This window comes from Lytechinus pictus, chromosome 10 (assembly GCF_037042905.1).
Source record: "Lytechinus pictus isolate F3 Inbred chromosome 10, Lp3.0, whole genome shotgun sequence".
Taxonomy (NCBI): domain Eukaryota; kingdom Metazoa; phylum Echinodermata; class Echinoidea; order Temnopleuroida; family Toxopneustidae; genus Lytechinus; species Lytechinus pictus.
In genome coordinates, this window is record NC_087254.1 from 26,770,969 (window position 1) to 26,843,057 (window position 72,089).

The following is a 72,089-nucleotide window of genomic DNA, read 5'->3' on the forward strand; positions in this document are numbered from 1 at the left end:
AACTAATAATTATTCACAAAAGCGCCATTCATGTGATAATAAAATAATAAGCTCATCGAACCTAAATGACGTATAACCTTGATCATGTGAACTGAAATTTGTGCAAAATGATCCATGATACTTTAATACCCTTATATTCAAGTTTAATCATGAACTGGATCAATAAAATTCAAAAGTTATGATGACATTAAGAAAAAATACCCCCATATGGCCAAAGTTCAGTGACTCTAAATGACTTTTGACCTTAATCATGTGATCTAAAACTTGTGCAAGACGATCAGTAATACCTGAATACTGTTTTATAAGTGTCATTAATTTTTTTCTATACCTGTATACGTTCAAAGTTTTATCAAAATTTCGAAAACGTAACCTTGGTTAAGATTTCAAGGTTGATATGACGCTGTTATATCAAAACTACCGTCGCCTCCGCCGGAAAAGTGGCTCCTTTAGTCCTGCTTTTAGCAGAGGGGGCAGTCTGCCCCCCTGACGAGTCCCAACCCATGCAAAAGACGTATCCATGCCCCCCCCCCCCGACGAGCTTGAAGACCTTTTTTGCCCCCCCCCCCCCCCTGACGAGCTTGAAGACCTTTTTTTTTGCTTGTCAAATTTTTTGGCCGACGGTTTTGCCCCCCCCCCCTGTGGAAAATCCTAGGTACGCTACTGTTTCTATGATTTTGGATATAGATATTCCTACAAAATTAATGTTACCATGGTAACGGCAAATTAAATATCAGACCTATTTATGAATATCGCCACAGGTAGATTTACGTTCAGCACCAATTAATTCGCGGAAATAGCAAGAAGATCGAACTCTACAAAAGTAAACATAATCCTATATAAGATCATGACGAGTATCGCACTGATTGATATTAGTATGTGCAATATAGATGTAATATTGTGCGCTGTTTGTATTTTATCAGAAATGCGCATCCGATAAATGTACATTGTTATCTTTCGCATATTATAACATAAAATGATATATCTTGCATCTTATTACAACATTTGTTTTCACTATATGTGCCATGACAACAATTATTATGTATTTATTCGGTTAGCGCTAAAATTTGACGAAATTGAGATGCGGAACACAAACATTATACTATTGATAGTTTTCACAAACTATTATTTTTAGTAAATCACGATTTTATATTTCATATTGCCATATATGTGTGTGTAATATTCCAAATTGAAATGCATATTTACTAGACTTATAATTTAAAACTCTGAATAAAAATAATTCCATATCAAAGATAACCAAAAATATGATGATAATCCGTCAAAATATCAAAATGCATGATTTTCAACAGTCTTTCAAATTTTACGCAAAAAATGATACTTTCACGCAAAAGTGCACTTGGTATACGCCCGTACGTTATTCCTCAGGATTTCCGCAAGACTTTTAGCTGGGATGCAAAGAATTGACAAATTTTGCTATCCAATTAAAAACTCGCTTTAGAATGCACTTATACATGTAATTAAAAACTCGCTTTAGTATGTACTTATACATGTAATTATGTACACAATGTACGGTATTTTCAATTTTTCTTTCAAAATGCGCACCTGGTAAAATGCACATTGCCTCCTTTCGGATAACATAAAGTGAGATATCTTCCATCTTACTTGAAAATTCTTTTAATATTTGTGACATTAGGACATTTACTATACATTTGATGGATAAACGCAGTTAAATCGAAGAATTTAAGCTGCGTAAAAAAACTTCAAAGTATTGATAGTTTTCACAAACTTTTATTTTGAGGAAATCGCGGTTTTATGTTTCCCTGTGCTATATGTGTGTGTGTAATATTCAAATTTGAAATGCATATTTATGAGACTTATAATTTGAAACTCTGAATAAAAATAATTTCATATGAAAGATAATAAAAAATATGATGATAATCCGTCAAAATATCAAAATGCGTGATTTTCGACATTCTTTCAGTTTTTACGCTAAAATGACACTTTCACGCAAAATTGCGCTTGGCATCCGGCCGTACGCTATTCCTGGGTATTTTTGCAAGACTTTTAGCTGGGATGCCAAGCATTAACAAATTTTGCCGTCGAATCCTTATCTAGAGCACTTTTTTACTTTTGGCCGGTCTACTATTATCCTTGCTCTATTTCATTTCCTGCTTTTTGGCATACATGTAGCTTCCAACTCTATCTGAATTCCAATTATATTTAAAAAAAATTCCTGACAACAATTAAGCCCCAATAACGGCCAAAGAAAGATTTCACAAAAAATTGTGAAGAGTTATAGGTTTCCATCCATTTGAGTTCTGAATAATTCTCAGTACCATTTTTCACTGCAAATTGGAACTAAAATTACATTCATTATCTGCTCAGTATTTGCTCATTGTCTGTCCGTGATGAAATTAATGTCCGTCTGCGATTATTTTGATTAATTTATGATATGGATAAAATGTATGGATTTTAGCTACATTCAAATGAAATGATGTACAGTGTCTAGTAAGATGCTTCTACACACTTTTATTTTTGTTTCTATTCTGATAAAGAATAAAAAGCTGAATCCATACATATTATCCATATCATAAACTCAATAAAAATGATCACGAACGGAAATTTCAAAATGGAATGTTAACATCTACCAGAAAAATTTACTTCCCATATTTTTTCTACTAATTTATGTTTGATGATAGTTTAATGTTCAGAGTACAAGAAAATCCAAACCAAATTGGAGTAACTTTGAAAACAATAAAACTAGAGTGAATTGAATTTGAGTGAATTTACAGCTGTCCGTCCGTGATGAAATTAATGTCCGTCCGTGATCATTTTTGATTGAGTTTATGATATGGATAAAATGTATGGATTTCAGCTATGTTCAAATAAAATGATGTACAGTGTTTAGTGAGATACCTCTACACCTTTTTATTTTTTATTTCTATTCTGATAAAAAATAAAAAAACTTTTTATATTTTTTATCATCACGGACGGAAATTTCAAAATGGAAATGTTCACACCTACCAAAAAAAATTACTTCCCAATATTTTATTTCTACTAATTTATGTTTGATAATAGATTAATATTCAGAGTGCAAGAACATCCAAACCAAATTAGAATAACTTTAAAAACAATAAAACTAGAGAGAATTTAATTTGAGTAAAAATGTCCGTCCGTGATGAGAGGTAATTAGCACCCCCACGAATAAAATGGACTATTCCAGTACTTTCGGATTTATCAATCTTCATGAAACTTAGTTCTTTGAAACCTGAGATATCAAAGATTATCTTAAAAGCAATTTTTATAGAAATATCTATTAAAAAAAATTTCACCTCAATGCTAACCCTTAACCGATCATGCTCATTATCAAATTTTTCTTAATGAAATTTTAAAATTCAACATTTGGGCTTTCTTATCCCACCAAAGATAACTTAAAAAATTAAAGATGATATTTTGCCTCCGGGTGACCCTTTCTTGGACTTGCCCTCAAACATTGAGGGGGTTACGCCAAAAAACGATTTGGGGCAAAAAGGTCGTTGGCCCCCACCCATTTTTGTCGAAATTGTATATCTCAGATTCTGCATACGCTATTTCAATGATTTTTTCATCAATTTCTATGTTATTTTGGACAAGGAATTCATTTTTAACAATGGAAAGATGTCTACATGCTGTCTTTGTACTAAAAATTTAACCCTTGCTTAAATTGGGACGGGGTCAGTTTGACCACCCTTGATGAATTTCGTCACTGTGTGACCGCAATTTTTTGTTGTTGACCTCACAGCTCAGTGGCTTTTTACTTTCAAGCCTTGCGCATCTTCTGAGACCAACTTTGCAATGCCCTGGTACAGAGTTCTGATAAAACGCAACATTTTGTAAACTTGTGCATGTCAGACCCCAAAATTGCTCAAAAACGTGATTCTGTGTACAGAGTCAAAGCAAATAGTATTTTTAACCCATTTTTTTTTTCTTTTCGCAGGTGAGAACTAGTATGGGGGGGGGGGTCGGGTGTCCAGACACTTTATATTTTTGAAGCCTTCTTATTGTCTTTTGGATTACACTAAAAATATTAACTCAATAGATCTAGTTGTAATCCTCTTCTATTTTGTTCAGACTTTATTATACATTTCCTAAGAATTGATGAAACTTTGGTTGTAATTTTTTCCAAATGACTTTATAAAATTGATCGTCCGGACTCCGGACACACAACAACTGGGTATACGAAGTAGTACTACTAGATCTAGGGCCTAGGCCTAGACTCTGTCTCTAGAGTCTAGTGGAATCTTGACCTAACATTAAGTACTACTACTAACAAGCAACAATAACATTACTCAGACATTAGACTAACTTTTTTAGATCCAGATCGAATATCAATTATCATCAAACGTAACGTTAGATCTAGAATCTATTCTATAGATCTACTATCTAGTTAGATCTAACGTTAGGCTTACCTAAATTCTTAAGAAAGTGTAATAACGTTAGGACTTACGAGATAGATCTAGGCCTAAAGTTAGGTCTAACGTATCTAAGACCCCTGTTACACATACGTTTGCAAGTGGACTGAGGCCGGCCCCGGAGGCGGCTCGACGTATGTGTAACATCAACTTTTTTTGAAAAGCCGGACTGAGGCCGGACTGAGGCCAGGTGGACTCAGTCCACCTCTGGATGTGGTTTGAGGCCGGCCCGAGTCCGGACTCAGTCCCGCAATCGGTAGGTGTAACACCAAAGTGGACTCGGCGCCGGCTTATAAGCGGAAGTGACGCGACCTGTCATCATCAACAATGCATCGGCCGGGCGCGCTTTTGCCATTTGGACCAGGCATGCAGTATATATTATACTTATAGGTAAGCCTCGCCCCGAGCGTAAAATTACATTGTTTTTCATCATTTATTGCTTTAAATTTTAATTTCCTCATATCCAGCAGCCTGCACTAAGACACGACATATTCTGTACTGGTGGGCTAAAAGTTTAAACCGTTTATTCCTGGTATTTTCTCCGAACAGAACTGATGAGTGATGGTGACTTGTAATTCAGTCCCATCCCTATATTTCTGTGGGTTTGGGAATTATGATTTTCGATCGTCTGATCATTTCCTGTTTATTTCGATGTTTTTAAATACATCGCTACTGTGATTGCACCATCTGAAGAATGATCATTATTTTTTTGTTGGCGATGATAATTTATCAATACTAATAGACAGACTAAAAACAATAGCCTGGACAGGAGTGCCATACATCATGAGCCGTCATAATTTTTCTCATATGATTATGAAATTATGACTCATCATCATCAGACTCGGAGTCAGACTGTCAGAGTTAATACATCATCTTATGCCTCAAACAAAGTCATCATGATCATGAGGCATGAACTTGATGAAGTATTTAACTTTGATTTTGAAGGCATGGCCAGGGGCAGGCCAGGCCATGAGACATGAAACTAGACAATTGCCATTAATTATTTCAAATGCCAATAATCCACTCAGTCGGAGTCGCACATAGTCAGAAATTGGACATGAAATATGTCGCTAGACATTGAAACAAATGAGTAGGGTCTAGATCTACATATAAAATAGTGTCTGCCTGTAAAATCCCCACAAAAAAGAAGTAGACTAAAATAAGTAGATTCTAGCGGTGAGTGCATAAAACAATGTTAATACAGATTACAGTACAATAATATACACAACTCTAACTTCGAAGTCCTATCCCTAACCAACCAAAGTCATCAGGAGGCCGCGTACTCTAGGATGGACGCCGGGGTCTGCGAACCCTAACCCTAGCTGTAACAGACTCTGCGTACCTTACTATTATAGTATTAACTGTCTCTATAATTAACACTCTAGGCCTACCATCTCTAAATGATCATTAAACCGTCTCTAAAATTATCACTAGAAGCAAATTGTATTAAAAATTGTATACATTAACAGATTAACACGTGATATGATAACAAAAGAAACTTGTAAATAAAGTATGAATAAGTTCTTCTTCCACCGGTATTCAGAGATCAGCGGCTGGCCACGTGTTAGTTGCCGAGCTGTAGGAGTTTATCTTGATGGACTTGATAGATTTTTAGAATATTATTTCCCATATTTTGTATACTATATGGATTTCTAGATAGTTATTTTAGAAAGTGATTTCCCATATTTTGTATACTTTATTTATATTAGTTATGTCATTCTAAGTCATACCCATATTTTTCAATTGTTTTATTCAATTTTAGTGATGGGTACATATGGAACTTTAGCGGAATAATTTGTCCATCGATCATCAAATGTTACATAGCAGGGGGAGAAGGGCCTTCATATATCTAGGTGGTCGATCAATCTGAATCATTAAATTTGAATTTTTGATGATATTCATGTCAACTGTCCCCTGACAAGAGAAGTTGTTGACAAGATCAAAAATCCTAAAAGGTGATTAATAGATGTTACACATAATTTTATATAATAATTTTACCACATCGTAATCTTTGTGGTTACCATTATTAATTTGTATTTGTATTTGTTCTCTCATTTTAGATCAAAATGGCACCAACAGGGAGAGGGAGTCTGTGGGAAGATGTGGAGACGCTGTGCCTCCTGAATATTTGGCGGGAGAAAAACATTCAAGAACAGATGGATGGCACAGTAAGGAACAAAACGGTATTTCGTAAGATATGCCAATTGATGAAAGAAAGGGGGTTCGAAAGGGCAGAGGACCAAATCAAGCGGAAAATTAAACAACTAAGAGCGTCCTTCCGAAAGACGGAGGACAATAACAATCGATCAGGCAGGGGGAGAATTACATGTAAATTCTATAGCGAACTGCAGGAGATCTTTGGGGGCAGACCAGAGACTGCACCAGTTGCCATTCTGGCGTCGCAACCAGAGGAGGAGGATCAATCTGAGTCGCTAGACTCGGTGGACTCTGATTCACTGCCGAGAGAGGAGGAGGAGGATGGAGCCGAAGAAGATAGAAGTATAACGGATGATGAACTGGAGGAAAATGATGTGGAAGCACCAACAGAATTGGGTAAAGGATTCCTCTTCCTTTTTTCATTTGTAATCACATATACATGTTTATTTGTATATACATGTGTAATTATAAAGACTAATCCTTTTTGGCTCTTACCCTCTCAGTGTGAGCATTTAAAATAAACATTATTGGTATCATTATATTGTCTTGATGTATCATTTTATACTGAGTAATATGAAAGGAACTGATTTGAATTTAATAAAATAAAAATGTATTGAAAGTTAGCCTTTGTTTTAAAATGTTTTTACTTCAGTGACACATAACAACATAAAAATTAGTTCCCCTTCATTTTATGCATAAAAATGAAATGTTTATTATTGTAGTCACTTATTGTAATCGCTTTTCTATCCCTCATTTTCTTTAGTTGGCAATTTTCCACCGGAGGATCTAGAGGGACCTTCAACATCATCTGCTAATGGACGTAAGGCAACTGGTAATATAAACAGATTGTTTCCATACATTTGCTTATTTATAGTTCATATGATATTTGAATTCGATTCAGCAAATTTTCAAGAAAAGGGGCCTTTTACATCCCGTTGATGTTGCTTTCATGCAGTATGATTTTTTTTTGCAACTCAAGGTTTTCTCACTTGATTTGTTGTATTAGCTATTAGAAGTGTGATATTGCATGCCTTATGTCAAATACAGAAAAGTATGTGTGTAACAAGTTGAAAGAAATAAAATGATTGTATACCTTTCTTACCGCTATCACATTTGATTGATTTTTTTTTATTTACGATGTATGTTATACTACCTACTTCATAACAGGGGAAAAGCGGAAGAAATCAAAGCTGCAGGAGTCCTTCGGACTGATAGCCAAGGAGATAAAGACACTGGAGGAGGACAGTACAAATGCCTTCAATGCTAGGGAGGATCGGTTCATGCAGCGCCAAATGGAGTGGGAGCGTGAGCTCCTAATGAAGGCACAGCGTACTGAAGAAAAAAAACTAGAGGAGAAGGAGAGGAGGAGAAGAGAAGAGAGGGAGCATAGAGAGCAAGAAAAAGAACGTGATAGACAGCATCAACTCCAAATGCTTCAGGCCTTAATGGCTGGTATGCGGCAGTCGTCAACTTCAATGTGGCAGCAACAGGGAAACAACTCCCAGTCCGGTCCAGAGCGGTCTCCAAATTCCTGGCCCTACAATCACGATTACACTCCACTGTAATTGTTACAAACATAATGCATTCTTCAAGTGGAGGAGTGTGTGTGTTTGGAATTCCCACGGTGGTAAACATGTATTTGTCATATGAGATGACACTTTTCAGGATTTTTGTTCATCACAATTTCTTTCCTCAGTACTTGTTGCTGCATATCATTCACCTGTACTCTTGCCATGCTGAAACCCTTGTTTTTACTTAGCCATCCATCTCAGTGCTGCCAGAATCATTGCCAAGGGCAAGGGAATTTACATGTAAATTGTAGATGTTAGTACTTTTTGTTCTTAGCACTTATAGATTTTTATAAACATATAACTTTGTTTTTATGTAGTTCTTTTTTACATCAAGTAACCATTTACTTGCTATTGGAACTTTTGTACATCTGTATATAAACATTCATTTTTATTTTTTCTTCTATTCTATGCATAACTTTTGAATGGACTATGTTTTATTGTTGTTCTTAAATAAGATCTATATCAACCGCTGCCAACCCTCATTTTGTACCAATTTGATATTGCCAAAGAAAGTTGAGTCACAACTTGAAAGTGTAAAGTATTATATCTTTTTACTGCTCATTTTTGTCAGTACCTGTTATCTTGCAATTACTGTACATGTATAAAACAGGTTATATACATATGCATTCACACAAAGTTACAAAGTCTATTTGCTATTTAAGCACACATTTCTACATGTGAACTTTTGTACATCTACAGTATATATAAACATTCCATTTTTATTTTGTCTTCTATTATATACATACCTTTTCGAATGACTGTTTTATTGTTCTTAAATAAGATCTATATCAAATGCTGCCAGCCCTCATTTTGTACCAATTTGATATTGCCAAAGAAAGTTGAGTCACAACTTGAAAGTGTAAAGTATTATATTTTTTAACTGCTCTTTTTGTTAGTACTTGTTATCTTGCAATTTCTGTACATGTATAAAACAGGTATATGCATTCACACAAAGTTACAAAGTCTGTTTGCTATTTAAGCACACATTTCTACATGTGAACTTTTGTACATATACAGTATATATATATAAACATTCCATTTTTATTTTGATCTTCTATTATATACATACCTTTCAAATGACTATGTTTTATTGTTCTTAAATAAGATCTATATCAAACGCTGCCAACCCTCATTTTGTACCAATGTGATATTGCCAAAGAAAGTTGAGTCACAACTTGAAAGTGTAAAGTATTATATTTTTTAACTGTTTGTTTTTGTCAGTACTTGTTATCTTGCAATTACATGTATAAGATGGGTTATATACATATGCATTCACACAAAGTTTCAAAGTCTATTTGCTATTTTATCACACATGTCTACATTTTTGTTTGTCATCATTGCATTTGCAGTACTTTTCAAAAACTTTTCCCCCCTTTTCTTTGTATTTATTAAGAAAGAAACTGTATATTGGCAATAAAACGTTACCAAAGTCTGCCTTTCGATAGTGCCAACTAATTTAAACTCAGGACATAATTGTGGTATATTTTATAACTTTTCAGTTACTATGTAAAGAAAATTGCACTTTGTGAATGCATTATGCAAATATTGCACTTTTATGTTTTACTTTTTATGTACGTGTTCATTATTCTCTGAATAATAAATAATTTGTTTGGTATATTTCCAGTCTTCTTGCCTGATTGCATGTGTGACCTAACCCTATACCTTTACCTCTGTTAATACATTGTCTACCTAGATCCAGTCAAATGATTGGCTGAGCATGCTTTTCATGGGGATTTGCGAAACAATGCAAACAAAATATGGATGTTATTTTGATCGTTCAAAGCAAATCGGCTCTTTAACAAAAAAGACTATCTTATATATACATGTATTTGCAAAGCTTATAGAGTCAAGGAAAGTGTGATTTAATCCTAAGAGAATATAATAATAGAGGTGCCATATGTCATCTTGCAAGAGTTGAAAGATAACATATCTTGGCATCTCGGGTATTAATTTCTCCTCTTTGGAAAACATCACATTTTCCAAACACTACATGCTTTGCAGAAAAATAGTCCCTCTTGGAATATTTAAGCATTTACAGGCCCAACAAAATTCTATATTACACCCCATGTCAGTCAAAATAATGTTGTAATATAGTGACCTAAATTGCCTTTTTGGTACATGTACTATGAAACTTTTTGTTTAAATTCTGTATCTTTATACTTCATAATTTGTTTAAATTTTTTTTAAATAAAAAATATTACCTTTTGATTCTACAATGTTAAATGGACAATGATACATGTTCCAGCCCCCCCCCCCAGAAAAAAATGGACATCAACAAGACAAACTATAACACCTGGGGTACCCCCCCCCCCCAAGATTTCTGTGTCTGCCACTGACATGTACTTAATGTGTTTTCTAAACAAACTAATCAAATATGAATAGGAATCAAATGGGGACATATTAGTTTCTATTCAAATTCTCAGAATTGAAGAGAATCTGAAGGAAAAAGATGAATAGAATCTATTCTAAATAAGAATAGAAACAAATATGTCCCCATTTGATTCCAATTTAGATTGGTTTGCTTTTAGAGTGTTATAATACAGAAATAATAGGATAGACCCTTAGCTGAATTCTTGATGTTTTTTCTTCTTTTTATTCATTATCGGAGGCATGTTGTATTTAACATATACACAGAAAATACCTAACAATTTTGAACTAAAAGTGGTTAGAGAAGAAAAAACGACATATATGTACAAAACAGCTATTTCATAGTGGTTGAATACAATCCAATATAATCACATAGCTAAAGAGATAATGACCACTTGCGCCTGCCCCCAAGCAATTACTACTTATCCACATGGGTTTGAAGATAAATCATGTTTATCTGGTATTGTTTTATATACATTATACATTTACCTCTGTAACCTTTGTTTGAAATTCCTCTCCAAATGAATACTTGTTAGCACATTGAATACAAGAAGCAAATAGTACAAGATATTATGATAAAAGAACTACAAATAGGTAATGTTTCATGTGTATTAACCTCTGTGTCCTTTGACCTACATAACCCTAAACAAAATTAATTCATCTTCCCATGATGAGGCATGCTGGTGTCAAGTTTAAAGTGCATCTTTTAAGATTAATGATTGATATAAATTATCGCATTGATGAAATAGCAAGAAAGTCACATGGACAACAAGAAAAAAAATAATGCTTCTGGCACTATATTTGCTTGAAAAAATAACAATACAACTGCATTTTACCTCAAATGAAATAACATAACACAAAACTGGCTTTTGAATGGGCACAGGATAAGATGGTTAAAATGTGTTCATCACTTGTAGATCATATAGGCAAATGAATTTGAATTTGAATATTCGGTTTTAAAACACTTAAACTTATGTCAGTCATAACAGGGAAGAAACACAAGATGAAAAGAAGATTGCAGTGTGCTATGCTACTGGTCAGATGCATTGCTATGTCAGTGCATACATTAACCTCTGCTATGCATACCTAAAGCCCCCAGCTATGGTTGACAATAACATAAACCCAGTCTTACTGTATCCATGGATTGGGAAAGAGACTGATACAAAGAAGAAAAAAAAATCATTCTAATTAATTGACAATCTTCTGGCCCTGATAATCTTATCTGCCATAGGCCTACCTTAAATTTACTACTTTTTCATCACTCTGTACAGTAAAATATGAAACAAATGACTTGGTGAAATAAAAGCATATTATTAAAAAAAAAAAAGATTATTCATTACAAAAAGGCCAACCATCTACTTTAAAATGGATTATAAAAAAATAACAGATTTGCATTTTCTCAATAGTCTATTATGAATGATTAACATAAATTAATAATTAAAAAGGAAAAACAAAGAGAAATGTCCAAGAGAGAAAACTCTATTCTTGATAACTGTTTTACATTACAAAACAGAGGCTACATAACATTTTCAATCATGAGGGCGGGGGTTGGGGGGGGGGGGGGGGTCATTGACTAACCGAATGAATGAGTTCATTTGAGGCTCTGTTTACACCTGTGGAATATCATTAACAGTGGTTGAAGAAATGCATAAAAAAAGTTACCTAACATACTGAACAAGAGCATCACGCACTACAGATGCTGATGGTGCAGGCCTTTGATTTGGCAAAGGACAAGGTGGCTGAAACTCTCGTAATTCATGAGCAACATCAAGCCACTCGTCATCTGGCTCATCGGACTGCATCTGACAAAGGTTATGCAAGGTACAACACGCTCCAACAATATTAGTTACGTTCTCAAGAGCGCTGTCATTGCGCTTCAATAAGCATCTCCATCGCCCCTTCAGTCTACCAAAACTACCTTCGATGACCATTCTCGCCCTGCTGAGCCTGTAGTTAAAGTTAGTCTGATCTTCAGTCAGACGACCATTATCGGCAAAACCTTTCATTAGCCATGGCAGCAGTGGGTAGGCAGGGTCCCCAAGTATCATCAGCGGAACATCTTGGCCATTGATGTTTCTTGTCATCTGGTCAAAAACAATGTATTGAAAATGATAATAATGAAATATAATCATTTAATAATATTAATAACATCAATACTAAGTAGAGGTCTATTTTAATATCATGAAGATGTTTAGAAAAATATATATTAAAATTAATTCATTAAAATACACATTGATCATGCTGATGAACATGCAGGCCCGTAGCCAGGGGGGGGGGGGGCACGTGCCCCCCCCCCCAAGATCACACACCCATCCTTATAGACCCCTCCCCAGGACGTTGATCAATTACATGTATGTGCCCCCCAAACATCAAACACTGGCTATGGCCCTGCTGATGAAATATCAAAATCACACAAACCTCAGTGTTTTTAGATGAATAGGTGGAGCAAACTAATGGTAGCCTATTATTACTTATGAAATTTTAAAAGAAGATCTACCCTTATTCTAGGCTTGATTTCTCTAGGTTTATTTATTGTTTTAAATCCTTTGTTTATATTATCCCTTTAAAAAAATGAAATGTGCATGTTACTATTGACTTGTAGATCTATGAGATTTTAAATGATTGTAGTCTATCATAATCTTTTGTGGCTTAAATCTTTAATAATAAAATGAAATTTAATTCAAGTTTTATAAATTAGATTTAAAAGTAAACGTACATTTGGAAGCAGTTCTCCATTTTCCGCTCTTCGGTGAAAAGAAGAGTTTGCCAGCACCCGGGCATCGTGGCAGCGTCCTGGCCATCCTACCATGATATCTGTGAACATGTACTTATGGTCACAAACTGCCTGGAGAATGACAGAGTACCATCCCTTTCGATTATGATAATCAGCATGGTAATTAACAGGTCCAATTATAGGGATATGGGTTCCATCAATGGCACCTGCAACTTGGGGAAACCCCATGTCCTCGAACCCCTGAACAGTTGCCCGTAATCTATCTCCAGAAGGAAAGGTAATATATCTTCTCATTAGTTCTTGTACAATTACAAGGCAGGTGTCGTTGACGATGACATTGGCGGTACATCTCGCTACCCCAAAAAGATGCCCGATTGTTCGATACTCGCAGTTTGTGGATAAACGCCACAGAGTTATGGCAACTCTCTTTCTGACACAAACTGCTTTACGCCATCGTGTGTTTTGGCGACGAATAGCCGGTGCTAGCTCACCACACAGAAAATCAAATGTCGACTTGTTCACACGGAAATTTTCACGAAAATCTCTTGCCGTGAATCTCCCTTCCACTATCCTCTCCCAGAAATGTCCAGATCGCTCCTTCATCCACACACTCCTTTCCACGGTGCAGGCAAACGTTATAGCACATAACAAAAAATAGTACCGTACTCGCCGACGACGTGCTTCAAACTCCCGGAATCGCCTTTTTTGAGCACGTCGAAATTCCCTCCTTCGATCAGAAATAATAGTTACGATATTCTTAACCTTCATAATGCAATTATATAAACAAAATATGGAGGTAAGATATGTGTACGGATCGGTCGCGATGTCGATGAGATCCAATGCAATTAAAAAGACCTGCAAACCGCGCGAAAATATTAAGCGTTTGTTTACATGAAGTGCGCCCCAACGTCAGCTCGTGAAAAGGCGACGTGAGGCCGGCCTATGTGTAGACGCAAAATTGCGGGCCCGAGACTATGTGTAACAGGGGTTTGATGATTTTGAGGCGGCTTCAAATTGCAGGCGTGAGGCCGCCTCCGGGGCCGGCTTTGAAAGCCGACGCATGTGTAACAGGGGTCTCAGACTCAGGCGAGGGTTCGGATAGACTCCACTACACTTCACTACCGCTACCCTCCGGTCCGGATAGGTAGAGCGGGCCGGAGTGTAGCGGTAGTGAAGTGTATGGAGTCTTTCCGGACCGCCTGAGGTAGGTCTAACGAAACGATGGCTCACATTACAGGTTTACAACAGAGACCGGTATCTTACCCACGACAATTGATGTCTCTATTTCCTTCTCAAATGCTCCAAATCCAAAATGAGTAGGTATACGGTAGGCCTACCACTACCACCAGTACCCGTAACGTTTTTGATCCCTCCGCTTGCTTTAATGGAGGTCTTCCGACTGGATCTGGACGACGTGGGCTCCAGGGTTGCCAGATCGTCGCTAGTCTTCACGGCCAAACTCAACAGATTTTGCGGCCAAATTCGGCCAAACAATTTTTTTTCACGGCCAAATTTCACGGCCAAATTTTATCTACATTAGGAAAAAATTAGACATACCCCTATACTCAATTAATGATGCTATGTGCTTCCCTAATAGAGCCTGCATACTTTAAAAAAAGTTAGATCTCATGTAAACCGTGCGGAACGGGTGCTGAAGCGGAGAATAGTTCGCAAAGTCAGTACATTGGTGACTATCATAGAGATGTATACTAATTACGTTATTAGTATCTCTATGGTGACTATCGACTCGAGGAAAACGGCCGATGAAAGCACCATGCATTTCGATCTAGTTCATACCAGCTATATTCGAGGAGCATTTAAAAGATTGAGCTTTTTTGTTTTGTTTTGTTTTGCCAATAATTATATGCCAAGCTTCATGGGGGATTTTCAAACTCACGACAAAAAAAGAGAGAGAGAGAAAATTATAGTTGAGGAAGTATTGAGAAAGAAGAAAACTGAAAAAAAATAGAAAACGTAATATGTAAAGGTTGGGCTGCTTTTGATTACTTTTAATCACATTATATAGCCAAACACTGTTTATTTTGCAATTACATCTTTATATGGTCATGACTAACCAAACATGTACAGCCTTCAGATAAGCTGGATCCGCCCCTGTTGGAGCTGTGATTTTCCTAATTTCTTTCTCTGTCATCGATCTCCATCCTACTTGCATACTAGTAGGCATATTTTTATCACATATTTTTAGTAAAAGCCCTGATTTTAAATTGTGAGACACACCTACTCGATTTTAAATCCTAGTATATATCCTATAAAAAAAGAAGAGAGAAAAAAAAAAGACGTAGAAAAGAAAAAAAAAAGAAAGGAAAAAGAACTAAATATTTGAATTTTACTTTATTCAATTACTTTTTTATTAAAGAAAACAAACGTTAATAATATAATATATATGATGGCGAAAATATGATGATGGTGACTGGTTGCCAAATAAAAATAAGAATCCCCTCCCCCACACGCAACTAATCGCGCGTTTTGAGAATGCATGCTGTATCCATGAAGCTATTAAGCTTCATGGTATATCTATACCGCGCCGTACCGTAGCGTTAGCTAGATCAGGGCAAGTACACGCCGCGCCGTGGCACATGCTGATAGACCATAGAGATGTACTAATAACGCTACATCTCTATGACACAGACCTATTTAAAGTGATTTTCTGATCAATTTTTCTATCTGATTATGAAAAAGGCCAGAAATGAAAACTCACGGCCAAGATTTCTGTTTTACGGCCAGAATACGGCCAAATTTCTTTGGCCGTGAAATTTTTTTTTTTCACGGCCAAGCTACTTTTTTTACGGCCAGATTTCGGGAATCTGGCCGGAAAAAAGGCCAGTTGGCAACCCTGGTGGGCTCATTTACGTTACGTGCAATATTATTCGACCGGTATACAGTACACGTGATCATCAAGCGCGCGCGTCGTCGGTAAATAATTATCGGACGGTTTACCGTTTCGTCTCCAACCAGTTCGTTAATATCCAATTCGTCTAATTTCCATTTGATCTAATTAATGACCAGTTAGGCTAATTCTCACTTGGTTTTAATATGAAATTCGTCTATATATAATTCCCACTTGGTCTAATATCCAATTCGTCTATGAGCAGTTGGGCTAAAACCATTTAGGGTCTAACGTTAATTGTAGAGTCTAATTAGTCCAATTTCGATCCAGTTGGTCTAATGACCGTTCAGTGATTTACACTTGGTCTAATTGACCGTTTGGTTTAATTTACACTTGGTCTAATTCCATTTAGTCTAATTTCCACTTGGTCTTCTGATATCCAATTGGTCTGACCAATTGATCTAGGTCTATTGGGCTGATTGTCAAATTGGTCTAATTTTTTATTTCGTCTGATTTTCATATGGTCTATGATCGTTTGGTCTTATTGTATGTCCATTAATTTAGTCTAAAAAAATCAGGGGCGTAACAGGGGTTTTTAAGAGTGTACAACCTTCTGAATTATTTTATTATAAGTTATAATGTGAAAGAGTATTAAAAAGAAATCAAACGAAATTAAGACTAAATAAATTCATGTAAACAAACAATCTCAAATAGTGTTTACTTCTTTTATCTTCTAATTATGATTTTTTCTAAGCAATAATGACTCGTTCCGTTATCAGCCGAGCCTATATACATCGTCACATATTATCTTCAAGTTTTATCTTTATTGCAACAAATGAAAATAGTACATGTATATTGGATAAAAAGTTTAATAGATAGAAACAAACAAGAACACCAAGGAGTTGATATTGTAAAATAAGAAAGTATTTCGAAAAGTTTTGTAATATGAAACTAAAAATAGATTTGATTCTGTTATTCTTTAATTCATAAAAAAATGTTTTCTGTGATGGATGAAATATGATTTTGTTTGTGTGTGTGGGTGCGTGAATGTTTGGGGGAAGTGTATGTGCGTGCGTGAAAAGAAGATGACAAAAAAAGGTGAAAATGACAAAGATATAAGAAAGAGGTAGAAAAACAGAATTCGAATTAAAAAAATGGAGTTAGTAAAAAAGGTGTCAAATGTAAAAAAAAAAATCAAAAAGAGAAAAGGGTGTCAGAAAAGGAAAAAAAGAGGAAAGGGAGTTAGAAACGATAAAAGAGAAAAGGGGAGTTATAGAAAGAGAGAGAGAGACAGAGGAAAATGAGTTAGGAAGAGAGACAGAGAACAAAAAAGAAAGCCAGAAGGGGTAAGAAATAAAAAAAACAAGAAATATAAAGAAAGCGAAGGGGAGGGGGTAGAAAAAAAGAGAAATAAATATAAGGGGAGTTCGAAAGAAAATAAAACGTCATACAGGTCGGACGTTGAGGGAGTGGGCAGTACTTTGATAAAATTAGGTTTTAAAACGATAAGAATACGTTGTAAGGACATGTGCCAGATGAAAGGGTATAGGTACGACGGATTTATTTTGACCAAGAGCGTGAGGCTGGCTTAATTCAATGGGATTGATAAATATTGTGCAAGTTCGTGAAAATTGAGGGTATACATAAACTGTCTCGAAAACAGATTAAACAATGGTCGATGGGCGTGGATACATTACACGTACCGTTCACAGACCCATAACACGAATATTTCCAAAGGAGTCAAGTCAATAGTCACTGCATAAATAGAAGAGCAATGGCATATGGACTTGGCAAATGTTTAATCTCTTTCCATAAAAACCTGCCATTGATATTCTTTCAAAATTTGCTTGGATCGTACCATTGAAAACTAAAAATGGGTGAATTTGGTGAAAGCTATCAAACAAAAAATTATTGTGCATAATACCTGTAGTGGCCATTTTGACTTTAAAATAACAGTATTTATCACCTAACTGGCAGAATAAATGATATATCTTAATATAAATTATGCTTTAAGACAATATTTTACTCATAGATCACTATTACGTGCATTTATGGGGCTCACTCCTGTGAATATTGGTTTCCCACTTTGCATTGTACATAATACAGTTAATATCTATGGCGGCCATTTTGAAAGTCAAAATACAGTATTTAACAAACTTGAAACCTGAATGATATATTTCGTTAGAAAATACGTTTTTAGACAGTATCCCATTAATTTATCACATGTATATGCATTTGAGTGCTCACTCTTGTGATTTCTTTGCTCCTCTTTCTCATTGTGTATGACTTTTAGGGCCTTTGGAAGCCATATTGAATATCAAAATACAACATTCATTACATACATGGCATGTTAATAATATATTTCGTTAACGATTATGTTTTTAGTCAGTATTCCACTCGTTTAATATTAATAATATGCATTTTAGTGATCACTCTTGTGAATTTTTTGGCCCCCATTGCCATTGTACGCAATAGTGTTTGGGCCAGTGGCGGCTATTTTAGATATCAAAATACGGCAATGTTCCCATATATGACATAATAAATGATATATCTCGTAAGTAATGATGATTTGCATATATTACTTCGTTCATACATCGTGATTTTTGCAGTTTAGTGCTCATTTTTGTGAAGATTAGTTTTCCCTATTCATATTGTACATAATAGAGTATACAATGGCCGATGGCGGCCATTTTGAATATCAGGAAAATAAATATTTTGTCAAAAAAAAATTTTTCAGAGAGTATTTCACTCCTGCCACACTATTTCATACATTTCATGGCCAATGTGCGGACAATTTTATGATTTTCATGGGTAATTTGCATATTTTGGCGGCCATATTGGATTTTGCCGATTTGCGGAAAATGCTCAAGGTTACACGAGTGGCATCATTCAGATTCGTAATCAGCACCCTCGAATTGACAAGAAACCACGGTACGCCACTGTGGACATATCAATGACAATTCCTTGCATATATCTAAAAACATGATTGCAAAAAAATGCCAAAATATTTCAGTCATCCCCCCCACCCATCAACACGGATTTACGCCAGTGGCCAACAATACATGCAACTGTCAGTTTTCATGAAAACCATTCTCGAAGGAAATAGAGAATACAAGAGTCACATTTGCAATTATTAGTTAGCCTGTCCAGCGAGAGGATGGAAATCGGAAATGGATGTCAATCGAAAAGTAAGTGTAAATACGAATAAGTGTATACAAATCTGAGCGTCAATAACGAACTTTGTAGGGTAAAATTCAAGGTATTTGCGCGGCGGTGGAAAAAAAACTGTGATCGGAAAAATGATTTAAACCAGAATGAGATGAAGAAAAATCAAGAGGATGACAACAGTTCCCCCAAAGCGCTGTGCAGCTAGATGTAACAAGACTATTTAATTCAGGGGGGGGGGGGTACCAGTGGGATACTTGGATTTGTAAAGGGTAGGGCTGTGTGGTCAATAAATTATGAAACCATATATACCCTTAATAACGAAGTTGCTTAAGACATGATGCATGGACTTATTAATAATGATAATGTACTCTGCATTTTCTGCAAATAGATGTGGTTTGGAAATGGAATTGGAAAGAAATTGAGATCTTGAGAAGTGACACCTGTATCGCCAACAACATTATCAATGCAATGAAAAGCTATAAACAGCCAACACGCACATACTGCTCCAGAGAGAAAAAACTACCACTCCTACATCAATCATCTCCCAAATCTAGATCCAATACCCACTAAGTTATTAAAGTACTATTCGCCCATGTTCTATTCTCATAATAATTTGATATTCTAGAGCAGGTATATATCCAGTAAATGTATTAGGTCACGCCATTTTTGAAAGAATCCTCTCTGGTCCGCGATTCTCTTGAAAGTTGTCGGCAAGTGTCGTACGCATTGAATGTTTCAGATATTTCTGTCAACTTTTTTAGTACATTCAGGAACCCTCCAACGTAACGTGATTGGATATTTTCTTTACCAATAACCGCAGGCCAGAAAAATATATATTCATCAACATCTAGATTTTCTATCAAACCTTTTTGGCGGAAAATCCTTACGAACGCAACACGCGTGAAATACTCTTTCGGAAAAGATTTGTGTTCATTTATTTTTTATACAGACTTGTAAAATCTTATAAATAAGGTCTTACTGCATTTTTTATGACAAAAGCACGAACTCATTTCAAAACCTTAATTTTGCCACTCTGCTTTCAGTCCTTAATGGGATGGTCCGGGCTGAAAATATTTATATCTAAATAATAAGAGTAAAATTCACAGAGCTCAATGCTGAAAATTTATCAAAATCGGATAACAAATAACATACATGACATAGTTATTGAATTTCAAAGTTTATCACTATTTTTTTAAACAGTCATATGCACATCCTCATGAATATTTATAAGGTGGGCTGATGATTTCATATCCCCACTTTCCTTTTTCTTATGTTAACACATGAAATCATAATATTCTTTATTTTTTTTCATATACATGTGTAAATGATGTGTCTCCATTATGATGAAATAAGTTGTGGCAATATAATAACTAATGCACTAAATCAGTTGTCAATTCAATTGTTTTAGTTTTTGGTAGAAAAAAATTGAATAAACCTGATTTCATATGATAAAATATAAAAGAACAAGTAAGGATATGACATCATCAGCCGACCTAATAAATATTCATGAAGACATGCCTAGAACTGTTTCACCGGAATAATGCAAATCTTTAAAAATTATTTGTTATCCGATTTCGATGAAATTTTCAGCATTTTGCTTTGTGAATTTTACTCTATTTATTTAAATACAAATATTTTCAGCTCGGAACATCCCTACAAAGCAATAAAATAAATGTCTTACTATCATTTAGGCAAGAATGGTAAGAACTTTATAAGCCAAGAAATCTTGAGATGTTAATCGAGAAATATACGATTTTATAATGAGGTCCTACCATACTTTTTCATCAGGCAGGTATGGTCTCCTTGTGCCGCATACCATGAGTAATCACAGATAATTCATTTCGTTCAAAAAGTCACGCACTGCAAGCAAGGCAGAGATAACGTTTCTCCCATTGCGTCAGAAACTAATTTCATGCTTTCAATTTTTTTTTCCATTTCTTTAAAGGAGAATGAAACCTTTGGAACAAGATAGCTTGTGTGAAAACAGAAAAATCAAAGAAACAGATCAACGAAAGTTTGAGAAAAATCGGACAAATAATGAGAAAGTTATGAGAATTTGAATATTGCGATCACTAATGATATGGAGATCCTCAAATTGGCAATGCGACAAAGATGTGTGATGTCACTTGTGAACAACTCTCCCCATTACTTGAGTACACTTAAATTGCTTCTTTTATCACATCTATCAGTAGATCATGTGTTCTTTCTAGAGGAGGGCATGTAATACAGATTTTTAAAGAGTACATCATGGATAAACAGTTTGTATCACAATAAGAAAAAGCAAAAAGAGACATTTTGAGGGTATTTCATAGTCCATCAAATGGAAAGTTGTTCACATGTGACATCACACATCCTTGTCGCATTGCCAATGTGAGGATCTCCATAGCATTAGTGATTGCAATATTCATATGCTCATAACTTTCTCATTATTTGTCCGATTTTTCTCAAACTTTCTTTGTACTTATTCTTTTATTTATCTGTTTCGACACAAGCCTACTTGTTCCAAAGGTTTGATTCCCCTTTAAGGTTGAGATAATGACGTGTCTATGGTTTGTGCAGATTGAACCTCGGTCTCATGGCCTTGTCTTGCACAACCGAATACTGTTTTAAGTCCGTTCTGAAATTTATGATATTGTAATGTATATACAAAGGGATTGATCCACATGTTAATAAAAGCAAAGGAAACTGTTACATAATAAAACGTTCCGTCGAGGTCGATATTTACTCCTAAGCAGTAGAGAAGGTAGGTGAATTGATTTGGTGCCCAGCAAGTAGCATAGCAGAGGCTCAAAGACAGCATGGTCTTTACTGCATTTTTCCTTGCGAGTTCCCTGTAGTCTTTGACCTGGTGGACTGACCCGAGAGCAGGCTTCGATGCCTGGCGCAAGGTATTCATGATGCGATAGTACATCCAGAACATGGCGGTGAAGGTAATGATGAAATACAAAATAAATGTGTAGATGCCCATGGCAGGTTGCATGACTCCGTTCGGCCACATGAAGAGAAGACACGTCCCGTCTTTTATCTTAGTCAGAGTGATCAGGTAGCTCATATGAAGAAGCCCAAGCATCCACGGAATCAAGGAACAAACGATCACCAGTCTGTATTTGACATGTCTTCTATATCGTAAAGGATAAACAACCGCGAAGTACCTTTCCAATGTCAGGAGAATTAAGTTGACCATTGTAGCTATATAGGTTGCCCAGTAGAGATACTGGGAATACCAGATTCCGCAAAGTATCGTAGCCAATGATGGGTTCTTGCCAGGAAGGGGCGGTTTGGGCAAGACAAAGTTGGCAAGTAGAAGTATCGAAGAGATCCCATCTATAAGCGATTGGTTCACAATTAGAAGATTAGTTGTGTCTTGGAGATATTCAACCCTTGCAATCACAAAGAGCACAAGACCATTGCCAAGGATACCGAGTATGCTAAATGAAATATACACGATCAGGGTTGGAAGAGGTAACGCACCGGGTACATGGCTTACGTTTCCCGCATGAGATGATGATGTGATATTACTGTCAAACTCCATGAGTAATGAAGAAAGAGAACTCTTACTTAATTATACTGGTACGACTGATTTGAGATGCTAGCTTGCAAATAGAAATCATGAGAAAATTTGAAATCCAGTATAGACGCGGGGAAACCGACAAAACACAACAATGTCGACAGGCGAAAGTTCCTTGTTACTTCTGCACATGCATGAGTGTGGGTAACTTGAAAGCAAATCTACGGATCAAGTTTCTTTTTCTCCAAAATTATATATTCCACCAATTAGGATCCGCTGCTTTTCAGTATTCTCAGACTAACACTGTATTTAGTTGAAACCTTTCAAACAAATCCACCGTCATTCCACTAATACGACTCATACAAATTTAATTAACACCACTAAACACTTAAATTCGTTACTGTTTTAAAACTCGAGAGCGCAGTTTTATCGCAAAATAGCAATTGCAAACATCACGAACTTAAATATGCTTAACCCCTGTCACAACTTTGGTTTGCAAAATTAATGATGAATCCACTGAATTTATAGCCTCATCATGTTTCGTCTATAACCTTCAGTGTTGACTACTTTACTAAACATACGTTTAATGGAAGGTTTACAAGCCCAATTCCGGTTATACGACCATTGCATCGATTACCCGCCAATCACAGGTTTTTGGAATATCGCAAAGTCACCATATAGCCATGAATCCGCTGCTATTGATCTCGGGCAAACAAAGTGAAGCTTGAACATTTGTGGCACTCAACCAACCAAATGAATCCAATAACTTTCCCCGTGCGTTGTATATTTTGCAGATGGCCCCATGACAAGGTAAATGAGACCCACTTTTGTTTACTATGTTTAGAGAAATAGATATATGTGGCCGGTTAACCTTTTTTATTAGAAAGCATCCAACAAAATGAACTAGACACCTTACAAAATACTTTCCGTTCGTCATTTTGTTATCAAATTATTCCGGGCTTTTTTAAAAATAAAATAAGGCTTGACAACTTTTAAAATGAACGTTTACTTTTAAATTGGAGCAGGATGGGACTTGAATGGAAAGATTTAGATTAATGGAAAACTCTCGGTGTAAGTGCCACACATTTTGTTTTCTATGATCCTCTCTTCCTTTTTCAAGATATATGTTATGTGTCTAAGATTTTTCCGCTAAACCTTTCACATCAAAAAGCGCTTTTTATCAAGAAATGTTGAATGCCGAATACAGGTTTTGAAGATCAAAGAAGTATCAATTCGTCATTTTGAATTATAGCTCCTAGTCGTTATTGAGACTAAAATGCCCAAAGAAGGGAGGATGAATGAAATGTCGATTTTTTTCACTGCAGGGTTCTATTGGAACCCATCGCTATTCATTCTATCTGTTAAAAAAAAATGTTCATTCACTTCTCATCATCAATGAGAGCACATTAGCTTTTTAGGAAGAAAAGCAGAGATTTTCCCTTAAAGAAATGTTTGTAAGAAGCCTAAGGCGGGTCGAAAGCTTGCATTAAAAGTTGAGGAAATTCCAAGCCTCGTTTCCTGTGTTTTTTTCTGTGTGTGTGTTTTTGTTTTTTTTTGCTTCATAATGATTTCTCTCTCTCGCTCTCTTTACGTATCCAGAGATTTTTTTTTATTGAAGACAAATGGAGATTATACAAAATAAATGAGAATTGAAGATGAAAAGAGCCACTTTTAAGAGTGAAAACCGAAAAGAGTCCTCAAAAATGTTATTTTTCAGGTCACTATATTTCAGCTCGCACTCCGTGCTCGCATAATCTAATCATTACATGTACATAGTTCTTAGTCTTGCTGTAGAAAAAAAAAATGTATTAAGGGCTACCACCCCCCCCCCCCCTATAAAAAAGTCTCACGGCAAAGAAATAAGGAGTAAAGAAAGAAAAGGAAAAGAAACAGAGAGGTATGTGTTATATATATTATCTATCTATATATATATTTTTTAAATCTCAAGTCAACGTAGCTCAGTCGGTTAGAGCACCTGTTTCGGATAGATCGTAGATCTCATCGTAAACATGGTAAAGGGGTCACGCTCAGGCGGAAACGTGTCTGACAAAAATCTGCAGGGCCTATAAAAGGTAATAAAAGTGTACGTGAATGCTACTGCAAATGATGATGGGTCATTTTGTTCGATCTTTAGCCTAGATAGACAGTGGACCATTTTTCCAGGCGCTTGCCATTTCATGTAAAATTTAACGATAGCATTTATGTTAATTCAGGGCCCTCTGGGTGGGCAGTTATTAGGAAATAGGCGCCTATCATGTTCAAATGAGAAATTATTTATAATTTACCCTGATACTGAACTGCTGATCAAGGAGATTTTTACAATAACTGAGGATTCGTAAATGGGTGGTAGTAATAGTGATAGCGGTCCTATGGAATATCCTTGTGGAACGCCAATGCTTAAAAGCACGGAAATAGGCAGAGTATTCGCCACCTCTGTCAAGCTCTCCATTTTTAGTAATAGTCGACCCCTTCTCTTCCACTCTCTCTTAATATATATATATCTTTATGTCCTCACATAGGAAACAAATGATACACTATCCTTCTTGTATCATTCGGACATTTCACAAGGGAACAATGAATAGTGTATATATCTTTTTTAAATAGAGTAGATTAAGCACGTTTCAATCACAGTGGCAACATGATTATAACGGCTGTTATGGTTTCTAACAATATCATGTAATACAAAACAAATAAAAATGAGCGGGGTCTTACATTCATCCAAACATGCAGCTTACCAGTTTAGAAAACAAAATCATAGACATGTATCCTTGCTATAAATTGGCTAATCTTGTGTGTCCTTCCGTTTGTTTGACGGCGCTTTTCTCCGTGGTTTTCAACTCAATCGCGCTGGAACTTTTTCTAAACATGGTTATTGTTCGCAGATCGTCATGAGAGGGGTTGTTTGTGGTATTTTGGTCGCATTATTTAAAGTTTTTTTTTACAATTCGTAACTTTTTTTGCATTCCTTTTCGCAGCCCTGAGTATAGCTTCGAAGTTCCCAGTCCCTTTTACCTCTCTCGGGTCAGCGAAATACAATGCATGCATGCAATCATGCCGACCGTCGACCGACCGGGGATTGTGCGGTATACGATATCTCTCATTCATTTTCCCCGTGTGGGTCTCTTTCAGTTTTCCCTCCCTCTCTCATTTTTCCCATTGTCTTTCTCTCATTTTCCTCACTGTCTGGCAGACTCATTTTTTCCACCACTGTTTCTGTCCCACTCATTTTAACACCCCCTTTCTCTCACTCTCACTTCTTTTTGACATCCCGTTGTACTTATATATGATTGAGCAACCTTTAATTTAAAAAAGTACAAACAACCGCAGTCTGATGAACATTGTAAGGTACATGTGCAATGTACTTACATATTTATTTCTGACCCAATACATGTAATGATAACATTTCTATATCGCACTAATTGCCTCTTGACTGCTTCACGGTATTCTAATACATTTTTCCATTTTATAGTTAGATTTGGATTTCACTCTGACTCTGTAATGATTATTGAAGCGCTTCCTCCAGTTCAACCCAAGATGCTTAGCTTAATTGAACCTAGCCTATCTGTATTGAAAGAGAAGTCTGCTATGAATCAGTTGTTGAATATATTTCATCAATAATTTTTTTGGCTTTCAGTGTGCAGGCAGTCTAGCTGTACATCCAAGAATGTCACCCCCCCCCCCCACACACACATCTTGATAAAGAATAATGTACCCCATGTGCTGCCACGGGTAATTGCTGCTATAGTCTATCATAACACCTGTATCACCGTGGTCACCACAGGCTTACATATTGGGAGAGCTTGTGGCCATTGATTCCCCCCCCCCCCCCGGAATTTCCGCGACCTAGACAGAAGGGAAAAAAGGAAAGAAAGTAATAAAGAAAGAAAAGGGAAAATTTGTGAAATATGTTCTCGGAATATACCATCGAAACCTATCACAAAACCAGACAAACATTTCAAATTAAATCCACATTTTTTTTGTCAATACGCTACTGATGGTCACCCCACACGGTGATCTGCGCGAGGCACCATTCATCGACCGTGCAGTTAAAGCTCAGTGCAGACACTTGGGACCTTTTTGCAAACCTCACTGACGCTATAATATTAGGGTCCTCTGACACAAAAGTTGACGCTTAATCATACACTTGATTTTTAAGATTGATTGTACATTATAGTCAATTGAATCAAACGTAGAAAACTGCTCTACAATCAATGCTAAGCTTTGTGTTACAGGGGGGTTACAGGCCCTACAAATCTGCTTTTCGTGTGCAAAATTCTTTTCCGCGACATCCGCACCATACATGCATGTATTACGACTGATAGTCATCATCGTATAGATTATGACATATGGATAAGAAAGTGGTTTTTCAAACAAATCGAGTATATATTGAGTGAGGAAAAAGTTACTGAATTGAGGCTTAGATATAGATCATTACAGTCCATCGAATCGATATTGCATTTAATGTGGATTATTGGTGGATCACTGGCAATTGATTCCATGGGTCAGATCACCTCTCCAGCCGAAACATTTCGCATGCGTTGATATGTAGGGGAGACCGGGGCTAGTTCGCACAAGGGGTAAGTTCGCCAACCCCGTTTTTTTCATAATCTATACCGTTGACGTCAAACGACGCATTTGCGCTATGTCATGTGACCGACGCTGCGCGCACCAGCCACATTTTTTTTCGCCATTCTAGAAGATTTGAAATTCTATCTCGAAATTCATAATTTTCGTCAAAGTGAGTGAAAAATTGGTCCTTATTTAATATTGTATATGCTACTACATGCCTAGATAATTTCATGCTATTAATGCCAGTTTACGATAAGCAAATATGTGCCCTTTTTATCCCCGAATATAATTTGCCTATCCCTGCCTCCCCTGTTTACACAGAGTCACTTGAGCACGATTTGCACCCGTGAGGCTAGTCCGCCGTCTATCAACGGGGCATGATCGCCGGGGAGGCGAACATGCCCCGTGGAGGAGGCGAATTTACCCCGGTCACTACTGGAAATAGAAAATAAGATATGCTGTGCGCTTTTATTTATTTATTTCAAATCTTTATCCAGAGTAGCCTGTTCAGTTCAATACACAAATATATTAAATTACACAAATATGTACAATTAAAATGGAAAAAAATCACTGGTCTTCCACAGGGCTCTGCATTATCTACATACATATAAAAATGCATAACATGCAGAAATCATTTCATTACAAGAATAAACATCAAAACAAAGCAAAAGAAGACATCAATTACCATTATAAGAATCAAAATGAGATAGCAACCGGAAATGGTAAGGAGAGAGAGAAAGAGACCTAAAGATGCGACGTTTATGTATATATTAAGAAGTAATATTTGCACACTTTTTGTTTTCAGGATGGTACGCACAAATGCCAGAAAAACAGAACGGGCGAGAATTCCGCCTGACGTCATGAAGTACAAAGTGTTACCTCTTACTTCAAGACTGGTCTTAAAATTCAAGTGCAATGTGGGTTAAATCTTAGCCTTACGAAGGTTTGGTCAGCAGTATCTTTTTATTTATTTATTTTGTATTTTCAATTTTAATTTTGATTTATTTTCAATTTATGAAATTTTCAATTGAATTATTTTCGTTCTATGTGAGATCAACGAGTTTTCTGGTTTGTTGTTAATGAAGCAGTTACAGAATTGAATAAAATTGTATAGTTTATTTCTTTGGCAAACTTGCCCCGTCATAGGCGCATTTACCCCGGGGGGTAGGTGAACCTGCCCCAACACGGGGCAGGTTCACCTACTTCGAAAATTTTTATTCAACATTGAATTCCTAAAAAAAAAGTGATAGCTAATAAGATTGAAGTGATGCTGTAATTTAGCAAAGAGTCATAGCTATCAAATGAAGACATTTGGGCACTATGTTGACTTGTAATTTGGACTGTACGGCGACTTTTAAAAAGGGGGCGAACTAGCCCCGGTCACACAGCATGCAGTATATATGCCAATTCGTCTGAACTTCAGTCGATTTTGCGCTTTTTTTTCTTCTTTTTTTAGTCCTACACAAACGATATGCCTCTAGCACACAAAGTAATGGGCATTGCTTTAGGCTTTCCCTAGAAATGGGGGATTAGATTCGAATTCCCGGGGGGACCACTTCCATTGATAAGTGGATACCAGGCGCGACCATGGGGTTTCGAAAATCACCCTAAACAAGGGAAGCAAGTCTTTTCCAGATTATGAAAATGCATCTCTTAACAAGTATTTAGCTTGTAAAACCCTACAAGTATTGGAAATATATCCCCCTTTTCAGTATTTTAAACATCGTTTTTGACACCCATAGTACGTTACATAGGCCTATACGTAACGTACTTGCCCACTCTTTCCTTTTTTACGCGAGGTCGCGCCTGGTATCCACTCTTCAATGGAAGTGGGCCCCCGGGCGGCCTCTCGAGCTCTGGGCGGAATCAAATGTGGCTCTGGAAAGTCGTCCTAAATCGGATATATCGCTGTTACCATAGTAGCAACCAGAATTTTGCACACGGAATGCAGATTAAATGTTTCCGTTCCAGATGCGGAACGAAAAAAAATCTCATGTCACGCAATTTGCATTGCAGGACAGAGTTTTACGACCATGACGACGGGCCCAAAAGTCTCTTCCAAAATCAACTACCGTTGTAAATAAGCGTTCGCGTTCTCGAACGAAAGGTCGGGACTTTTATCCTACGGCGGCCGTACGGCGAGTCAAAAACAGCTGTTTTATTCATTTTTATTATAACCGCCTATATATAGCTGGTACAAAAAATTATGTTTTCGACTCGCCGTACGGCTGCCGTAGAGCAAATGTGACTGGGGTATTATAGTCGTTATAAAAAGGATTATGCAATGAAGACGCGGCATACGCGAGATGTTATTATTAAAAAAAGATGTAACGTAATGTAACGAAAAAAAATGTAACGTAATTTAACGTACAAAATGTAAATATAATGTAATATAACCACCCCCCCCCAAAAAAAAAAAACACCTACCATTTTATATAATACCATGTAGTACCCTTATAGAAACTAAAATAATTAAGATGTCCATTATTAGAAATAAACTATTTTAAGAGACCTCCACATTTTTGTCTATCGTCTCATAAACACAATTAAAACACTTACATATACCTATTGTTGGAAATAATACATTTTAAAATAATATATTAAATGTATAGTGCAAAGCCTTTCAGATATTTTGAAAAGATCGAGGCCAGTGCATTGAGGTGAATAAAACATTTTCTTAGCATTTAGTATGTACAATGGATGCACCAGACTCTTGATATTCCTCCCTGCTAATGCATATATCCTTGAAGTTTGAGAGCGATGACAGTTTGGCTCCTCCAATCCAGGAGGCGTATTTCGCCTGCGCTGGAACGACGACGTTGACGGTCATGTCTGAGGCGAGGGCGCCGATCTCCTTCTTCATGCGGCCAGCCATTCCTTTGAATGCAGCGCAGCTTCCAGAAATAACGATGTTGGCGTACAAGGACTCACGGACGCCAGCATCGTACTTCATGATACTGTTGTTGACGAACTCATGGATTCCGGGGCTGTCCATTCCAATAAAGGCCGGCTGGAAGAGAGTCTCTGGGCAACGGATGCGTTCCGTACCAATAGTGAGGATTTGGCCATCGGGAAGTTCGTATGTCTTCTCGAGGACAGAGGGAGCTGTATTCTGCATTTCGTCGTTAAAATCTTGCACAATGTAGCAGAGTTTTTCTCTGACGTCTGCTACGATTTCACGTTCAGCTATATAACAAAGATAAATATGGATGGAAATACGTTTTTAGAGCAAATAAGAAATTAGAAAATAGAAAAAAAGTCCCTTGCAAAAATGATAATACCACCAGGAGCAATGCTGAACTATGGACGACACCGTGATTCGCTACCATTATAATGAATTTGCCCAACGGGAATTCCGAAAATCCCTATGTGGTGACGGCTTCTCTCCTTTACACTGATGAGTAAAATTGTACTAACCGGTTAGTTACCCAACAAACATTTACGTTCCCCTCTTACCCAACATTAGTTTGATTTTTAATTAAATAGATAAGTAGGCCTATCCCGGTATACCTGCATACCTGTAGTAGTGAAAGAATAGCCAGATTCGGTGAGGATCTTCAACATGTAATCGTTAAGATCACGTCCGCAAAGTTGCACACTGATGATGGCCTCCAAGTTTGCCTTACCGTTGATTACAGGTACGGCGTTACAAACACCCTCACTAGTTTCAAAAACCATACCGGTGTCAAGCCCAACGCTGCGGAGCGAAAGCTCTGGCTGGCTGGCGAGGTAGAGGGAGGGCACTTTGAAAATCTCAAACATTACCTGACGAATGATAATAAGCATGATAAGGTTCAAGAATCACTGAGAATATTATAGTCATTGTAACTCACGAGATTCGAATTTTGTCCTATTCTAACTATGCAGTTAATTCGAATTGCCCTGATTAAACTAAGAAAATAAAGACATAAATCATAGAGAAGTTGAAACTCAGTGATACTTTTAGAACACCTGGGGAAACAATTTAAGTGAACTTGGAGAGAGGGATGAAACTCACATAGCAAACAATATATAGCCTCCATCACAATTCATGAATTAATCAATATTATGTTAAGTGAACTGGAGGAAAAAGAGATCTCAAATCATTCTGCGCGGATTGCAAATGAATATGTCATTAAAAAAAAATCGGTGAAGAATATTTGAGTATTTAAAACACTTTTAAAATTTGGAATTCAATTTTTATCGCAGAATAGAAGAAACAGAGGGAGAATTTATACCCATCATATATCAGGTGTTAGAGTTGAGGTCATCGTGGCTATGTTACGTCTAAAGATGTGTATTAGTAACGTTTTAATTTACCTGAGCCATCTTTTCCCTGTTTGCCTTGGGGTTTAGAGGGCACTCTGTCAACAGAACTGGGTGGTTCTCTGGTTGCACCTGAAGCTGATTAGAAAAGATGTGACGCCAAATTTCCTCCATGTCTTCCCAATGGGTAACGGTACCATGCTCGAGGGGTAATTGTAGGGTAAGGATACCTCTCTTGCTCTGAGCCTCGTCTCCAACATAACATGACTTTTGCCCCATCCCAACCATAACACCCTGGTGACGAGGTCTACCAACGATGGTTGGAAACACGAACCTTGGCTTATCGTCGCCGGCATATCCGACCTTTGTTGTCCCAGATAACAATAGCTTTACCCGACATTGTGGTCGATTTGATTGGATTTCTGAAAGATAAGAAAAAAATGTGATAAAACATTTATAATTGTCTCTATCAACCATAACGTTAAAGGAGAAATATATTGAAAATCGTAAAAATGGAGAATCATATATCAAATCAAAGGAGAAAATAAGGAGAACACGATGGTGTACATCATTTATCATGGAGACCGATGGAACTCAGTTAATTGATAGTTTAAAGTTCTCTCTCTGAATGCTTCAAACACGCCGAATTACGTCCGCGAAATTGGGGATTTTTTATGACGTCACTTTCTGTACGAGAGGCGTGATTGGCTCTCCCACGTGAAGCTCCACTTGCATGCAAAACCTGTTGCGAGGGTACGTTTTCTCCACATTGTCACTGAATACTTCGATCACGAAATGAAAGAAAACCCAGAATTTTATCTAGATTTGGATTTTCAAATTGATGATTTTGAAGATGAAGAGAATGATGATGAAATGAACAACAAAGTGACGTAGTTGGAGGTAAATTGGGGGAATTACGCCGATGATGATGAGTCGGACAATTCAACTTGCAACACGATCACATGCCGATTCGCTACCTAACTCATGCAGCTGCTAATAAGTGCTAGCTACACCGCGCGGGCCAAATTGAATTCATGAAAATGAATTACCACACTGTCCAGACAGAGTCTCTTACCTCTGTGACTATGAAGAAGGAAAATAATGATAAAACTGTACTTACAAACAAGTGAATGTAATCCGAACCTGAAGGCAACTCAACGAATAGCAGCAGACGATTTGCACCGACGATAAACTTCATGTGGCTGGGATAGATTGTCACTCGTTCTGTTAGATGTAATTTTTATCTCATTAATTTGACAAAATTACGAAACTCGGGGAATTATTTATCTATATAAAAATATAGTAACATCTCGTATAATTTTTAAATTACGATAAAACGTTTTTTTAAGGAAAACGTTGAGGTAAATTAAAATTAGATGTAAAAGATCCCCAACAGGCGTAGCTTGATTGAGAGCTGTGCAACACGTGCATAGATCTACTCTCTCAGCCAAGGCGAGCAAGCAATACGGCATGTATGTGATTTTGATTACGATCACATATACGAGCTTTTAAAAGGTTTTATCGTAATTTAAAAAATAATACGAGATGTTACTATATTTTTATATAGATACAAAATTCCCCGAGTTTCGTAATTTTGTCAAATTAATGAGATAAAAATTACATCTAACAGAACGAGTGACAATCTATCCCAGCCACATGAAGTTTATCGTCGGTGCAAATCGTCTGCTGCTATTCGTTGAGTTGCCTTCAGGTTCGGATTACATTCACTTGTTTGTAAGTACAGTTTTATCATTATTTTCCTTCTTCATAGTCACAGAGGTAAGAGACTCTGTCTGGACAGTGTGGTAATTCATTTTCATGAATTCAATTTGGCCCGCGCGGTGTAGCTAGCACTTAGCAGCTGCATGAGTCAGGTAGCGAATCGGCATGTGATCGTGTTGCAAGTTGAATTGTCCGACTCGTCATCATCGTCGTAATTCCCCCAATTTACCTCCAACTACGTCACTTTGTTGTTCATTTCATCATCATTCTCTTCATCTTCAAAATCATCAATTTGAAAATCCAAATCTAGATAAAATTCTGGGTTTTCTTTCATTTCGTGATCGAAGTATTCAGTGACAGTGTGGAGAAAACGTACCCTCGCAACAGGTTTTGCATGCAAGTGGAGCTTCACGTGGGAGAGCCAATCACGCATGTCGTACAGAAAGTGACGTCATCAAATTCAAGTCAATTCAGAGACCGATGCGAGGCATATTTCGGAGAGGCATTTTGAGCGTTTTTTAATCGGCGATTTTCACCTTATGTATTATTTTCGTTATTTTTGAATGACCCACTGATAATCCCCACATCATTACCTTTCCATTGACATATAATAAGACCACATTCATAATCAATATACAGTAGTTCTCCTTTAAAAGCTTGCGCATCGCCGTGCCGTGGCATTTTTTTTTTTTCTTTCAAGCAGTGCGCAAATTGTTTGGACCAAATTTGCGACCCCAGGGGACGCGGTTCCAATATGACCCAACATGATTATCTTAAGTGTATGTTAGACCCAAATCGTTCAGAAACATGAATTGTGTATTTTTATTTGTATGATTTTACCTCGCTTATGGTAAGAATAAAGTCGCCGACGATTTCAATTGAATTTTTTTTTAAAAGGTTGTATAGCAACAGAATATAAAAGAATTTAAAAAAATGACAATAGGCTGAATAAGAAAAAAAAATGATGTTGATTTCTTTAATTAAAAAAAATAAACAGCAGTTCGGTTATTTGGTTAACTACAGCATAATTTTGATTTTACGTTTAAATTATCATAATTAATTAGTGATGACGTTTTTTCGAAGAATTTGATCTTACAGATTAGCAGATTATTCAACGTCGATTTTCGTCGCAATCGAGCAGGTGACGACCGAGATCATAAGGGGGAGTGGCGCTGAATGTGCTCTTGGGGCTGAACGAGTTTTATGATGCAAAAATACATGTTAAGATAAGGCTGTTCTGACTTTTTCAAGCAAAGGGATCGGTCACTTCATGACGTCACAGCGATCCGGAATTAAACGAGGATTACGTTGCCATAGTTACGTCATATGCTCTTTGGTCTCTTTATACAATAAAATATTCTGTAGATTGCTTTGAAGTCAATCGCACAGAGTAAAAAAACATCCAATTGACTAAGAGGGATGGACCTTGCAGGAAAGCTTGATAAGAAAAACTTATTTTGTTGTCACCGATGCTTGCTCCAGTCCAGTGACCCCAAAACGTTCGAGCAGCAGAAATATCGGACTTTCTCACTTGACTGGTCACGTCAAAGGAGCGGTCGAAAGCTAGCTCGCAAAATCGGGTGCCATGCAGGTACAAATGGAAAGTAAAAGTAAAATGACAGACGTGAGGTAAGGCAGAGGCATACCAAAATTATTTTATATTTCGTCAAATTATCGGGTGTGCCGGTGTGCAAATCCCATTGGCATCGGTTTATTTAGTCAGAAAAATAAATCAATCAGTGGAGGAAACATACATGTATAGAAGGTCACGTGATGTGCTATACATGTACTATCATAGGTGGATTCCGGGGAGCGTTTCATGGAAGGAGTTGTCGGACGTTTTATCCGACAAGTCCTATTTATCCGACAGTTACCATAGTAACACTGCTTCTTAGCCAATTAACATCAAGGAAAGTTGTCAGCTCTGACAACTTGTCGGACAAAGATGTTGATGAAACACTCCCCAGGTCTTGTTCAGGGGGGGGGGGGGGGCATGCGGGTCGAGCGGCGCCCATGTTTTTACGTATTAACGGCGCCTATAAAAAATCGTTTAAACATGATTATTCATCACGTCGGAAAATCGGGGAAGGAGATGTCCTGAATTATCTAATCAGACGATGCATTATCATTGGTCTTAGGGAGACAAAAGTGGCATTTTTTATCTAAAGAAACACACACGCACACCCGCACACACAAACAAGGCACAGGAAAATAATGCGCGTGCGAAGCGCGAGCCGATTTTTTTTCTATTCTGGCTTGAAATCGTAGCCGGTTAAGATATTATCTCGTACCGTTGTGGTCGATCCTTTCGCGGTTGAAGAATGACTGATGCTGAATTTTATCGACCGCGGGAAAAGGGTGCAGAGGCTCAAATGCGAAGTAATGACGATATAAGCAGTAAGGGGGATAGGAAAATTTTTGTATCGCCCAACGCCAATTCGTCTACTATCATTTGGTTTACCATCAGTTCGTCCACTGTCCACATGATCTAAGTGCCATTTCGTTTTATAACCAGTTGATCCAATATAGCCATTTAGTCCATGTACCATTTGGTTTAATTCGACTAAGTGTTAGGCCCATCTCACAAGTCACAACTCAAAGCGGCGAGCGACCGATTAGTAGCCTGCTCGGGCGCCGCTGGAGTTTAGGCATCACCGAACGATATTTTTAGAAGTCGAGTGGGCTGTAATAATGCTTAGTGGTGGCCGAGCAGTGCCCGGTCGATTGCCCATTACTCTAGGCCAAATCTGGGTCAAATCTGGGAACTTATTAGTCTGGCGTCCGAGCAGTGATCTGCTGACGATCCACCGAATCCCGGGCGGTACCCCACCGGCCACCGGCATATTTTTAGGTAATCGCCCGTCCGAACTTGAATTCGCTGCGAGATCATCGACCGATGGCCCGTAAAAACATCCCCCCACTTTTTACGAAAGAAATGAAAAAAAAATCACAAGAGATAATTGTTTTATTGGTGAAAATTCTTCCATAAAATACCGCTTAACAAATGAAACAATATTATTGAATCATAAAATGCAAATAAAGAGCCAGTTCACCATTTCCAAACGAAATACTTATGTCCTTATTATAACATTAAAGATAAACCCCCGTTTCTTCCAATTCATCAATGTTGGGGTCTTTGGGAAGGGAATAAGATGGAATGCCAAACAAATTTGAATGTAATCTCTAATAAAACCATTAAGAAATCGTGGGGTAAAAAAGATAATAATATTGGAGGGGTATTTGCGATATGGACATTCAGTGGCGTAATTACGGGGGGCATGGGGGGGGCACCCCCCCCCCCCCCCATCGGCTGACCAAAAAAAAAAGGGGAAAGGGGGAAAAGGAGATAAGAGGGAGAAAGGAAGAGAAACGTAGTGGGAAAAAAGAAAATATTATTCATTATAATGTTATATTATATTATAATTATGTTATGTTACATTACATAAGAAACATTTTTATCATAACTTTATGAAACATAATTTGCCCAGGGCCTACGTCTTCATTGTTCCTGGTGCTCGCATTATCTGCTTAACGAGATATATAATCATGTTGTACTAAAACATCCCGTTTTCAATTCAATATAAACCAAATATATTTCCTAGCACTTGAGTTATCATTGTTTTATGTAGTGACATATGCTTCTTTTTCATGACTCAAATAGTGATTGCCCCATGTTAAGGTCTTCGTACATATGAACAATTTCCTGTTCGTGATTACGTTCGCATTAGTGGATTGGTGAGATATGTCTGCTCTTCATGAATTCCTAAAATCAGTCCTTAAAATGTCCCTTCTTCTGATCTGAATATCAAAAATTTTCAGCTTGTGCTTCGCGCTCGCATCATTTGGTTAATGAAATACGTATGGTCCTAGTTAATTCCTACTAAGAAACCTTAGAATGCCCTACTTCAGGTCTGAATTATCTAAATTTTCAGCTCGCGCTTCGCGCTCGCATTGTTTAGCGAGACAGGTACCTATCATGATTACACAAATTTGATTATAATGTCCCTTTTTAGGTGTGAATATAAAAAAAATTCAGCTCGCGCTTCGCACTCCCATTATTTGATCAGTGAGATACATATCCGTCCTTAAAATGTCTCTATTAGGTCAGTATAACTGGCAACTGAGCGCTCTTCGCGCGCTCACTAGCGCACTCACTCAGTGATTCAAATATTTTGCTGGTGCCCCCCCCCCCCAATGCCGTGACCCGCGGTACGCCACTGTGGACATATCAATGACAATTCCTTGCATATCTAAAACATGATTGCAAAAAATGCCAAAATATTTCAGTCATCCCCCCAACCATCAACACGGATTTACGCCAGTGGCCAACAATATATGCAACTGTCAGTTTTCATGAAAACCATTCTCGAAGGAAATAGAGAAATACAAGAGTCACATTTGCAATTATTAGTTAGCCTGTCCAGCGATAGGATGGAAATCGGAAATGGCTGTCAATCGAAAAGTAAGTGTAAATACGAATAAGTGTATACAAATCTGAGTGTCAATAACGAACTTTGTAGGGTAAAATTCAAGGTATTTGCGCGGCGGTGGAAAAAAAACTGTGATCGGAAAAATGATTTAAACCAGAATGAGATGAAGAAAAATCAAGAGGATGACAACAGTTCCCCCAAAGCGCTGTGCAGCTAGATGTAACAAGACTATTTAATTCAGGGGGGGGGGGGGTTCCAGTGGGATACTCGGATTTGTAAAGGGTATGGGCTGTGTGGTCAATAAATTATGAAACCATACCCTTAAAAACGAAGTTGCTTAAGACATGATGGACTTATTAATAATGATAATGTACTCTGCATTTCATGCAAATAGATGTGGTTTGGAAATGGAATTGGAAAGAAATTGAGATCTTGAGAAGTGACACCTGTATCGCCAACAACATGATCAATGCAATGAAAAGCTATAAACAGCCAACACGCACATACTGCTCCAGAGAAAAAAAAACTACCACTCCTACACCAATCATCTCCCAAATCTAGATCCAATACCCACTAAGTTATTAAAGTACTATTCTCCCATGTTCTATTCTCATAATAATTTGATATTCTAAAGCAGGTATCCAGTAAATGTATTAGGTCACGCCATTTTTGAAAGAATCCTCTCTGGTCCGCGATTCTCTTGAAAGTTGTCGGCAAGTGTCGTACACATTAAATGTTTCATATATTTTTGTCAACTTTTTCAGTACATTCAGGAACCCTCCAACGTAACGTGATTGGATATTTTCTTTACCAATAACCGCAGGCCAGAAAAATATATATTCATCAACATCTAGATTTTCTATTAAACCTTTTTGGCGGAAAATCCTTACGAACGCAACACGCGTGAAATACTCTTTCAGAAAAGATTTGTGTTCATTTATTTTTTATACAGACTTGTAAAATCGTATAAATAAGGTCTTACTGCATTTTTTATGACAAAAGCACGAACTAATTTCAAAACCTTAATTTTGCCACTCTGCTTTCAGTCCTTAATGGGATGGTCCGGGCTGAAAATATTTATATCTAAATAATAAGAGTAAAATTCACAGAGCACAATGCTGAAAATTTATCAAAATCGGATAACAAATTACATACATGACATAGTTATTGAATTTCAAAGTTTATCACTATTTTTTTTAAACAGTCATATGCACATCCTCATGAATATTTATAAGGTGGGCTGATGATTTCAAATCCCCACTTTCCTTTTTCTTATGTTAACACATGAAATCATAATATTCTTTTTTTTTCATATACATGTGTAAATGATGTGTCTCCATTATGATGAAAGAAGTTGTGGCAATAAATAACTAATGCACTTAATCAGTTGTCAATCCAATTGTTTTAGTTTTTGGTAGAAAAAAAATTGAATAAACCTGATTTCATATGATAACATATAAAAGAACAAGTGAGGATATGACATCATCAGCCGACCTAATGAATATTCATGAAGACATGCCTAGAACTGTTTCACCGGAATAATGCAAATCTTTAAAAATTATTTGTTATCCGATTTTGATGAAATTTTCAGCATTTTGCTTTGTGAATTTTACTCTATTTATTTAAATACAAATATTTTCAGCTCGGAACATCCCTACAAAGCAATAAAATAAATGTCTTACTATCATTTAGGCAAGAATGGAAAGAACTTTATAAGCCAAGAAATCTTGAGATGTTAATCGAGAAATGTACGATTTCATGATGAGGTACTACCATACTTTTTCATCAGGCAGGTATGGTCTCCTTGTGCCGCATACCATGAGTAATCACAGATAATTATCCACATATGTGACTAACTTAAACATTTCGTTCAAAAAGTCACGCACTGCAAGCAAGGCAGAGATAACGTTTCTCCCATTTTGTCAGAAACTAATTTCATGCTTTCAACAATTTTTTTCTCCATTTCTTTAAGGTTGAGATAATGACGTGTCTATGGTTTGTGCAGATTGAACCTCGGTCTCACGGCCTTGTCTTGCACAACCGAATACTGATTTAAGTCCGTTCTGAAATTTATGATATTGAAATGTATATACAAAGGGATTGATCCACATGTTAATAAAGGCAAATGAAACTGTTACATAATAAAACGTTCCGTCGAGGTCGATATTTACTCCTAAGCAGTAGAGAAGGTAGGTGAATTGATTTGGTGCCCAGCAAGTAGCATAGCAGAGGCTCAAAGACAGCATGGTCTTTACTGCATTTTTCCTTGCAAGTTCCCTGTAGTCTTTGACCTGGTGGACTGACCCGAGAGCAGGCTTCGATGCCTGGCGCAAGGTATTCATGATGCGATAGTACATCCAGAACATAGCGGTGAAGGTAACGATGAAATACAAAATAAATGTGTAGATGCCCATGGCACGTTGCATGACTTTGTTCGGCCACATGAAGAGAAGACACGTCCCGTCTTTTATCTTAGTCAGAGTGATCAGGTAGCTATTATGAAGAAGCCCAAGCATCCACGGAATCAAGGAACAAACGATCACCAGTCTGTATTTGACGTGTCTTCTATATCGTAAAGGATAAACAACCGCGAAGTACCTTTCCAACGTCAGGAGAAGTAAGTTGACCATTGTAGCTATGTCGGTTGCCCAGTACAGATACTGGGAATACCAGATCCCGCAAAGTATCGTAGCCAATGATGGGTTCCTGCCAGGAAGGGGCGGTTTGGGCAAGACAAAGTTGGCAAGTAGAAGTATCGAAGAGATCCCATCTATAAGCGATTGGTTCACAATTAGAAGATTAGTTGTGTCTTGGAGATATTCAACCCTTGCAATCACAAAGAGCACAAGACCATTGCCAAGGATACCGAGTATGCTAAATGAAATATACACGATCAGGGTTGGAAGAGGTAACGCGCCGGGTACATGGCTTACGTTTCCCGCATGGGATGATGATGTGATATTACTGTCAAACTCCATGAGTAATGAAGAAAGAGACCTCTTACTTAATTATACTGGTACGACTGACTTGAGATGCTAGCTTGCAAATAGAAATCATGAAAAAATTGAAGTCCAATAATAGATGCGGGAAACCGTCAAAAACCAACAATGTCGACAGGCGAAAGTTCCTTGTTACTTCTGCACATGCATGAGGATGGAAAACTAATTGATAGCAAATCTACGGATCAAGTTGTTTTTTCTCCAAAATTATATTCCACCAAGGATCCGCTGCTTTTCAGTATTCTCAGACTAACACATTATTTAGTTGACTCCTTTCAAACAAATCCACCGTCATTCCACTAATACGACTCATACAAATTTAATTAACATCATTAAACAGTTAAATTCGTTACTGTTTTAAAACTCGAGAGCGCAGTTTTATCGGAAAATAGCAAGTGCAAACATCACGAACATAAATATGCGATCAACAAAGCTAAATGGTCACGCTTAACCCCTGTTTCAACTTTGGTTTGCAAAATTAATGATGAATCCACTGAATTTATAGCCTTATCATGTTTCGTCTTCTATAACCTTTAGTGTTGACTACTTTAATAAACATACGTTTAATGGAAGGTTGACAAGCCCTATTCCGGTTATACGACCATTGCATCGATTACCCGCCAATCACAGGTTTGTGGAATATCGCAAAGTCACCATAGCCATGAATCGTTTCCATTGATCTCGGGCAAACAAAGTGAAGTTTGAACATTTTGTGGCACTCAACCAACCAAATGAATCCAATAACTTTTTTTTTCGTGCGTTGTATATTTTGCAAATGGCCCCATGACAAGGTAAAGGAGACCCACTTTTGTTTACTATGTTTAGAGAAATAGATATATGTGGCCGGTTAACCTTTTTTTTTTATTAGAAAGCATCCAACAAAATGAACTAGACAGCTTACAAAATACTTTCCGTTCGTTATTTTGTTATCAAATTATTCCGGGCTTTTTTAAAAATAAAATAAGGCTTGACAACTTTTAAAATGAACCTTTAAATTGGAGCAGGATGGGACTTGAATGGAAAAATAAATGGAAAAATCTCGATATAAGTGCCACATTTTGTTTTCTATGATCCTCTCTTCCCTTTTGAAGATTTATATCATGTGTCTAAGATATTCCCGCTAAAAGGTTTCACTTTAGAAAGAACTCTTTATCAAGAAACGTTGAATGTCAAATCAAATATGTTTTGAAGATTAAATAATTATCAATGCGACATTCTGAATTAGAGCCCCTAGTCATGGTTTAGAGTAAAATGCCAAAAGAAGTGAGGATGAATGAAATGTCGATTTTTCCTGCAGGGTTCTATTGGAACCCAGCGCTATTCATTCTATCTGTAAAAAAATGTTCATTCACTTGTCATCATCAATGAGAGCACATTAGCTTTTTAGGAAGAAAAGCACAGATTTTCCCTTAAAGAAATGTTTGTAAGAAGCCTAAGGCAGGTCGAAGGCTTGTATTAAAAGTTGAGGAAATTCCAAGCCTCGTTTCCTGTGTTTTTTATGTGTTTTTTTGCTTCATAAGTATTTTTTTTCTCTTTCTCCCTCTTTACGTATCCAGGGATTCTTTTTTTTATTAGAGACAAATTGAGAATATACAAAATAAATGAGAATTGAAGATTAAAAGGGTCACTCGTAAGAGTGAAAACCGAAAATAGTCCTTAAAAATGTTATTTTCAGGTCACTATATTTCAAAAAAGATAATAAAAGTGTACATGAATGCTGCTGCAAATGATGATGGGTCATTTTGTTCGATCTTTAGCCTAGATAGACAGTGGACCATTTATCAAGGCGCTTGGCATTTCATGTAAAAAATAACGATAACATTTATGTTAATTCAGGGCCCTCTGGGTGGGCAGTTATTAGGGAATAGGCGCCTATCATGTGTAAATGAGAAATTGTTTATAGTTTACCCTGATACTCAACTGCTGATCAAGGAGATTTTACAAAACTGAGTGGTAGTAATAGTGATAGCGGTCCTATGGAATATCCTTGTGGAACGCCAATGCTTAAAAGCACGGAAATAGGCAGAGTATTCGCCACCTCTTGTCAAGCTCTCCATTTTTAGTAATAGTCGCCCCCTTCTCTCCCACTCTCTCTTAATATATATCTATCTTTATGTCCTCACATAGGAAACAAATGATACACTATCCTTCTTGTATCATTCGGACATTTCACAAGGGAATTATGAGGCGCCGATTGTACCAATATTATATAGAACAATTATTTGTTCTATAATCATTATTTATTAAATAATAATTATTATTTATATATAATTTACATTTTATTTGTAAATAATTACTATTATATAAAATAACATTTCTAATTATTTATATATAATTCCAAGTAATACTTCATTATTTGTAAATAATAATAGTTCGACATTCCATTATTTATAAATAATGATTATTTGTTTTTCATTATTTATAAATACTGATTATTTGATTTTCATTATTTATAAATAATGATTATTTGTTTTTCATTATTTATAAATAATGATTATTTGTTTTTCATTATTTATAAATAATGATTATTTGATTTTCATTATTTATAAATAATGATTATTTGTTTTTCATTATTTATAAATAATGATTATTTGTTTTTCATTATTTATAAATAATTTTTATTTGTTTTTCATTATTTATAAAAAATGATTATTTGTTTTTCATTATTTATAAATAATGATTATTTGTTTTTCATTATTTATAAATAATGATTATTTGTTTTTCATTATCTATAAATAATGATTATTGGTCTTTTATTATTTATAAATAATGATTTTCGTTTTTCATTATTTATAAATAATGACACTACATACTTCATTATTTATAAATAATTGCAATTCGTTTTTCCATTATTTATAAATAAGTTTTCTATTATTTATAAATAATGCCAGTGCACATTTCTTTATTTATAAATAATTTGTTGAGTGCGCCATTATTTTCATTATTTATAAATAATCATTATTTAACGTTCGAGTTTTCCATTATTTATAAATAAAGATTATTTGTTAAATAATGAAATATCTACTTCATTATTTATAAATAATAATTTTGTTTCAATATCCCATTATTTATAAATAATCATTATTTATAAACAATTTTTACAGTTTGCCATTATATACAAATAATCATTATTTATATACAAATAACCATTATTTATTAAATAATGGAAAACTCGCTATAACATGCAAATGTGGGACCGCCCATGATATGAATATTCATGATGCGATTTCCTTTTTCGTGATTTTTCTTCACAAATTTTTGTCCGTTTCCTCTTCATAATGGCATTTCTTGAAGCAATTTTCTAGGGATATGGTCTGATTGTAATATTCTTCATTTTCTATATAACTTCGTCTTCGTAGAAATATCAAAAAGTGTAATTTTATACGATTTTTCCTACAGTTCACAATCCCCGTAGGCGCGCGTGTATTTCACCTTTTCTCTCTGATCGTAGGAACAACCCAAGGGTTCATTACATGTTGTCGCGCACAGAAAAATTAAGCCATAAAAGTTGCGTGTTGTGGACACCAGAAGTGAGATCCCAGCACGCGAGACCCACTTGTTAGAAATCCACTGAAAAATGCGGTTCATGGTGCGACCTTAGTATACGGTACCTCGCAATACGTGTGAGTGGGAACAACCGGTGAATCGACGAAATGCTCTTCATCGAAATATTACGTTGGTTGGTCCCCGGAACTGTCGGGCGGAATTTAGCCCGAAATCCGGATCCTTAATGGAAGTGGATCAAGTGCATATGAGCTGAGAGAGTGAGTGTAAGTGCATCAGGCCCTTCTACTTTCTATATTTTTTTGTTTTTTTGTTTTTGTTAAGTTAATTTTTCCCAAAAATGCTCGCAACGACAATACGGGGGCATGATAACCTCTAAATTTTTGAAAACTTATTTTTCTATTGAAAATTATCACAAAATTCACCAAAAGTGTGCACGAAAGCCTTCATATTTCACTTTTAAAACTCCAAAAAGTGCCCAAATGACAAGCTTGGTCGCTTCGCTGTGTCGCTTTCAACTTGAAAACGAGTTTACGCGCATGCTCCCCCCCCCCCGGAAAGAAATTCTGTGTACGGCCATGCTCAAAAGAGCCTGGCACATTGATTTATATATACTTTTCATTTTCATTATTTTTATATATTTTTTCTCATCACCATGGCCTCACGCATAATTTTTTCAGGGGGGGGGGGAGCATGACGCGCGTAAACTTTCTAAAAAAAAAACCTTGAAAGCGAGACAACCACGCGACCAAGCCAAAATGACAAGCTTGGTCGCTTCGCTGTCTCGCTTTCAACTTGAGAGCGTTTACGCGCGTCTGCCCCCATCTCCCGAAATAAATTATGTGAACGGCCATGCTAAAAAAGAGCATATGGCACCATTGATTTATATATACTTTTCATTTTCATTATTTTTATCACATTATCATCATGGCCTTATGCATAATTTTTTTCCGGGGGGAGCAGCTAGGACGCGCGTAAACTTTCTAAAAAAATCTTGAAAGCGAGACAGCGACGCGACCAAGCTCAAATGACAAGCTTGGTCGCTTCGCTTTTTCAAGATTTTTTTTTAGAAAGTTTACGCGCGTCATGCTCCCCCCCCCCCGGAAATTTCTGCGTAAGGCCATAGTGATAATGAGATAAAAATAATGAAATTGAAAATAATTTCTTTCGGAAGATGGGGGCAGACGCGCGTAAACGCTCTCAAGTTGAAAGCGAGACAGCGAAGCGACCAAGCTTGTCATTTTGGCTTGGTCGCGTGGTTGTCTCGCTTTCAAGGTTTTTTTTTTAGAAAGTTTACGCGCGTCATGCTCCCCCCCCCCCTGAAAAAATTCTGCGTGAGGCCATGGTGATAATGAGAAAAAAAATATAAAAATAATGAAAATGAAAAGTATATATAAATCAATGTGCCAGGCTCTTTTGAGCATGGCTGTACACAGAATTTCTTTCGGGGGGGGGGGGAGCATGCGTGTAAACTCGCTTTCAAGTTGAAAGCGACACAGCGAAGCGACCAAGCTTGTCATTTGGGCACTTTTTGGAGTTTTAAAAGTGAAATATGAAGGCTTTCGTGCACACTTATGGTGAATTTTGTGATAATTTTCAATAGAAAAATAAGTTTTCAAAAATTTAGGGGTCATCATGCCCCCGTATTGTCGTTGCGAGCATTTTTGGGAAAAATTAACTAAAAAAAAACAAAAAAACAAAAAATTATAGAAAGTAGAAGGGCCTGATGCACTTACACTCACTCTCTCAGCTCATATGCACTTGATCCACTACCATTAAGGATCCGGATTTCGGGCTAAATTCCGCCCGACAGTTCCGGGGACCAACCAACGTAATATTTCGATGAAGAGCATTTCGTCGATTCACCGGTTGTTCCCACTCACACGTATTGCGAGGTACCGTATACTAAGGTCGCAACATGAACCGCATTTTTCAGTGGATTTCTAACAAGTGGGTCTCGCGTGCTGGGATCTCACTTCTGGTGTCCACAACACGCAACTTTTATGGCTTAATTTTTCTGTGCGCGACAACATGTAATGAACCCTTGGGTTGTTCCTACGATCAGAGAGAAAAGGTGAAATACACGCGCGCCTACGGGGATTGTGAACTGTAGGAAAAATCGTATAAAATTACACTTTTTGATATTTCTACGAAGACGAAGTTATATAGAAAATGAAGAATATTACAATCAGACCATATCCCTAGAAAATTGCTTCAAGAAATGCCATTATGAAGAGGAAACGGACAAAAATTTGTGAAGAAAAATCACGAAAAAGGAAATCGCATCATGAATATTCAAGCAAAGCAAAATCTATCGAGGGATTGATTTTTAATGATTTTTTGATGAGCTATGATATAACACGTGAGTGAATGGGGGTCTGTAATACTCATGTGTGCCCTATATCGCGACTACACTTCTACACTGTCGTTGCTATGGCTGGGCGTCGTCTGCTAGAAATCGGTGGTGAGAAAGCTTCAAACAGTTTTATGCAAAGTGATATGTTATGTTTAACAATAGTTGATAAGTATGTAACTCGGCATTTAGTGCATTCATCGCTTACGATGCTGAAATGACTCTTTCAAATGTATATTCAATGTTTTTTATCATTTATTATGCAGAAATGCGAGTTTCTACTGCCAATAGGAGATCTGGTTGGTTTGAGAGTGTGAAATGAAATAAGTAGGGATTTCAAAATGATAAATAACTTCTAATTATCATCAGGATTCCTATTTTCAATATTTAGAGCACGCAGAGAGAGAAAGATGAACAAAACATTAAAATACATAAACTTGTCTCAGTCAGATGTTATACATCATAGATTGCGCTATTGAATACTATTCACTTCGTTGAAAGCTACAGGCGGGGGGGGGGGGTGGGGGTGGAACTGAGTCGGGGTACATACCCCATCCTCCTGGCTTGTAAGCAGGGCGAGGTTGATCCCTATAGTACCCCCCCCCCCCCCATTCTTCCTCCAAATTAACGGTTATGATGAGGAAGAGAGGCGAAATGAGCAAAACAAATGCTTACATTCTTTGTTTGTTATCAATTTTCTTTTATTTACTTTGTTTATTTTTATGCGAATACAAAGGTAATAAATTACCTCGAACAAAATTAAACATGTAAACAAGAAGTTGTAAATCCACACAATACATATTTAGCCCATTGATGGACATCAAGCAAGTAGAACTTGTAGCTGCAATACCATAGGAAGCGCACAAAATATATGAATGGAACACTGCATTTTTACATTAAAATGAGGGGTGTCCAATGAGACGTTTTCTTTTCTTTTAATACATTTAGTCAGATTAGGTATTGAATGCGAGGTATCAATCTCTTCAGGAGAGCCCACTCTTTCTTTTGAGGCCAAAATATTCAACTTTTCTTTGTTTGACCCTCAGTATAGGGCACATGAGAGTAATTCATCTGCGCGCAAAGCATGCCGGACAGGCGTAAGTAAAGATCACATGACTTTATTGATTAAAATAATTCATTAAAAATAGATCAAATGTTTGCATATCAAAAGAAAAACGATAGAGATAATGCTATGTTCATACACTTTCATAATTAAGGCGTTTGGGGAGGCTAAACTGCATTTGTGTATTTCATTTTAATCATTATTACCCACAATGCAGTTCTGGTTTTTCTGGCAATGAACTGTGTGTGTGTGTGTGTGTATTTGAGTTTTGTCAGACGTGTATCAATCAGATATGATTATTTACGTCTGGGACCGACCTTTAACGTCACCATCCGAAAGACGTGACCAGGGCTCGAACCTCGAACCTCTGCATCAATTTGTAACTTCCCCACAGCTTGGATTACAGGCGCACGCCACAACGCCTGGCCGAAATTATGGTTAGTCTTATTTCAGGCCATTTAACTTTTGATTGAGCTGGGCAAGTACCTGATTAACATATCAAGTCTTAATGTACTGTTAATTGTGACTAATGTCAGAGAATTAAAGCAAAATCTATCGAGGGATTGATTTTTAATGATTTTTTGATGAGCTATGATATAACACGTGAGTGAATGGGGGTCTGTAATACTCATCGGAGTGCTGATTTTGTCGTTCAAATTTGAACTAGAAAAATCAGCACTCCGAAGTGCAGTCACTATACACGCTCTTTAAGAGCTAAATTAGCACTTCGTTTTTTAGAGTGTACAGAGTACCGTACATAAAATTTAGAATAGTTCTAACAGTTAGATCTAACTTAGATCTAGCCTAGAGTAGACTCTAGGCCGAGATGACTTATTAAAAGACTCTAGATCTAGAAGTCTATAACCTAGTTCTAGACTACTAAAAAAAATAAAAGCCAATGGAAGCAATACGAATCTTATCTTTTTATCATAATTAACATCTAAAACCCATCTCTTTCTTGCTCTTTTGTATACTTTATAATTTCTCTATATTCTCTCTCTTCATTTCTCTCTGATTTTCCCACTGCCTCTCTCATTTTCCTACTTTCTGTCTGTCTCATTCATTTTTCCCCACTGTCTGTCTGTCTCTCATTCATTTTCCCCGTGTGGGTCTATTTCATTTTCCCCTCCCTCTCTCATTTTTCCCATTGTCTGTCTTTCATTTTCCTCACTGTCTGGCTGACTCATTTTTTCCACCAGTTTCTGTCTCATTCATTTTATCACATCCTTTTGTACTTAAATATGATTGAGCAACCTTTAATTTTAAAAAGTACAAACAAGCGCAGTCTGATGAACATTGTAAGGTACATGTGCAATGTACTTACATATTTATTTCTGACCCAATACATGTAATGATAACATTTCTATATCGCACTAACTGCCTTTTGACTGCTTCACCGTATTCTAATACATTTTTCCATTTTATAGTTAGATTTGGATTTCACTCTGACTCTGTAATGATTATTGAAGCGCTTCCTCCAGTTCAACCCAAGATGCTTAACTTAATTGAACCTAGCCTATCTGTATTGAAAGAGACGTCTGCTATGAATCAGTTGTTGAATATATTTCATCAATAGATTTCTTGGCTTTCAGTGTACAGGCAGTCTAGCTGTACATACAAGAATGTCACCCCCCCCCCCCCCCATACACACACACCTTGATAAAGAAAAATGTAGCCCCTGTGCTGCCACGGGTAATTGCTGCTAGTCTATCATAACACCTGTATCACCGTGGTCACCACAGGCTTACATATTGGGAGAGCTTGTGGCCATTGACCCCCCCCCCCCCGGAATTTCCGCGACCTAGACAGAAGGGAAAAAAAGGAAAGAAAGTAATAAAGAAAGAAAAAAAGAAAAGGGAAAATTTGTGAAATATGTTCTCTGAATATAACATCGAAACCTATCACAAAATCAGACAAACATTTCAAATTAAATCCACATTTTTGTGTCAATACGCTACTGATGGTCACCTCACACCGTGATCTGCGCGAGGCACCATTCATCGACCGTTCACTTAAAGCTCAGTGCAGACACTTTTATCCTACGGCGGCCGTACGGCGAGTCAAAAACAGCTGTTTTATTCATTTTTATTAAAACCGCCTATATATAGCTGGTACAAAAAAATTTGTTTTCGACTCGCCGTACGGCTACCGTAGAACAAATGTGACTGGGGTATTATAGTCGTTATAAAAAGGTGTTATGCAATGAAGACGCGGCATACGCGAGATGTTATTATTAAAAAAAAAGATGTAACGTAATGTGACGTAATTTAACGTAAAAAAATGTAAATGTAATGTAATATAACCACCCCCCCCAAAAAAAAAAAAAACCTACCATTTAATATAATACCATGTAGTACCATTAAAGAAGCTAAAATAATTAAGATGTCCATTATTAGAAATAAACTATTTAAAGAGACCTCCCCATTTTTGTCTATCGTCTCATAAACACAATTAAAACGCTTACAGATACCTATTGTTGGAAATAATACATTTTAAAATAATATATTAAATGTATATAGTGCAAAGCCTTTCAGATATTTTGAAAAGATCGAGGCCAGTGCATTGAGGTGAATAAAACATTTTCTTAGCATTTAGTATGTACAATGGATGCACCAGACTCTTGATATTCCTCCCTGCTAATGCATATATCCTTGAAGTTTGAGAGCGATGACAGTTTGGCTCCTCCAATCCAGGAGGCGTATTTCGCCTGTGCTGGAACGACGACGTTGACGGTCATGTCTGAGGCGAGGGCGCCGATCTCCTTCTTCATGCGGCCAGCCATTCCTTTGAATTCAGCGCAGCTTCCAGAAATAACGATGTTGGCGTACAAGGACTCACGGACGCCAGCATCGCACTTCATGATACTGTTGTTGACGAACTCATGGATTCCGGGGCTGTCCATTCCAATAAAGGCCGGCTGGAAGAGGGTCTCTGGGCAACGGATGCGTTCCGTACCAATAGTGAGGATTTGGCCATCGGGAAGTTCGTATGTCTCCTCGAGGACAGAGGGAGCTGTATTCTGCATTTCGTCGTTAAAATCTTGTGCGATGTAGCAGAGTTTTTCTCTGACTTTTGCTACGATTTCACGTTCAGCTATATAACAAAGATAAATATGGATGGAAATACGTTTTTAGAGCAAATTAGAAATTAGAAAAAAAGTCCCTTGCAATAATGATAATACCACCAGGAGCAATGCTGAACTATGGACGACACCGTGATTCGCTACCATTATAATGAATTTTCCCAACGGGAATTCCGAAAATCCCTATGTTGTGACGGCCACTCTCCTTTACACTGATGAGTAAAATTGTACTAACGGTTAGTTACCCAACAAACATTTACGTTCCCCTCTTACCCAACATTAGTTTGATTTTTAATTAAATAGATAAGTGGGCCTAACCCGGTATACCTGCATACCTGTAGTAGTGAAAGAATTGCCAGATTCGGTGAGGATCTTCAACATGTAATCGTTAAGATCACGTCCGCAAAGTTGCACACGGATGATGGCCTCCAAGTTTGCCTTACCCTTGATTACAGGTACGGCGTTACAAACACCCTCACTAGTTTAAAAAACCATACCGGTGTCAAGCCCAACGCTGCGGAGCGAAAGCTCTGGCTGGCTGGCGAGGTAGAGGGAGGGCACTTTGAAAATCTCAAACATTACCTGACGAATGATAATAAGCATGATAAGGTTCAAGAATCACTGAGAATATCATAGTCATTGTAACTCACGAGATTCGAATTTTGTCCTATTCTAACTATGCAGTTAATTCGAATTGCCCTGATTAAACTAAGAAAATAAAGACATAAATCATAAAGAAGTTGAAACTCAGTCATACTTTTAGAACACCTGGGGAAACAATTTAAGTGAACTTGGAGAGAGGGATGAAACTCACATAGCAAACAACATAGCCTACATCACAATTCATGAATTAATCAATATTATGTTAAGTGAACTGGAGGAAAAAGAGATCTCAAAACATTCTGCGCGGATTGCAAATGAATATGTCATAGAAAAAATCGGTGAAGAATATTTGAGTATTTAAAACACTTTTTTTTTATTTTGGAATTCAATTTTTATCGCAGAATAGAAGAAACAAAGGGAGAATTTATCCCCATCATATTTCATGTGTTAGAGTTGAGGTCATCGTGGCTATATGCGTCTAAAGCTGTGTATAAGTAACCTTCAATTTACCTGAGCCATCTGTTCCCTGTTTGCCTTGGGGTTAAGAGGGTAATCTGTCAACAGAACTGGGTGGTTGTCTGGTTGCACCTGAAGCTGATTAGAAAAGATGTGACGCCAAATTTCCTCCATGTTTTCCCAATGGGTAACGATACCATGCTCGAGGGGTAATTGTATGGTAAGGATACCTCTCTTGCTCTGAGCCTCGTCTCCAACATAACATGACTTCTGCCCCATCCCAACCATAACACCCTGGTGACGAGGTCTACCAACGATGGTTGGAAACACGAACCTTGGCTTATCGTCGCCGGCATATCCGACCTTTGTTGTCCCAGATCCGTTATCGATAACAATGGCTTTACCCGACATTGTGGTCGATTTGATTGGATTTCTGAAAGATAAGAAAAAAATGTGATAAAACATTTATAATTGTCTCTATGCGCAGCGCCGTGCCGTGGCATTATTTTTTTTCTTTCAAGCAGTGCGCAAATTGTTTGGACCAAATTTGCGACCCCAGGGGACGCGGTTCCAATATGACCCAACATGATTATCTTAAGTGTATGTTAGACCCAAATCGTTCAGAAACATGAATTTTGTATTTTTATTTGTATGATTTTACCTCGCTTATGGTAAGAATAAAGTCGCCGACGATTTCAATTGATTTTTTTTTTAAAGGTTGTATAGCAACAGAATACAAAAGAATAAAAAAAAAGACAATAGGCTGAATAAGAAAAAAAAATGATGTTGATTTCTTTAATTTAAAAAAATAAACAGCAGTTCGGTTATTTGGTTAACTACAGCATAATTTTGATTTTACGTTTAAATTATCATAATTAATTAGTGATGACGTTTTTTCGAAGAATTTGATCTTACAGTTTAGCAGATTATTCAACGTCGATTTTCGTCGCAATCGAGCAGGTGACGACCGAGATCATAAGGGGGAGTGGCGCTGAATGAGCTCTTGTGGCTGAACGAATTTTATAATGCAAAAATACATGTTAAGATAAGGCTGTTCTGACTTTCTCAAGCAAAGGGATCGGTCACTTCATGACGTCACAGCGATCCGGAATTAAACGAGGATTACGTTGCCATAGTTACGTCATATGCTCTTTGGTCTCTTTATACAATAAAATATTCTGTAGATTGCTTTGAAGTCAATCGCACCGAGTAAAAAACATCCAATTGACTAACTGGAGGGATGGATGGACCTTGCAGGAACGCTTGATAAGAAAAACTTATCTTGTTGTCACCGATGCTTGTTCCAGTCCAGTGACCCCAAAACGTTCGAGCAGCAGAAATATCGGACTTTCTCACTTGACTGGTCACGTCAAAGGAGCGGTCGAAAGCTAGCTCGCAAAATCGGGTGCCATGCAGGTACAAATGGAAAGTAAAACTAAAATGACAGACGTGAGGTAAGGCAGAGGCATACCAAAATTATTTTATATTTCGTCAAATTATCGGGTGTGCCGGTGTGCAAATCCCATTGGCATCGGTTTATTAAGTCAGAAAAATAAATCAATCAGTGGAGGAAACATATACATGTATAGAAGGTCACGTGATATGCTATTCAGGTACTATCATAGGTGGATTCAGGTCTTGTTCAGGTGGGGGGGGGGGGGCATGCGGGTCGAAAGCTAGCCCGCAAAATCGGGTGCCATGCAGGTACAAATGGAAAGTAAACGTAAAATGACAGACGTGAGGTAAGGCAGAGGCATACCAAAATTATGTTATATTTCGTCAGATTATCGGGTGTGCCGGTGTGCAAATCCCATTGGCATCGGTTTATTAAGTCAGAAAAATAAATCAATCAGTGGAGGAAACATATACATGTATAGAAGGTCACGTGATATGCTGCTATACATGGGACAATATACGAACTGAACTGGACCGACTGCAATTTTTGTGCTGTAGAAATTGGAAGTTATTACTGATTATTTGCACCGCTTTTTAGGAACCATTTGTTGTGGATTGTTCTCTACTTACTACTTCGTTCGTTATTGGTATTTTCTTTGGATACAACCATGCCCAAACTTAAAGAAAAAGCAAGTAAAGAAACTCGCCCAAAGCAGAAGCGAAAGAAGGAGATGCCAATCGAAGTTCTCGAGAAGGACATCCCCGGGAGCTCCCCGCACTCTGCTGACGACGAAGAGATCAGTGATCATGCTGGTCATTGGAGTGTATCGAGCCAGAACACTGAATGTGATGAGGATCGAAATACACATACCAAAGCGGATCCGAATTCAAATTCTCCCGCCACGATTAAGGGACAGATAATGCTCGCGCTGCAATCGCCGCCGGTGATTCGGGCCATTGTTGACGCAATTTACTCCGAGATATATGAGAAAATTGCTAGTGATTTGCATGATGGTCTCCAATTAGAACTTCAAAACAAAATGCGAGAACTACAGTCACTTGAAGTAAAACTGAATAAAGTGTCGAAAAGTCTGTCAAAGATAGAGTCAAGTGTTGAAGAGCAAGAACAGTATAGTAGAAGGAGCTGTTTGAGGTTTCATGGAGTGAAAGAAAAACCCAATGAAACAACGGATCAGGCAATCATCAATCTAGCGAAGGAAAAGATGGGTATCACTCTAGCACCGACCGACATCGACCGCTCGCATAGACTATCTTCTAGGCAAGCAGCGTCAAGTGTTGACGAAGGATCGGAATTGATAGAGTCCAGCAGTAAGCCAGTGATTATCATCGCTAAATTCAGCAGATATAATGTAAGGGACATAATCTACCGCAATCGCATGAAACTTCGGGGCTCCAAGGTCTACATTCATGAGGACCTTACAAGCTACAGATCATCTCTACTTTTCAAGGCAAGAACCAATGTCAACGTGAAGAAGACTTGGACATCAGACGGCAAGATAACTGCTTTCACCAACGATGGAAGGAAAGTACGTATTGCTTGTGAACGCGATCTTGAAAATCTTGACAGTTAGTTTATCCTTTATCTCGATAACTAAAAAAGCTTGAATTGTCTTATGGTCAAACTATTTCCATGTATTAGATGTACAAAATCAGTTACTAATAATCAAAATGCTGTGTTATGTGTAAAATGCTTTCGATGGATTCATCTTAAATGCTCATCCCTGAGTTCTGAGTTTTTTCATTCGGATACTGACTGGATTTGCGATGTATGCCTGTATAGAGAATTGCCTTTTCATCTTATTGATCAGTATGGAGAGACGGAAGGACCGAGTGTAATTGAAAAAACTTCAAATGACAATCATTATGACTCTATCCCACTTGTCTTTGAAAAACTGAATTGTAGCAAGGGATTGAAAATTGGACATCTAAATGTATGTACTTTGTTTAAAAATGTAGATGAAATTAATCATATTTTAGAACAAAGCAATTTGGATATCTTAACTCTCAGTGAAACAAAATTGGATAGCAATATATTTGACTCTGAAGTTTCCATATGTGGCTATAATATTATCAGACTGGACCGAAATAGACATGGTGGTGGTGTCGTTATATATTTAAGAGAAAACATTGTATTTGAAATGCAAGAACATGATTTTGGTCACTTGGAGTTAATATGTATTAAGATCGTTATTGAGAAACAAAAACCTTTTGTGACATGGTATAGACCGCCAGATTCAAAGAAAGATGTTTTAGATGATTTTAATTTGTTACTACAATATCTGGATTCTCAGTGTCTTGATTTTATCATACTTGGTGATATGAATTGTGATGTATCAAAGAAACCTCATAACTTTCATACTAAAAAATTATTATCGCTTGCCAATGATTACAATATGAAACAATATATTTCGAAAGCTACCAGGGTAACTGACACGTCTTCCTCAACTATAGATTTACTATTTTCTTCTAATGATGACATAGTTCAATTCTGTGATGTTGTAACAGTTTCTTTAAGTGATCATTACATGATTGTTGCACGTTTGGGAAAAACTAAAATGACATTTTCTAAGCACAAATACGTCACCTATCGTGATTTGAAAAAAAATGAATTTTTCCTCATTCTGTAAGGAACTGGATAAATGTTCATGGTCTCAGATCCTTTCTGAAGTTGATGTAAACACAGCCTATGATAATTTTCGAAATATGTATAATGATGTCCTAAATAGGTTTGCACCTGTGAAACGTAAACGAATTCGTAAGAAAAGTGTTCCATGGATCAATGAACAGATTTTAACGATGATGAAGGTTCGTGATCAGTGTAAAGAAAGGGCTCGCTTATCTGGTGACCCAGATGTCTGGCGTGAATACAGACTGTTACGCAATCAAGTCACGGCAAAACGACGTAAATCCAAAAGGGAATATATAACAAAGAACATTCTTGAGAACTCTGGCAATAGTGCTGGAATATGGAAACTGCTGGGTAAAATCCTTCCAAACAAACGCAAAAGTCAAACTTTGAAATCACTTGATATTGGAGGAGGTATATTGTCTGATTCTGAAGACATCGCAAATTATATGAATGATTATTTTGCAAATATAACTAAAGAACTTAAAGATGGTGCTCAGTTTGCTAAGAAAACGTTTGAACCAACAATCAAACACTCAACTGTGTTTTCTTTTAATGAAGTTACACAGAACGATATAGTAAAGTGTTTTAATGAGATTCCAAAAAACAAGTCTTCAGGATTAGATGGTATACCTACCTGTATATTAAAAGATTCAGTTTCACATATTATTGTACCATTGTTACACATAATAAATCTTTCTCTTGAGCAGGGAATAGTTCCATTAGACTGGAAAATGGCTAAGCTCACGCCATTATTTAAAGGTGGTAACTTAAAGGATCCTACTAATTATAGGCCGATTTCCGTATTGCCTGTACTATCGAAAATAATGGAAAAGGTTGTTTTTAAACAAGTATATAAATATGTTTCTGATAATGATATACTTTCAAATAATCAGTTTGGATTTCGCCCCAATTATTCAACAAATACAGCCCTCTTTACAATTACAGAAAATATTCGTAAAGAATTAGATATTGGGCAAGCTGTTGGATTAGTATCGCTTGACCTTCGGAAAGCATTTGATATGGTTTCCCACGATATTCTGTTAAGAAAACTTGATCTTCTGGGGTTCGATGAATCAAGCTTACGATGGTTCCAAAACTATTTAACTTTAAGAAAACATGTAACAGTTATCAATAATACATTTTCTTCTTATAATACAGTTACCTGTGGAATTCCACAAGGGAGTATAATTGGTCCCTTGATGTTTATCATTTTCATAAATGATATTTCTACTGTTGTAAAGTTTAGCAGTATTTCAATGTACGCTGATGATACATGTATATATTATTCCTCAGATAATGTTTCTGATTTATGTTCCTGTCTAAATGAAGATTTGGCACGGATTTCAGACTGGTTGAAATGTAATGAATTATTACTGAACCCTAAGAAATGTGAATTTATCATATTTGGATCAAGGCGTAAATTATTACCATTTGCAAATGCACAAGTTCAAATTGACGGTGAAAAAATCAAAAGAGTGGAAGAGTGCAAGTACCTTGGCGTTATGCTCAGTGCACCGCTCAACTGGAATGCACATGTTAAATTTGTTAAGACGAAAGCGACAAAAACCCTGTATTGTTTGAAACGGCTCAGGCCGTACATCAGTCTGAATACTGCTATAATGCTTTACAAATCACTCTTTCAACCACACTTTGATTACTGCTCTATAGTATGGTTCAATGCAGGGAAAGTTTTACTTAAAGAATTGAGTGTTCTTCAAAATCGAGCACTGCGTATGATCTTAAGAGTTGATTATAGATATAGTACCAACCTGTTGTATTCTACTCTGAACATTGACAAGTTAGAATTGCGATGGAAAAAACAGGCAGTTTCCTTTATATTTAAATTACTTCATGGACAACTTCCATCTTTCTTGTGCTCCAAAATAAGTATCAAGAAAAGTAATTATTCTCTTCGAAATTACCAGTGTATGATTAATCTCGAAAAACCAAAAACAAATTTCATAAGGGACGGCGGTCTCTATATAGGTATTCAATTATTTAATTCCTTACCAAGTAATACCCGTCAATTGGATCAGTTCTCTTTATTTATGAAATCAGTTAATTCCATCGACTTCTAACTCATCTGCCGGGGGGGGGGGGCTAGAGAATTTCTATAATTTCTTTTCGCACATGCGGTTTTATGTAGTTTTAATTATCATTGTTTTTCATTTAATTATGAAGTATGTTTTATTTTACTTGTTACTGTAATATTTTTGAATATTTTCGTATTGTCTCACTTTTACATGTTTTTAATGTTCACGGACTTGCTGAAAAGCAGTCTGTTATGACTGAATGTAAGTTTTACCGTGATTAAATAAATACAATACAATACAATGTACTATATCATAGGTGGATTCCGGGGAGCGTTTCATGAAAGGAGTTGTCGGACGTTTTATCCGACAAGTCCTATTTATCCGACAGTTACCATAGTAACACTGCTTCTTAGCCAATTAACATCAAGGAAAGTTGTCAGATCTGACAACTTGTCGGACAAAGATGTTGATGAAACACTCCCCAGGTCTTGTTCAGGGGGGGGGGGGGGCATGCGGGTCGAGCGGCGCCCATGTTTCTAAGTATTAACGGCGCCTATAAAAAAAATCGTTTAAACATGATTATTCATCACGTCGGAAAATCGGGGAAGGGGATGTCCTGAATTATCTAATCAGACGATGCATTATCATTGGTCTTAGGGAGACAAAAGTGGCATTTTTTATTTAAAGAAACACACGCGCACACCCGCACACACAAACAAGGCACAGGAAAATAATGCGCGTGCGAAGCGCTAGCCGATTTTTTTTTCTATTCTGGCTTGAAATCGTAGCCGGTTAAGATATTATCTCGTACCGTTGTGGTCGATCCTTTCGCGGTTGAAGAATGACTGATGCTGAATTTTATCGACCGCGGGAAAAGGATGCAGAGGCTCAAATGCGAAGTAATGACGATATAAACAGTAAGGGGGATAGGAAAAAAATTTTATCGCCCAACGCCAATTCTTCTACTATCATTTGGTTTACCATCAGTTCGTCCACTGTCCACATGATCAAAGTGCCATTTCGTTTTATAACCAGTTGATCCAATATAGCCATTTAGTCCATATACCATTTTGTTTAATTCGACTAAGTGTTAGGCCCATCTCACAAGTCACAACTCAAAGCGGCGACCGACCGATTAGTAGCCTGCTCGGGCGCCGCTGGAGTTTAGGCATCACCGAACGATATTTTTAGAAGTCGAGTGGGCTGTAATAATGCTTAGTGGTGGCCGAGCAGTGCCCGGTCGATTGCCCATTACTCAAGGCCAAATCTGGGTCAAATCTGGGAACTTATTAGTCTGGCGTCCGAGCAGTGATCTGCTGACGATCCACCGAATCCCGGGCGGTACCCCACCGGCCACCGGCATATTTTTAGGTAATCGCCCGTCCGAACTTGAATTCGCTGCGAGATCATCGACCGATGGCCTGTAAAAACATCCCCCCACTTTTTACGAAAGAAATGAAAAAAAAATCACAAGAGATAATTGTTTTATTGGTGAAAATTCTTCCTAAAATACCGTTTAACAAATGAAACAATATTATTGAATCATAAAATGCAAATAAAGAGCAAGTTCACCATTTCCAAACGAAATACTTATGTACTTATTATAACATTAAAGATGAACCCCCGTTTCTTCCAATTCATCAATGTTGGGGTCTTTGGGAAGGGAATAAGATGGAATACCAAAAAAATTTGAATGTAATCTCTAATAAAACCATTAAACCATCGTGGGGTAAAAAAGATAATAATATTGGAGGGGTATTTGCCATATGGACATTCAGTGGCGTAATTACGGGGGGCATGGGGGGCACATCCCCCCCCCCCATCGGCTGACCAAAAAAAAGGGGGAAAGGGGGAAAAGGAGATAAGAGGGAGAAAGGAAGAGAAACGTAGTGGGAAAAAAGAAAATATTATTCATTATAATGTTATATTATATTATAATTATGTTATGTTACATTACATAAGAAACATTTTTATCATAACTTTATGAAACATAATTTGCCCAGGGCCTACGTCTTCATTTTTCCTGGTGCTCGCATTGTCTGCTTAACGAGATATATAATCATGTTGTACTAAAACATCCCGTTTTCAATTCAATATAAACCAAATATATTTCCTAGCACTTGAGTTATCATTGTTTTATGTAGTGACATATGCTTCTTTTTCATGACTCAAATAGTGATTGCCCCTTGTTAAGGTCTTCGTACATATGAAAAATTTCCTGTCCGTGATTACGTTCGCATTAGTGGATTGGTGAGATATGTCTGCTCTTCATGAATTCCTAAAATCAGTCCTTAAAATGTCCCTTCTTCTGATCTGAATATCAAAAATTTTCAGCTCGCGCTTCGCGCTCGCATAATTTGGTTAATGAAATACGTATGGTCCTAGTTAATTCCTACTACAACCATGTAAGAAACCTTAGAATGCCCCACTTCAGGTCTGAATTATCTAAATTTTCAGCTCGCGCTTCGCGCTCGCATTGTTTAGCGAGACAGGTACCTATCATGATTACACAAATTTGATTATAATGTCCCTTTTTAGGTGTGAATATAAAAAAAATTCAGCTCGCGCTTCGCACTCGCATTGTTTGATCAGTGAGATACATATCCGTTTAATGACATTGTCCTTAAAATGTCTCTATTAGGTCAGTATAACTGGCAACTGAGCGCTCTTCGCGCGCTCACTAGCGCACTCACTCAGTGATTTAAATATTTTGCTGGTGCCCCCCCCCCCCCCCCCAATGCCGTGACCCGCGGTACGCCACTGTGGACATATCAATGACAATTCCTTGCATATCTAAAACATGATTGCAAAAAAATGCCAAAATATTTCAGTCATCCCCCCCCACCCATCAACACGGATTTACGCCAGTGGCCAACAATATATGCAACTGTCAGTTTTCATGAAAACCAATCTCGAGGGAGAAATAGAGAAATACAAGAGTCAAAATTGCAATTATTAGTTAGCCTGTCCAGCGATAGAATGGAAATCGGAAATGGATGTCAATCGAAAAGTAAGTGTAAATACGAATAAGTGTATACAAATCTGAGCGTCAATAACGAACTTTGTAGGGTAAAATTCAAGGTATTTGCGCGGCGGTGGAAAAAAAACTGTGATCGGAAAAATGATTTAAACCAGAATGAGATGAAGAAAAATCAAGAGGATGACAACAGTTCCCCCAAAGCGCTGTGCAGCTAGATGTAACAAGACTAATTAATTCAGGGGGGGGGGGTTCCAGTGGGATACTCGGATTTGTAAAGGGTATGGGCTGTGTGGTCAATAAATTATGAAACCATACCCTTAATAACGAAGTTGCTTAAGACATGATGGACTTATTAATAATGATAATGTACTCTGCATTTCATGCAAATAGATGTGGTTTGGAAATGGAGTGGGAAAGAAATTGAGATCTTGAGAAGTGACACCTGTATCGCCAACAACATTATCAATGCAATGAAAAGCTATAAACAGCCAACACGCACATACTGCTCCAGAGAGAAAAAACTACCACTCCTACACCAATCATCTTCCAAATCTAGATCCAATACCCACTAAGTTATTAAAGTACTATTCTCCCATGTTCTCATAATAATTTGATATTCTAGAGCAGGTATCCAGTAAATGTATTAGGTCACGCCATTTTTGAAAGAATCCTCTCTGGTCCGCGATTCTCTTGAAAGTTGTCGGCAAGTGTCGTACACATTCAATGTTTCAGATATTTTTGTCAACTTTTTTTAGTACATTCAGGAACCCTCCAACGTAACGTGATTGTATATTTTCTTTACCAATAACCGCAGGCCAGAAAAATATATATTCATCAACATCTAGATTTTCTAATAAACCTTTTTGGCGGAAAATCCTTACGAACGCAACACGCGTGAAATACTCTTTCGGAAAAGATTTGTGTTCATTTATCTTTATACAGACTTGTAAAATCTTATAAATAAGGTCTTACTGCATTTTTTATGACAAAAGCACGAACTAATTTCAAAACCTTAATTTTGCCACTCTGCTTTCAGTCCTTAATGGGATGGTCCGGGCTGAAAATATTTATATCTAAATAATAAGAGTAAAATTCACAGAGCACAATGCTGAAGATTTATCAAAATCGGATAACAAATAACATACATGACATAGTTATTGAATTTCAAAGTTTATCACTATTTTTTTAAAACAGTCATATGCACATCCTCATGAATATTTATAAGGTGGGCTGATGATTTCAAATCCCCACTTTCCTTTTTCTTATGTTAACACATGAAATCATAATATTCTTTATTTTTTTTCATCTACATGTGTAAATGATGTGTCTCCATTATGATGAAATATGTTGTGACAATAAATAACTAATGCACTTAATCAGTTGTCAATCCAATTGTTTTAGTTTTTGGTAGAAAAAAAAATTTAATAAACCTGATTTCATATGATAAAATATAAAAGAACAAGTGAGGATATGACATCATCAGCCGACCTAATGAATATTCATGAAGACATGCCTAGAACTGTTTCACCGGAATAATGCAAATCTTTAAAAATTATTTGTTATCCGATTTTGATGAAATTTTCAGCATTTTGCTTTGTGAATTTTACTCTATTTATTTAAATACAAATATTTTCAGCCCGGAACATCCCTACAAAGCAATAAAATAAATGTCTTACTATCATTTAGGCAAGAATGGAAAGAACTTTATAAGCCAAGAAATCTTGAGATGTTAATCGAGAAATGTACGATTTTATGATGAGGTCCTACCATACTTTTTCATCAGGCAGGTATGGTCTCATTGTGCCGCATACCATGAGTAATCACAGATAATTATCCACATGTGTGACTAACTTAAACATTTCGTTCAAAAAGTCACGCACTGCAAGCAAGGCAGAGATAACGTTTCTCCCATTTTGTCAGAAACTAATTTCATGCTTTCAACAATTTTTTTTTTCAATTTCTTTAAGGTTGAGATAATGACGTATCTATGGTTTGTGCAGATTGAACCTCGGTCTCACGGCCTTGTCTTGCACAACCGAATACTGTTTTAAGTCCGTTCTGAAATTTATGATATTGAAATGTATATACAAAGGGATTGATCCACATGTTAATAAAAGCAAATGAAACTGTTACATAATAAAACGTTCCGTCGAGGTCGATATTTACTCCTAAGCAGTAGAGAAGGTAGGTGAATTGATTTGGTGCCCAGCAAGTAGCATAGCAGAGGCTCAAAGACAGCATGGTCTTTACTGCATTTTTCCTTGCGAGTTCCCTGTAGTCTTTGACCTGGTGGACTGACCCGAGAGCAGGCTTCGATGCCTGGCGCAAGGTATTCATGATGCGATAGTACATCCAGAACATAGCGGTGAAGGTAATGATGAAATACAAAATAAATGTGTAGATGCCCATGGCACGTTGCATGACTTCGTTCGGCCACATGAAGAGAAGACACGTCCCGTCTTTTATCTTAGTCAGAGTGATCAGGTAGCTATTATGAAGAAGCCCAAGCATCCACGGAATCAAGGAACAAACGATCACCAGTCTGTATTTGACGTGTCTTCTATATCGTAAAGGATAAACAACCGCGAAGTACCTTTCCAACGTCAGGAGAAGTAAGTTGACCATTGTAGCTATGTCGGTTGCCCAGTACAGATACTGGGAATACCAGATCCCGCAAAGTATCGTAGCCAATGATGGGTTCTTGCCAGGAAGGGGCGGTTTGGGCAAGACAAAGTTGGCAAGTAGAAGTATCGAAGAGATCCCATCTATAAGCGATTGGTTCACAATGAGAAGATTAGTTGTGTCTTGGAGATATTCAACCCTTGCAATCACAAAGAGCACAAGACCGTTGCCAAAGATACCGAGTATGCTAAATGAAATATACACGATCAGGGTTGGAAGAGGTAACGCGCCGGGTACATGGCTTACGTTTCCCGCATGAGATGATGATGTGATATTACTGTCAAACTCCATGAGTAATGAAGAAAGAGACCTCTTACTTAATTATACGAGTAAGACTGATTTGAGATGCCAGCTTGCAAATATAAATCATGAAAAAATTGAAGTCCAATAATAGATGCGGGAAACCGTCAAAAACCAACAATGTCGACAGGCGAAAGTTCCTTGTTACTTCTGCACATGCATGAGGATGGAAAACTAATTGATAGCAAATCTACGGATCAAGTTTTTTTTTCTCCAAAATTATATTCCACCAAGGATCCGCTGCTTTTCAGTATTCTCAGACTAACACATTATTTAGTTGACTCCTTTCAAACAAATCCACCGTCATTCCACTAATACGACTCATACAAATTTAATTAACATCATTAAACAGTTAAATTCGTTACTGTTTAAAACTCGAGAGCGCAGTTTTATCGGAAAATAGCAAGTGCAAACATCACGAACATAAGTATGCGATCAACAAAGCTAAATGGTCACGCTTAACCCCTGTTTCAACTTTGGTTTGCAAAATTAATGATGAATCCACTGAATTCATAGCCTTATCATGTTTTGTCTATAACCTTCAGTGTTGACTACTTTAATAAACATACATTTAATGGAAGGTTGACAAGCCCAATTCTGGTTATACGACCATTGCATCGATTACCCGCCAATCACAGGTTTTTGGAATATCGCAAAGTCACCATAGCCATGAATCCGCCGCTATTGATCTCGGGCAAACAAAGTGAAGTTTGAACATTTGTGGCACTCAACCAACCAAATGAATCCAATAACTTTCCCCGTGTGTTGTATATTTTGCAGATGGCCCCATGACAAGGTAATTGAGACCCACTTTTGTTTACCATGTTTAAAGAAATAGATTTATTATATGTGGTCGGTTAACCTTCTGATTAGAAAGTATCGAACACAATAAACTAAACAGCTAACAAAATACTTTCCGTTCGTCATTTTCGTTATAAAAGTATTCATTTTTTTTTTAACAAAATAAGTCTTGACAAGTTTTAAAATGAACCTTTACCTTTAAATTGGAGCAGGATGGGACTTGAATGGAAAGATTTAAATAAATGGAAAACTCTCGGTGTAAGTGCCACATTTTGTTTTCTATGATCCTCTCTTCCCTTTTGAAGATTTTTATAATGTGTCTAAGATATTCCCGCTAAAAGGTTTCACTTTAGAAAGAACTCTTTATCAAGAAACGTTGAATGTCAAATCAAATATGTTTTGAAGATTAAATAATTATCAATGCGACATTCTGAATTAGAGCCCCTAGTCATGGTTTAGAGTAAAATGCCAAAAGAAGTGAGGATGAATTAAATGTCGATTTTTCCTGCAGGGTTCTATTGGAACCCAGCGCTATTCATTCTATCTGTAAAAAATTGTTCATTCACTTGTCATCATCAATGAGAGCACATTAGCTTTTTAGGAAGAAAAGCACAGATTTTCCCTTAAAGAAATGTTTGTAAGAAGCCTAAGGCAGGTCGAAGGCTTGTATTAAAAGTTGAGGAAATTCCAAGCCTCGTTTTCTGTGTTTTTTATGTGTTTTTTTGCTTCATAAGTATTTTTTTTTCTCTCTCTCCCTCTTTACGTATCCAGGGATTCTTTTTTTTATTAGAGACAAATGGAGAATATACAAAATAAATGAGAATTGAAGATTAAAAGGGTCACTCGTAAGAGTGAAAACCGAAAATAGTCCTTAAAAAATGTTATTTTCAGGTCACTATATTTCAAAAAAGATAATAAAAGTGTACATGAATGCTGCTGCAAATGATGATGGGTCATTTTGTTCGATCTTTAGCCTAGATAGACAGTGGACCATTTATCAAGGCGCTTGGCATTTCATGTAAAAAATAACGATAACATTTATGTTAATTCAGGGCCCTCTGGGTGGGCAGTTATTAGGGAATAGGCGCCTATCATGTGTAAATGAGAAATTGTTTATAGTTTACCCTGATACTCAACTGCTGATCAAGGAGATTTTACAAAACTGAGTGGTAGTAATAGTGATAGCGGTCCTATGGAATATCCTTGTGGAACGCCAATGCTTAAAAGCACGGAAATAGGCAGAGTATTCGCCACCTCCTGTCAAGCTCTCCATTTTTAGTAATAGTCGCCCCCTTCTCTCCCACTCTCTCTTAATATATATCTATCTTTATGTCCTCACATAGGAAACAAATGATACACTATCCTTCTTGTATCATTCGGACATTTCACAAGGGAGCAATGAATTATGAGGCGCCGATTGTACCAATATTATATAGAACAATTATTTGTTATATAATCATTATTTATTAAATAATAATTATTATTTATATTTAATTTACATTTTATTTGTAAATAATTACTATTATATAAAATAACATTTCTAATTATTTATATATAATTCCAAGTAATACTTCATTATTTGTGAATAATAATAGTTCGACATTCCATTATTTATAAATAATGATTATTTGTTTTTCATTATTTATAAATACTGATTATATGATTTTCATTATTTATAAATAATGATTATTTGTTTTTCATTATTTATAAATAATGATTATTTGTTTTTCATTATTTATAAATAATGATTATTTGATTTTCATTATTTATAAATAATGATTATTTGTTTTTCATTATTTATAAATAATGATTATTTGTTTTTCATTATTTATAAATAATTTTTATTTGTTTTTCATTATTTATAAATAATGATTATTTGTTTTTCATTATTTATAAATAATTTTTATTTGTTTTTCATTATTTATAAATAATGATTATTGGTCTTTTATTATTTATAAATAATGATTTTCGTTTTTCATTATTTATAAATAATGACACTACATACTTCATTATTTATAAATAATTGCAATTCGTTTTTCCATTATTTATAAATAAGTTTTCTATTATTTATAAATAATGCCAGTGCACATTTCTTTATTTATAAATAATTTGTTGAGTTTCCCATTATTTATAAATAATGATTATTTGTTAAATAATGAAAACGTCTACTTCATTATTTATCAATAATTTTTTCTAGTGCGCCATTATTTTCATTATTTATAAATATTCATTATTTAATGTTCGAGTTTTTCATTATTTATAAATAAAGATTATTTGTTAAATAATGAAATATCTACTTCATTATTTATAAATAATAATTTTTTTTCAATATCCCATTATTTATAAATAATCATTATTTATAAACAATTTTTACAGTTTGCCATTATATACAAATAATCATTATTTATATACAAATAACAATTATTTATTAAATAATGGAAAACTCGCTATAACATGCAAATGTGGGACCGCCCATGATATGAATATTCATGATGCGATTTCCTTTTTCGTGATTTTTCTTCACAAATTTTTGTCCGTTTCCTCTTCATAATGGCATTTCTTGAAGCAATTTTCTAGGGATATGGTCTGATTGTAATATTCTTCATTTTCTATATAACTTCGTCTTCGTAGAAATATCAAAAAGTGTAATTTTATACGATTTTTCCTACAGTTCACAATCCCCGTAGGCGCGCGTGTATTTCACCTTTTCTCTCTGATCGTAGGAACAACCCAAGGGTTCATTACATGTTGTCGCGCACAGAAAAATTAAGCCATAAAAGTTGCGTGTTGTGGACACCAGAAGTGAGATCCCAGCACGCGAGACCCACTTGTTGGAAATCCACTGAAAAATGCGGTTCATGGTGCGACCTTAGTATACGGTACCTCGCAATACGTGTGAGTGGGAACAACCGGTGAATCGACGAAATGCTCTTCATCGAAATATTACGTTGGTTGGTCCCCGGAACTGTCGGGCGGAATTTAGCCCGAAATCCGGATCCTTAATGGAAGTGGATCAAGTGCATATGAGCTGAGAGAGTGAGTGTAAGTGCATCAGGCCCTTCTACTTTCTATATTTTTTTGTTTTTTTGTTTTTGTTAAGTTAATTTTTCCCAAAAATGCTCGCAACGACAATACGGGGGCATGATAACCTCTAAATTTTTGAAAACTTATTTTTCTATTGAAAATTATCACAAAATTCACCAAAAGTGTGCACGAAAGCCTTCATATTTCACTTTTAAAACTCCAAAAAGTGCCCAAATGACAAGCTTGGTCGCTTCGCTGTGTCGCTTTCAACTTGAAAACGAGTTTACGCGCATGCTCCCCCCCCCCCCCGGAAACAAATTCTGTGTACGGCCATGCTCAAAAGAGCCTGGCACATTGATTTATATATACTTTTCATTTTCATTATTTTTATATTTTTTTTCTCATCACCATGGCCTCACGCATAATTTTTTCAGGGGGGGGGGGGGAGCATGACGCGCGTAAACTTTCTAAAAAAAAACCTTGAAAGCGAGACAACCACGCGACCAAGCCAAAATGACAAGCTTGGTCGCTTCGCTGTCTCGCTTTCAACTTGAGAGCGTTTACGCGCGTCTGCCCCCATCTCCCGAAAGAAATTCTGTGAACGGCCATGCTAAAAAAGAGCATATGGCACCATTGATTTATATATACTTTTCATTTTCATTATTTTTATCACATTATCATCATGGCCTTATGCAGAATTTTTTTCCGGGGGGGGGGGGAGGGGAGCAGCTAGGACGCGCGTAAACTTTCTAAAAAAATCTTGAAAGCGAGACAGCGACGCGACCAAGCTCAAATGACAAGCTTGGTCGCTTCGCTTTTTCAAGATTTTTTTTTAGAAAGTTTACGCGCGTCATGCTCCCCCCCGGAAATTTCTGCGTAAGGCCATAGTGATAATGAGATAAAAATAATGAAATTGAAAATAATTTCTTTCGGGAGATGGGGGCAGACGCGCGTAAACGCTCTCAAGTTGAAAGCGAGACAGCGAAGCGACCAAGCTTGTCATTTGGGCACTTTTTGGAGTTTTAAAAGTGAAATATGAAGGCTTTCGTGCACACTTATGGTGAATTTTGTGATATTTTTTAATAGAAAAATAAGTTTTCAAAAATTTAGGGGTCATCATGCCCCCGTATTGTCGTTGCGAGCATTTTTGGGAAAAATTAACTTAAAAAAAACAAAACAAAAAAAAAGTATAGAAAGTAGAAGGGCCTGATGGACTTACACTCACTCTCTCAGCTCATATGCACTTGATCCACTTCCATTAAGGATCCGGATTTCGGGCTAAATTCCGCCCGACAGTTCCGGGGACCAACCAACGTAATATTTCGATGAAGAGCATTTCGTCGATTCACCGGTAGTGTTCCCACTCACACGTATTGCGAGGTACCGTATACTAAGGTCGCACCATGAACCGCATTTTTCAGTGGATTTCCAACAAGTGGGTCTCGCGTGCTGGGATCTCACTTCTGGTGTCCACAACACGCAACTTTTATGGCTTAATTTTTCTGTGCGCGACAACATGTAATGAACCCTTGGGTTGTTCCTACGATCAGAGAGAAAAGGTGAAATACACGCGCGCCTACGGGGATTGTGAACTGTAGGAAAAATCGTATAAAATTACACTTTTTGATATTTCTACGAAGACGAAGTTATATAGAAAATGAAGAATATTACAATCAGACCATATCCCTAGAAAATTGCTTCAAGAAATGCCATTATGAAGAGGAAACGGACAAAAATTTGTGAAGAAAAATCACGAAAAAGGAAATCGCATCATGAATATTCATATCATGGGCGGTCCCACATTTGCATGTTATAGCGAGTTTTCCATTATTTAATAAATAATGGTTATTTGTATATAAATAATGATTATTTGTATATAATGCCAAACTGTAAAAATTGTTTATAAATAATGATTATTTATAAATAATGGGATATTGAAACAAAATTATTATTTATAAATAATGAAGTAGATATTTCATTATTTAACAAATAATCTTTATTTATAAATAATGAAAAACTCGAACATTAAATAATGATTATTTATAAATAATGAAAATAATGGCGCACTCGAAAAAATTATTGATAAATAATGAAGTAGACGTTTTCATTATTTAACAAATAATCATTATTTATAAATAATGGGAAACTCAACAAATTATTTATAAATAAAGAAATGTGCACTGGCATTATTTATAAATAATAGAAAACTTATTTATAAATAATGGAAAAACGAATTGCAATTATTTATAAATAATGAAGTATGTAGTGTCATTATTTATAAATAATGAAAAACGAAAATCATTATTTATAAATAATAAAAGACAAATAATCATTATTTATAAATAATGAAAAACAAATAATCATTATTTATAAATAATGAAAAACAAATATTCATTATTTATAAATAATGAAAATCAAATAATCATTATTTATAAATAATGAAAAACAAATAAAAATTATTTATAAATAATGAAAAACAAATAATCATTATTTATAAATAATGGAATGTCGAACTATTATTATTTACAAATAATGAAGTATTACTTGGAATTATACATAAATAATTAGAAATGTTATTTTATATAATAGTAATTATTTACAAATAAAATGTAAATTATATATAAATAATAATTATTATCTAATAAATAATGATTATATAACAAATAATTGTCCTATATAATATTGGTACAATCGGCGCCTCATAATGAATAGTGTATATATCTTTTTTAAATATAAAGAGTAGATTAAGCACGTTTCAATCACAGTGGCAACATGATTATAACGGCTGTTATGGTTTCTAACAATATCATGTAATACAAAACAAATAAAAATGAGCGGGGTCTTACATTCATCCAAACATCCAGCTTACCAGTTTAGAAAACAAAATCATAGACATGTATCCTTGCTATAAATTGGCTAATCTTGTGTGTCCTTCCGTTTGTTTGGAGACGCTTTTCTCCGTGGTTTTCCACTCAATCGAGCTGGATTTTTTTTCTAAACATTGTTAAATTGTTCGCAGATCGTCATGAGGGGGGTTGTTTGTGGTATTTTGGTCGCATTATTATTTTTTTTTACAATTCGTAACTGTTTTGCATTCCTTTTCGCAGCCCTGAGTATAGCTTCGAAGTTCCCAGTCCCTTTTACCTCTCTCGGGTCAGCGAAATACAAAGCATGCATGCAATCATACAGACCGTCGACCGGATATGGTACGGTATACGATACGTATAACAAACGTATGTTAAGGTCTTAAAGTGTTAACTACTGCTATAGCGTAACTCGCTCCCTAGCCTATTGAAAATGTGTCCAGTGTGTGTGCGCAGTGCCTCTGTGTTTGCTTCTGTGTTGTTTGGGATCGGATGCACGCATAGGATCCTCTACATGCACAAGCACACGATTGCCTCTAATATGCTGCACTTTTTTTTACCAAGTTACTATATGTCCTAAATTTATTTTTATTTGTATATTTAGAATGGACTTCAAACCAAAAAGGAGGAAAAACTTAACCAGAAGCATATAAAGTGGTTTGTGCGTGAATATTTTACAAATTAGAATAACATGGATTGAAAAGGGAAAGGCTGAAGCAGTGCTTAACATATTTTCATTTGGAGGGGGAGGCAAAGACATAAGGGAACTTATTTTCATCAGGTTATTATATGTATTGAATTTCTTTTATTTGTATTTTTAGAATGGACTTTTGAGGGGGCAAAACATAGCGATGTGGGAAAATTTGTAGAAAGTCGCCAGCGAGCAAAGCGAGCTGGGAAAAAAAAATAATTATGTGATAGATTTTTCCATTATATTCAGCAAATAACACACTTAATTGTTTCCATTCGTTTCATTAATTTGTCTCCTATATTTCTTTTATTTCCCCTTGGGTGTGGAACCAAGACCCCACGCCTGTACGCCAGTGATTGAACGAAAAGCTTAATGTAGGAAGGGTCCCTACAAGGGGGGGGGACGTTATAGAGCCATTTGAATGTTAGGCCTTTAGATGAGGAGCCCCTACTGCGTGGGGTCTGGGGCAAAGCTTTTTTGAATAAAATTTAGCAAGCTTATAGCAGAATGTTATATGCATGCAGTCCGTCTTTCTTCCCGCTCTTTATATTCAATCCTCGGCAGCCCGGTCGTGTTATAAAGTATTTTTTTTCTTGTTCTTTGTTTTCCAATTTAGCTTTTGACGAAATCTATCTTCATTTCCCGCTATTATTTGCCTCTTTGTCATCTTTAAATTTATTCCCATCATGCTATTGCTTTACTTAGGCCTATTTTGAAATGATTTGTTCTTTCTCGAATGTTCTTCTTTCGTTCCTTTTCCCGCTTTCCTTCCTTTTTCATAAAAAAATAATAAGTTCTTCGTTTTCTTTTGATTTTCCCTTTCCTCCTTTCCTTTTCCCTTTTCCTCCCCCTTCCCTTTCTTCCCCCTCCCTTTTTTTTTC

General features: G+C 36.5%; 5 protein-coding genes and 1 pseudogene across 5 annotated transcripts; 1 reads left to right on the forward strand and 5 right to left on the reverse strand.

Annotated features, from left to right (window-relative positions):
• Positions 1-5,664: 5,664 nt before the first annotated feature.
• On the forward strand, positions 5,665-9,754 carry LOC135155698 (trichohyalin-like). Its single transcript, XM_064105692.1, has 3 exons — positions 5,665-6,962; positions 7,330-7,398; positions 7,734-9,754. Exons 1-3 carry the CDS (start codon positions 6,476-6,478, stop codon positions 8,129-8,131), a joined length of 954 nt encoding a protein of 317 aa, XP_063961762.1. The 5' UTR covers positions 5,665-6,475; the 3' UTR covers positions 8,132-9,754.
• A 12,021-nt stretch (positions 9,755-21,775) lies between these two features.
• On the reverse strand, positions 21,776-22,786 carry LOC129270410 (galanin receptor 2a-like). Its single transcript, XM_064106078.1, has one exon. It carries the CDS (start codon positions 22,784-22,786, stop codon positions 21,776-21,778), a length of 1,011 nt encoding a protein of 336 aa, XP_063962148.1.
• Positions 22,787-29,750: 6,964 nt separating this feature from the next.
• On the reverse strand, positions 29,751-31,957 carry LOC129269384 (actin, muscle-like). The gene is made up of 3 exons (XM_064105693.1): positions 31,631-31,957; positions 30,850-31,096; positions 29,751-30,517 (listed from the first exon to the last, which is right to left on the reverse strand). Exons 1-3 carry the CDS (start codon positions 31,862-31,864, stop codon positions 30,009-30,011), a joined length of 990 nt encoding a protein of 329 aa, XP_063961763.1. The 5' UTR covers positions 31,865-31,957; the 3' UTR covers positions 29,751-30,008.
• Positions 31,958-39,044: 7,087 nt separating this feature from the next.
• Positions 39,045-41,143, reverse strand: LOC129270044 (kiSS-1 receptor-like). Its single transcript, XM_054907462.2, has one exon. The coding sequence runs from the start codon at positions 40,704-40,706 to the stop codon at positions 39,696-39,698; it is 1,011 nt and encodes a 336-aa protein (XP_054763437.2). The 5' UTR covers positions 40,707-41,143; the 3' UTR covers positions 39,045-39,695.
• A 7,789-nt stretch (positions 41,144-48,932) lies between these two features.
• On the reverse strand, positions 48,933-52,217 carry LOC135155699 (actin, muscle-like; annotated as a pseudogene).
• A 10,591-nt stretch (positions 52,218-62,808) lies between these two features.
• Positions 62,809-63,819, reverse strand: LOC129270411 (kiSS-1 receptor-like). Its single transcript, XM_054907800.2, has one exon. The coding sequence runs from the start codon at positions 63,817-63,819 to the stop codon at positions 62,809-62,811; it is 1,011 nt and encodes a 336-aa protein (XP_054763775.2).
• Between the last annotated feature and the right edge of the window lie 8,270 nt (positions 63,820-72,089).

What these genes read in the sequence shown, in the direction of transcription:
- LOC129270411 (XM_054907800.2), bottom strand. Translation starts at nt 63,819, where the DNA reads ATGGAGTTTGACAGTAATATCACATCATCATCTCATGCGGGAAACGTA.
- LOC129269384 (XM_064105693.1), bottom strand. Translation starts at nt 31,864, where the DNA reads ATGGTTGGGATGGGGCAAAAGTCATGTTATGTTGGAGACGAGGCTCAG. An exon ending in ACAGGGAAAAGATGGCTCAG is followed by an intron (nt 31,097 to 31,630) that starts GTAAATTAAAAC and finishes ATCATTCGTCAG; the next exon opens with GTAATGTTTGAGATTTTCAA. An exon ending in CTATTCTTTCACTACTACAG is followed by an intron (nt 30,518 to 30,849) that starts GTATGCAGGTAT and finishes TTTGTTATATAG; the next exon opens with CTGAACGTGAAATCGTAGCA.
- LOC129270410 (XM_064106078.1), bottom strand. Translation starts at nt 22,786, where the DNA reads ATGGAGTTTGACAGTAATATCACATCATCATCTCATGCGGGAAACGTA.
- LOC135155698 (XM_064105692.1), top strand. Translation starts at nt 6,476, where the DNA reads ATGGCACCAACAGGGAGAGGGAGTCTGTGGGAAGATGTGGAGACGCTG. An exon ending in GGAAGCACCAACAGAATTGG is followed by an intron (nt 6,963 to 7,329) that starts GTAAAGGATTCC and finishes CATTTTCTTTAG; the next exon opens with TTGGCAATTTTCCACCGGAG. An exon ending in TAATGGACGTAAGGCAACTG is followed by an intron (nt 7,399 to 7,733) that starts GTAATATAAACA and finishes ACTTCATAACAG; the next exon opens with GGGAAAAGCGGAAGAAATCA.
- LOC129270044 (XM_054907462.2), bottom strand. Translation starts at nt 40,706, where the DNA reads ATGGAGTTTGACAGTAATATCACATCATCATCCCATGCGGGAAACGTA.